This window comes from Lolium perenne, chromosome 3 (genome assembly GCF_019359855.2).
Source record: "Lolium perenne isolate Kyuss_39 chromosome 3, Kyuss_2.0, whole genome shotgun sequence".
NCBI classification, from domain to species: Eukaryota; Viridiplantae; Streptophyta; class Magnoliopsida; order Poales; family Poaceae; genus Lolium; species Lolium perenne.
The window spans coordinates 224,231,661-224,302,779 of NC_067246.2; the positions used below are offsets into that span (position 1 = coordinate 224,231,661).

Below are 71,119 nucleotides of genomic sequence, written 5' to 3' on the forward strand. Positions count from 1 at the left end.
AGGACGAGTAGGAACTAAGCTTGGGGATGCTCATACGTCTCCAACGTATCTATAATTTCTGATGTTTCATGCTTATTTTATGACAATACCTACATGTTTTGTTCACACTTTATGATGATTCTATGCGTTTTCTGGAACTAACCTATTGACGAGATGCCGAAGTGCTAGTTGCTATTTTCTGCTGTTTTTGGTTTCAGAAATCCTAGTAAGGAAATATTCTCGGAATTGGACGAAATCAACGCCCAGAACCTTATTTTTCTCGGAAGCTTCCAGAGAGCCAGAGTGGGACCAGAGGGGAGCCCTGGGGGCCCACACATGGTGGCGGCGTGGCCTAGGGGGGGGCGCCCCCTACTGTGAGGGGGCCCCGTGGCCTCTCCGACTCCGACTCTTCGCCTATTTAAGCCGTCCTGACCTAAAACTTCGACACGGATTGACGAAACACCAGAAAACCTTCCAGAGCCGCCGCCATCGCGAAACTCCAATTCGGGGGACAGAAGTCTCTGTTCCGGCACCCTGCCGGGACGGAGAATTGCCCCCGGAAGGCATCTCCACCGCCATCTCCACCGCCATCGCTGTCTCCATGATGAGGAGGGAGTAATTCTCCCCCGAGGCTGAGGGCTCTACCGTAGCTATGTGGTTCATATCTCTCTTTGTGATCTAGTTGAATATCATCTATGTGCTACTCTAGTGATGTTATTAAAGTAGTCTATTCCTCCTCCATGATGTAATGTTGACAGTGTGTGCATCATGTAGTACTTGGTATAAGCTATGATTGTGATCTCTTGTAGATTATGAAGTTAACTATTACTATGATAGTATTGATGTGATATATTCCTTCTTTCATAGTCTGTCGGTGACGGTGTGCATGCTATGTTAGTACTCGGTATAATTGCGTTGGTCTATCATGCACTCTAAGGTTACTTAAATATGAACATCAAATGTTGTGGAGCTTGTTAACTCCGGCATTGAGGTGCTCTTGTAGCCCTACACAATTAATGGTGTTCATCATCCAACAAGAGAGTGTAGAGTGGTTTTATTATGTGATCATTGTTGAGAGTGTCCACTAGTGAAAGTAGGATCCCTAGGCCTTGTTTCCACACATCGAATCTCCGTTTATTTACTGTTCTGTTGCATGTTTACTCACTGCCATATTTATTTCAGATTGCTATTACCACTCATATTCATCCATACCACTTGTATTTCACTATCTCTTCGCCAAACTAGTGCAACTATACATCTGACAAGTGTATTAGCTGTGTTGGGGACACAAGAGACTTCTTGTATCGTGATTGCAGGTTGCTTGAGAGGGATATCTTTGACCTCTTACTCCCTGAGTTCGATAAACCTTGGGTGATTCACTTAAGCGAAAACTTGCTGCTGTTCTACAAACCTCTGCTCTTGGAGGCCCAACACTGTCTACAGGAAAAGAAGCGTGAGTAGACATCAGGCATCTCCAACGCGGCGACCCATCCCGCGCCCGCACGTCCGGATGGGTCGAACCGGACAAAAACCCGGCCCAACGCGCGGACCCATCCCAAAAATGGATGGCCGCGCCGTCCGGGACGACCCAAACCCGGCCCAAATCTGGGACGAGTTTGCGTGGCCGCGGACGCCGATGGCTGGCCGCTCGCGTCCGCCCCTTGTCCGCCCCTGGCCCACGTGTCATAGGGAGAAAGGTTTTTTCTTCATTAAAAATGTAGCCATTACATTTTTTAATCTACTACTACTACACTAATACGTACGGGGCCGGCGGCCTCGCCGGCGACTCGCCGCCGGGGCCGTGGATTTCACTCGACGCGGGCTGCCTGTACGCGTGAGGATTCCACTCCAGGTTACCAGCTGGGTGGCTCGGCGGTGGCCCTCTTCCGGCGTTCCTCTGCGGTCGCCCTCCTCCTTTCCGTCCTCACGCCTAGGGCGCGCTCGTGCTCCGCCTCCTGCGGCGGCACCATTCGCTTCCCGCACAGCTCCAGCTCCTACAGGGCGGCGCGTTCCACAACGGTTCGTGCCTGGAGGCGGATGCGGCTGGCCGCCAGTGCCTCGTGGTTCTCGTTCCGACGGTGCATGCGCTCTTGTCGGCCGCGCTCCACCGACGCAGCAGCTTCCCGTGTGCGTCGCTCGGGCGAGGGGAGCTGGATGAAGTGGCGGGATGCTCGCATAGCGAGGAGCTGGTTCTTCTGGCCGAGGAGGTCGCCTAATCGGCGGCGGCCGGCCCTGCAGGTGGCCTCGTGCTCCTTCGTCACGCGCGTGAGATCGGCGAGACGCTCCTCGATGGCGGCATTGATGTTCGCCAGCGCGAGGTCCTCCGCGTCGACGGGCTCCTCCTCCGCGGCCTCGTACCAACTATCCGCGGTCTCGTGCCAGCCAGCCGCGGGCGCCTCCACTATCTCCGCGTCCTCTTCCTTCTTCGCCGCCCCCTCGGCAGCGACGCGGAGCGCCTCATCGTCGGAGACCCAACGCGCGTCCGTCCGCTCCTTCTCCTCCGTCTGCGGGAACCTGGCCCGGGCGGCGAGGGAGAGCTTGGCCCATGTGACCTGCAGGGTGTGCGGCATGGCGAGGGCGCCGAAGAAGGAAGAGGGGGAGAGGACAACAAAGCGGGTGTGAGGTCTGCGAGGCCGCCACCGTCTTTTATAGCAGGCGACCTTGGGCGGGAAACTTGGGCGCGAGCGTCCATGGCCTTTTCGCGCGCGGGAATTTTCCCGCACGTTCTCCCGCCCGCCATTGCTGTCCCGTTGAGGCCTGCCATGGCGCATCGCCGTGCAAGGAAAACGAACCACATGGCGGCCGTTTGGGTCGCCGCGTTGGGCGCAGCGTGCGACCCAAACGGACACGCGGATGCAGGCCGCTGTCCGGTGTCCGCGCGGCCACCCAAACGCAAAAGACGAACGGTGCAGCTCGTCTGTTTGAATCGCTGGGTTGGAGATGCGCTAAGGCCACCGAAATCATAGCGAACCAGCAGTGTTGCTGGCAAGAGAACGGAACCCTGCATGGTTTTTCCGGCCCGCCTCCGGATCTCCTCCTCCTGAAGCAGTACATCCGTCGATCTTGAATTAGTACAAAACGGAATCTGGTTTAAAACAAACCAAAGGAATCTGGCACTCAGATCGATCGCGATAACACAGCAGTTAAATAATCCCAGATTTGAACAATTCAGACCTTTTCTATTGGTAAGTAGATCCGGTTTGTCTTTTGTCTTAGGAAGACGGGCAGATTCAAATCTGAAGACTAGAGACGACAGTAACCACGTGAGCGCATTTCATGACGGAAAACTGACTTCAGGCTTGAACGAACGGACGAGGAGTTGATGGAAGCTTGCAACAGTGGCACGGCGCGCCATCTCGAGCTAATCCTCGATTAGACGGCCGATCCTTCCAAGACGGCACCCTCGTGCCACTGTGAGCTGATAGCTGAATCTCTGGATCCAGTTCGTCCATCAGTCTCTACCCGCGTGGGCCACGGCCGAGACGACACCTGCATCGGTGGAGACATCTGCAAGGGGACACCTCCGGCCCGGGCATCAGGGGCCAGCACGAGTTCAGCTCGAGGTGTCCAGGACCGCTCTGGATTATGTGGCTCTCTTTGAAACAAGACTGCATCTTAATAAGAAATGTTTGCTCGCGATTTTCTGCGGCTAGGAAATGTGTCGCCAGGTCTCAAGTGAGAAAGGGTGTGAAAATGGATCCATAGCCAAAACAAGTGTAGTGCTTCGCTGGCCTTATTAGAGCATGTCTAACATGCCCCGTATAATCCGCCCACCCCGTAAAATTCCGGCGGGATACGGGGCAGGCACGATTTGGGGCGTCTAGCAGGCCCCGTATTCGGGCCGGCCCGTTTCGGCGGAATACGGGGCCCAGGAAATCGGCCCCGTCACCCCGTACTTATACTGGGCGCAGGTGCGAGTGAGGGGTTAACCCCTCACTCGCAACCCTAGCTCCGCCGTGCGCCGCCGCCTCCGTACTTAGCTCCGGCGAGCAATTCCTCACTCCCCCGCGCCGCATTCCACCCCAGATCCGGCATGGACGCCCGCCGCCGCAGTACCGCCTCGCCGGACAACGTGGAGGATGCGTGGCGGCGCCAATGCAAGAGATCCGCCGCCGGGAGCCGGCGTGCGGCCTGCAGGTACGCCGGCGCCACGTACGTCCCGCCGAAGCTCGTTGACTTCGCGGCGGGCAGGCGCTGGTACAACGAGGATCCGCCGATGAAGCCGATGAGCGGGCCCAAGTTTGACGAGTGGCGCGCCGACTGGGAGCGCCGCCGCTGGGCGAAGGAGGCTTGGAGCAGCGGGAGCACCAGCGCTGGAGGAGCTCCGCTCGCCGGCGAGGAGGAGGAGACCCCCGACTTGTTGAAGGCGCTACGACAGTTCCTCAAGGACGACGCCAAGAGGAAGAGGGCGGAGGAGGAAGAGGTGGCGGCGGCCATCGCCGCCGCGAAGGAGGCGGAGTTGCGGGAGGCGGAGGCGGAGGCGGACTCGTACCTAGTCGACCTCCCCGAGTAGGATCGCGCATTCTGGATGTAGAAGCGTTGATTCGTATGTATGATCCGTAGTATGATCAATGAAGATGAACTTCCCGGGGTTTTTATTTTTGAAAATACGGGGAGAAATACGGGGTCAGCTAGACGGAATGGCTCTTCTGTTAGCAGTTTTTCGATACGGGGCGAAATGCGAGCGTTATACGGGGCAGCGAAATACGGGGCATGTTAGACATGCTCTTAGTTACCACAGTACCACTTACCAGTTTGGAGCTGAATCAGCTTCTATTTTTTCCTTGTTAGGACATGTATAATGGTAGGCAAGGCATGTCTATTTTTTCTTCTCTTAGCCCTCCACCTCATTTGGACAAGGCAATAGCTATAACGTGTACAATGCATTATTTTTTATTATCGTTCCTTACAATTAACAATTAATGAGAGTTAATTCAATTTTGCTTGAAAATCATGTTGCTAAGAAAAAACATGTAATACAATGGTGAAACTCGCCTTCTCTTATTTTCTAAGCCTTCTCTTTCACTATCCTATATCCTCCAACTGAGCAAAAATCTCATGTGCCATATCTAAGAGAAGACTAACGTCTCCCCCGTTGTACATACCCTATCCTAGAGGCATTGCAGGTAGGACAGAAAATCGCACCCGCGTGTATCAAAGCGGCTTTCTATTCAATACGGTCCAGTTGGGTGTTCGGTGCTCTTGGGCGTTCCTGACCCATAGGGCATGTTGCGGGCGCACCGAACACAATCCAAACCTTTCATAGATTGAACTGAACCGCCGATCAACTTTATTAATGGTGAGGAGGTTTCCTACGCGGAGGCATGCGAGACTTCTCGTCGCCGACACACCTTCTCCACGCGGCGGCGGCGTCAATGTACACCATCGCTCCTTCCTGCCATTTCTCCCTCGCTTCTCGCCTCTGTTTCATGCGATCATGTCCATGTACAAAAGCTTGGCCACCACACGAAGAGCCACATAGTTTCTCGCCAAACCCCTTCTCGCCTCCCTCACATGTAGCAATGCATCCATCCTACCCACCACCTACGCTATGTTGGGCCAAAATATCCCACTGCTGAAGCCAACTCATTCGACGAGGAGCCTCTACGGGAGGCGATGAAGGAGGAGGAGGAGCAGTGAGAGGACATGTTGGAGCACATACTTCATGGCCATCGAGTGGCAGAGGATCCTGAAGATCAATGCTCAACGACTCGCTGAGACCGACACATGCAAGGCCCAGTGGGTCGCCCTGACCGAGGAGTCCCATGAAGAGCGTGCAGCACTGAAAGCTCAGGGCGCAGGGAAGCGGCGCCAACACCAATGGCGTTGGCGTACCAGAATATGGTCGAATGCAAGGGGGAGTGATGTACATGGCCAACATCGCCCAACGGGATGCGAATAGGAAGGTTCAGGCGTATGCGAACGGGTAGGCCCGAGAGGCAAGCACAGGCCATGAAGGCATGGAAGGACAGCGAGGCTGGCCGCTCGCCTCACGCCCCACCGACGAGTAGATTTAGGTTCATTTTTAAATTTAGTCGAATTTCATTCAACTACGTAATATATAACGAAATTTGAAGGAAATTTTAATTTATGTTTGAATTCCACAATTCCTACTAGGCGTTACTGGAAAGAGGCCTCCTTCAGACACGGCAACATGCATCGACACTCTCATTCAACCGATCCGATGTTTTTACCGAACCGTGTTTAGGGATGCGCGGTTTATGATGCTCTAAATAACGTTGTGGCTCGTGGATGTAGTAACGATGGGATACAGAAGATCATCGCTCCAGACCTCAGGTGGACGAGTTAAAAGCCAGCCAGCGTTGCTAAATAGAGGTGAGGTCCAACGAAGGGTAGTGAGCATCCGGTGTTCACTCCACCTACACAAAACGAAACGCTCGTGAGCGGAACGGCCGGGACACGTGCACCGATTTTTTTTTTGTATTCCATAATTTTCTTTGAAACAAGCTTTTGTATTCTGTAATCACAGCTCCTGCAAATTTAGGGATTTGAACTGAATAGAAAATTTTGAAACATAGTGCAAAGAGTCCATCTTTTTCTATAGATTGCAATCTCATTGATTAAACAGTCCATGATAAAAAAAACTAATACTACCTCCGTTTCAAGGAATAAGGCGCACGCGTATTTCAAGACGAACTTTGACCATAAAAATTGAGCAACAAAATCTTGATTATATTATATGTATATAGTATCGTTGGATTCGTATTGAAAAGAACTTTTTAATAATATTAATTTCATACAAATAATCTTTATCTATTTGAAGTTATTCTTGGTCAAACAAAAAGCTCGTAAAACGAGGGCGCCTTATTCCTTGAAACGGAGGTAGTATAAGACTCCAATCCCTTCAAAATTCTTGAAACTCTTGTAAATCAAGGAATCTTTTTTTAAACATGGCCAAAAAATCATTTAATTTGTAGTATAATCCATCGGGCATAGCCTTACGTCAAACAAAAACGTTAGGGTTGGACTATTTTCAAAATAAAAACATTTTACACGTGCAAGTGTATAACCGTAACCCGTGAACAGCAAATGTTTTATTCTCCCCGCAGGTAAAAAAAATAATCTTGTTCAAATTTGATCCATCTCTTGTGCCATGTAAACCTAACAAAAAACGAGGCGATCCCCTGGGCCTCCCTCCACACCAAAACAAATCTCCTTCCTCTTCCTCTTCCTCCCCCTCTCCTTCCCTTCCACCGTTCCTCCTCCGCCGGCGCCGCACCCTCGAATTCCGCCATGCCGAAGGGCGCCAAGAAGCGCGCGAAGCTCAAGAAGAAGCAGCAGGGGGGCCACCCTGCCGGCTCCGACGGCGGCGCCCACGCCAACAACAACAAGGAGGGAAGCAATAACTCGAGCCACGGCGACGCCGCCAGCGATGGCAACCACCTACCAATCCCACTTAACATTCCGCACGGTACGTATGGCATCTACCCCTCCTCCCCCTTCTTTAAGCCGGCGCAGATCTGCGCCAAGCCGCTTTCTTGGGGAGGCAAGAATCCCCTTTTGCGCTTGCGGCGAGGGTGGCATTCGCATGCCGTCCGCTGGCGTCGGCCACCCCTCCTCCCCCACCTTCCCACCGGCCGCTTTATGAGCTGGTCGCCTTTTTCTTGCCCTATAATATGATGGATGTGTGTGTGTGTTTCTGATTCTGTGTTTTGTGGGCGCAGTGGACGCGAGCGAGGATTCGATGGAGAGCTCCGAGGAGATGGTGACGCCGAGGGCTGGCGCGGACGAGGAGGAGAAGAAGGGGGCCGCGTCGGAGGTCCCGGTCGAGGTTGTTGAGGCGGACGTCACGGCCGAGGAGGTCATGGTTGATGCGTTGCCGCCTGAAGCCGCTGAGCGGGAGCAAGAGGGTAAGGGGGATTTGGGGGCGGAGGCGCATGCCGTGGTGCAGGAACCGGAGCCAGAGGCGAAGAGCGAGGAGGTAGTGGTCCAAGAGACGGCCAAGGTGCATCCGGCGCATGAACCAGAGACGACGGCCGAGGAGGTGGTGGTCAGGGAGACGGCCACGGCATCTGTGGTGCAGAAACCTGAGGCAAAGGGTGAGGTGTCACGGTCTCGTGAGGCAGATGGTGCACAGACTACAGAGGTACAAACCGTTTCTGCTTGCTTACCACCCATCCCCCACGTTTTGAAGCTGTGATGTCTCATTTGGTCGGTTAAATTTGTTGCAGGTGGCGCGAGGACCTGCGGTGGCTGTGGCTGCTGCGCAGCATCGGGCAAAATGGTGGGATTGCTGTGGAGTCTTTGATGCCGTTGCTGGTTCAGAGAGATAGATGGAGGTGAGATGGTTCTGCGTTTTATGGTTTGTTTGATAATGTTTTGTTGAATGAGAGTCACACTGAATATATTGTTTATTACGAAATCTGCAAATTTTCTACGAAGTGTAAGATTGTGTATGGTTAACACAATCTTGGTATTCTGCACATAGCTTAACATCTGGAATCTTTACTAGTAGAACAATTGGATGCAACTGGAAAATTTGATCGTTTTCTTAGGAAATTATATGAGTGCTACTCACTCAGTATACGAACATCAAACAAAGGTTTTGTTGTTTGACTTTATCTTTCCGTCTTAAAGTATTACAACTGCCAACACCTTTGTTGGCAGCATGTTAATTACATGCTAGAGTTGAAGACATATTTGACTGAACTACAGGACAGTGATGCCAACAAATTGTCAACGTCGCCTTTTTCATGTGCCCCTTAATCTTTCAAATTCATCTTATGGCTGCTCGATTACTAATAGAGTTGCTTTTGTACCTATTTCTTCAATTATGGAGAGTATAAGAGAGCATCATGTTGCCTCAGTGCTCCCCCCTTTTTTTTTTACCAAGAATTATCTGTACAAAAATATAGAAGCATAATATGTATGGAGGTGTCATATCATGATAGATATCGTACATGTACTGAGCGTGTTCTTAAATCAAAATTTTAGCACATAAGATACCAATGAGTCATTTGATGAATTGTGATACTAAACCTTCAGAAATTTGATCATTTGCATTTATAAGACCCCGGGCTGCACGTTGAATCATAAACACTGTACCTTCTACGCCAATAGTCATTTATTTGGCAGAGCATATGTTAGAAGTTTGATAAGCTTAACATTTGCTATAGTTGTTTCAAGAGCAGTGTCTTTGCAGTACTTGTACACTACCTAGAATTGGACGCTTATGCTGTATGGTGCAGCATTTGAACAATATTATGTTTGAACCGTTTGTGAGAAGTGAGAACACACTATTTATTTATCGTCATTGCAAATGGTATGCAAAATTATGCCCTAAAATTCCATATCATTGGGGAATTTCATGTTATTTACACCAAAGTGATTTCCCAATTTAATATATTTTATTTATTTTTTCCTGTTATGTGGTAAAATATGTGGTAAAACAATTTTATGTGAATGCCTAATACTTGCACTGTAATACTCTTTTGCCAGTAAAGTATGGTGTCCAAGAATGTTGGCAGATTTACCTAGACTTGATTTAACAGTGTGGCCAGATTGCTTGCGTAGTCAGTGATGTGAGCGAAGTTGCTGCCATGGCTAAATGAAAAGTACTAGGAGACAACTTTCGTGCTATCTTGAAGAAAATGATACTGTGCTACATGAGGAATACTAGGAGACACCTTTTTTGCGATATTTTCTGAGCTCTTATTAAACAGGTAGCTCTAAAGTTGACAAGGATTAACATAAAACTCAGTTATCTAGGACAGTTGGCACCTGGCACCTGCAGTCTATCTATGATACATTCTCTGCATTTACTCTTGTTTGGTATCACTGCAAATATGGATAAATTCACCATTCTGTCGACGGAGACTTAGATAGCAATACCTTGCTAAATAATTACAGTGAACGTTGGACATGGAATGTGAATCTTGGTTGATTTTGCATGTCTTATGTTTGTTTTTTCAGTCATTTAAGTTGTATTTTGGTAATAACCTTAAAAGTATCCTTATTGTGTTCAGGTACATGATTGGAACTTGAAAGTAAGAAGACAGAAGATGCAAAGTTGTGCAAAGCTGATGGGTAAATGTAACTAGACTCGTTGAGTGGTCACACAAATGGTGAAGTTGAAGGATTTTGCATGACATCGAGCTGATGTTTCTCTCCGCCTGTGTTTCCGTGTCTTGCTGTGCAAAGTTACACCGTATTGGTTGTGGTTAATATTCCTGGGCGTAGTATTGTGAATACTGCCCCTTGTCCAGTATCTTCTAGGTTCTCCTGTCCTTGTAGCATATGAGTTCAAGTGGGTCAACAGTGAAAATTTTGCTCTTTATTTTTTTATACTTATTATTTTGGGAGGTGTCATCTGATATGTCCCTTTTCATGTCTGTGTCACAATTGAAGATGTTCATTGTCGTGGGTTTTAGTAGTTCGTAGCATATCAGACTGCTCATTGCGTGAAATAAAAAAAATCCTGATATGTGTGGGTTATGCTCTTTATGTTGGTCGTCCAGCATACAATTCAACATGCTGGGACCTTATTAATTTACTTGTGAACTGGCTGTCTGAGAGGCAGGGTGCGGTGATGAAGCCCAAGTGCTTTCTGTATTTTGTGAAGATGAGGGCTCTGCCTTACCCTGCTCGCCACAGTTTTTTTTTTCTGGCAGTACAGCCCCATAGCTTGCTTTTCGTGGTGTTCGCTTACAATGTGAAGGGATAACTCTTAACGTGCCTGTGATGTTGCATGTTGAAGGAAAATGATCTACAGTACTGTTGTTGACTATGCCATTTTCGATTTTGAGCTGGCTGTGCCCTGTGTTATTATCCTTCGAGAGTAGACTTTTTGTTAGATCATCGAATATTTGTTGGTAGACTATAAAAGATGAACTGTGGCAAGGATTACTCCAGTTTGAGAAGCGGCTGCCCAAAAGATGTTGCAAGCAGCCTACGTTTTGTGAAACTGCCGACTTGTCCAAAGGATTGCATAACGTTTCCATTTCTCTGTGCCGTATTTTGCGTGGTCATTTCAAGAAGTGACATGGTGCGGCGCGTGCCAGCCTCAAACGCGCCGTTAGAGCATCTCAAACAGGTGCGCTAAAAGCCCCGCACGGCAAAAAAACCGCTGGTTTGCCGCGCGCGGACGCTGCCGCGCTGCTCCAGCGGAGGCGGGAAATTGGCGCGCGCGCTAAAACTTTTGCCGCCCGCGCGCTTTCGCGCTATCCCGCGCGGGAAATCTGCCGCGCGCGCTATATAGACGACACGCGCGAAGCGTCCAACTGACACTCCTCCCACGCGTCTTCCTCTCGCGCCTCTCTCTCTCCCCGCCGCTCTCCCTCCCGCGCCGCTCCGCCTCCGGCCGTCCGCCTCCACGCGAAGATGCCGCCGCGCCGCCGCCCATCCTCCGGCTACCACGGCGTCCGCGCGCGGCCGAGCGGCCGTTTCGACGCGGAGATCCGCGGCGAGGAGCGCATCCGCCTCGGCACCTTTGACACGGCGCACGAGGCGGCGCGGGCGTACGACGCCGTCGCGTGGCGTCTCGGCCGCTCCCGGCGGTCAATGAATTTTCACGACGTCTACACGCGGGAGCAGGCGGAGATGCTCGCGCCGCCGCCGCCCGTCATCACGCAGGAGCAGCGTCGCCGGCAACGGGAGTTGGAGCAGCGCCTCCTCATCGCGGAGCGCGACGAGGCGCTGCGCCTCGAGTGGGCGCGCCGCTTCCCGGAAGACGTCGCCGCCACGGAGGCCTTCTACGAGCAGAAGAAGGAGGAGAAGGCGGCGCTCAAGGCGAAGAAGAAGGCGAGCCGCGAGAAGCGGCGCGCCGAGTCCGCCGCGAGGAAGGCGGCGAGGGCCGAGAAGGCGGCGAGGAAGGAGGAGGAAAAGAAGAACGGCGCAGGGCCGTCGACGATCGTTCTGTCCTCCTCCTCCTCCTTCGAGTGGACGTCGACGCTGGTGTCGGAGACGACTCCGAGCTCCCACTCGTCGGACTTCGATTGGGACTCCTCCGAGTAGCTAGATTTTCATTTTCGACTTCTATGTCGCGCTGTATCGTTGAACTTTTTAATTATATTCGTATTTCGATCAAATTTTCATCGTTCGTTTGATTAATTTTGAAAAAAACGGTCCAAACGCGCTGCAAAATACAGCCTCCGGCGGAGGTGCTTTTTTCCCGCACCAACGCGCGCTGCAAAATACAGCCTCCGGCGGGGAAAAAATCGTTATCACGCGCGCCAGCGGTTTGCAGCGCGCCGAAACGGAGGTTTAGCGCGTCGCGTTTTTGCGCACCTGTTGGAGATGCTCTTAATAGTCATCCGTTTTGCAGAGGTGTTCGTGGCCGTCCAAGCTACTGGCCGGAGACTGCTGGGTCAAATAGCACGAGCAAGCGGTGGCCGTCCAGCCTCTTCGTTTTCGGCCACAAGTTTGTGCAACGACTTGGCTGATTTGTGTTCATGACGGGGATCCGCTATACGACATATCAACTACCTGGACGCCAGGAAAGATGCTTCCCAGCCGACCGCAGAAAACGATCCTACATGTAGCTGGCAAAATCAATTTTCTCGTAACGCAAGTACTCGAATTACATGTAGCTGGCACGAGTAATGAATTTGCCTGTGTGTCTGCGTCAGTAATGAGCTAGTCGCCAAAAAACCGATTAATGCCAGCTCGAATTACACCCATGCGTTTCACGAAAATGACAGACAAGTTTTTTTTGGTAGACGAGTTAGTGGAGATGCATGCTCGCAGTCTCCCGTTCCGCAGGTGGGAAGAAGAGGAGAGGGGCATCCCCAGCGCCAGGCTCTGAGTGATTCAACCTTAAATTTGATCTTGTGGCTGTGGAGTTTGCGTCTCTTACTGACTAGTCCCGTCGGCTATAAGAACCATAGAGTTTCAGCATAAGAAGGCACGCTTGGAAAAAGGGAAGATACAACGAGGCTTTCATCCAACTCAAACAAAAGGAGGCTTTCATGGATTCCCTCTCCCTCTATGAGATCTCCTGCTTCGCGGCTGGTTTTGCAGGTAATGATCTTCATCCTTCACACTCCCTAGTTCCAAGCACCCAATGGTTTCAATGAATAATCTCCTGAGAATTTGGCCATCTTTTTGTCAACCATTTCAGGCAACCTTTTCGCCTTCGCTCTGTTCCTGTCACCTGTGTAAGCAACCATATACCCGCTGTTTCTTTCTTTGTTTTATTTGTCTGATCATCCTGGAGAGAGGTTTCTGATGGATTGTGTTCCTGCTTTCCAGACCGACCTTCAAGAGGATCATGAAAGCCAAATCGACGGAGCAGTTCGATGGGCTCCCCTACCTGCTGTCCCTACTCAACTGCTTCATCTGCCTGTGGTATGGCCTCCCCTGGGTCTCCGACGGCAGGCTCCTTGTCGCCACCGTCAACGGCACCGGAGCAGCGTTCCAGCTCGCCTACATTTCCCTCTTCTTCATCTACGCCGACAGCAGGAAGACAAGGGTAATTTTCCCCCCCACCCTGAACCCATTTCATTTTCATCAAAGAAAGAGGGAGACACCTTCAGACTGTAGACTCTGGCAACTTCCTGGTATACTGAAACCTGTTATCAATTTCCTTCACAGCTTAAGATCACAGGGCTCCTTGTGCTCATGGTTTGCGGGTTTGCGCTTGTCGCGTTCTCCAGTCTCACTTGCTTCGATCAGCGGATGCGGCAGCGGTTCGTTGGCGTCGTGAGCATGGTGTCGCTCATCTCCATGTTTGCTTCCCCACTAGCTGTTATGGTATGCCTTCAAACTAAACTGGGCTAAATTTCTCTTATCTCATTTCTTTACGCAACAACAGGTTAACATAGAAATGTTCTAACATATGTCTCCATCCTTGGTTCTTCAGGGCGTGGTGATTCGGACGGAGTGCGTCGAGTTCATGCCCTTCTACCTGTCCCTCTCTACGCTGCTGATGAGCGCCTCTTTCGCGATATATGGGTTTCTGCTGCGTGATTTCTTCATCTATGTGAGCAGCTGACCCCATTTCAAATTGCACTTGAGTTGTTTATCTGAATGCATGTGCTGACAATTAGACTTCTGCCCGTCTGAACTTTCAGTTACCTAACGGGCTTGGAGTTGTCCTGGGAGCAACGCAGCTGGGACTGTACGCTTACTACAGCAGGAAATGGAGATGCAAGGACTCATCTGCGCCGTTGCTTGGCTGATCAAAAGTTCAAAACTCAAGTGACCAATCATTGGTCTTGGCTAGGTTAGGAAGAGTGGGTGGGGCTTCTGTAGGAGAGTAATGCATCACCTGTTTTACCTAGTTGGTGCTGATTCTGTTTGTACAGCTTTGCTGGCTTATGACTCTGTCCATATGTTGTTTTCTTGGAAAGAATACAAAAGGGGAAATATTTGAACTGATTCCGCCTTTTTTCCTAAGCACTTCGTTGCAATTATTTTTTTGTTATCCTGCTATACACCAGATCCCTTATCAATTTTTTTTATAGATTAAAGGCCCTTCCACGCAGTTTCATTTCTACAATGTCAACTACTACCTCCATCTAAATATAGATGTCTCATTTTTCTCTAGATATGGATGTATATAGATGCATTTTAGTTAGAGATACATTTTTACCTAGATAATGTTAAGACAACTATTTTTAAACGGAGGGAGTAGTTATTTTTTTGCTGTGTTTGCCCATGCTCACAACCCTCACATGAGGCCATCACTTAGGGCATGTACAATGTGATGATTCAGCCATCTACAAGGGGTAGTTATAGGTGATTTTGGTGATGTGAAGGAAAAAAATAAGGCAAGAGAGGGAGGCTGAGACAACATTTTTGTTATTGTATGAAGGGTGTCTGTAATTTATACTCACATATAGCTATGGCTAAAAATAGACAACTTACAAACATACTATTATATGCATTGTCCGTATTATTGTCTATATATGACATGGAGTAGTACTACACACACCATGTGTCTAAACCAATGTACTTACACCTCAAGCAAAGCCACTCCACGTGTAAATGCACGGGTTTTGACCACCAACATGAAACACTTGAGATTAGCAACATCAAACAAACGCCTTTGCCTTTTATTCCAAGGCACCGATTTCCTCCCGAGCGTGTCACATCTGCACATCTTGTGTTGCAAGTTTCTCTCATATCTTCACTTTGATTTTAGCGCGAGCCTCCAGAGTTCTAGGAACGACTATCTTCATCGCAATCCTCCTCTTCTTTAGTGCCAGCCGATCCGGGGCACCTTTGATGCCTTCTTCTACAGCTCCTCGCACCATCTCCCAATCGTCGGCCGCCATCTCTCCTTGCACAACGACATCCATCTCCTGAGAAGCCTCGCCGTCCTCTTCCAAATGACCTGAAATCTAGTCCACGTTAGACGTCGAAAATGTAGTTCATTTCTCATCTTCCACCGATTCTAAATGACAATAGTTGAAAATGGGTTTAGATAGAAGGACCTACTAGCTATTGGAGATGTTTTTTTCAAGTTCCGTGGGCGTCAAACTAGCCTGGATAATATCTATAACCATCTGAAGAATTGTAGAGTAAGATGGGTTCATGTCATGAGGGGCAAAAGGCTTGAGGATATGTGCTAGATGGAGGAGACATAAACAAAATCGTGATGGACAATGATGTGTACTTGTTCCACATCAAGATTGGATCAATTAGCACTTCCTTTAGTTCATTCACTTCGTGGAGCAATCATGACCAAGATCTGACTAACTTCTTGCTTGCAAGATAACCTAAGGGCTGCTGATTCCATCAACAAGCCAATAAAAAACTATGGCTATATGAAGATCATCTTTCGCTAGTCGTGTTCCTGCAGTGCCCATCTCTCCAACTGTGATCCACCATGCTCGCAGCCACCTCATGGAGCACAAGGCAAAGGGCACCAAGTATCTTGCGATGAACAAAGAGAATATGATGAGCTGGTTTGCGGCCTTCTTGAAGACGCATTAGTTGTGAGTAACCAGCTCGCATGTGGTGGTGGCGGTAGTGATGATGATCACGATGATGATGTATATTTTAGGAGTAGCTAGGCTTGATGAAAATTGATACTAGGTATGTATACTTTGAGAGGTGGTATATATTAACCCATTGGTTGATGAATTTGTGTTGCACCACGAGTAATTATTTGTGAACTTGTCGTGCAACACTATTATCCACTGATACTACTATATTAGTCCTAATGATTGTATGCTATATATTAGCCATTGCCTGAACTGCAATTCTGTCGAACACATTGTATGCAGTGTTCTCTTTGCTTGGTAAGCTCACCACATGGCTGTTAGGGAAACTGCATGTAACCAAACGACGAGCGATTAGCCAAAACGTAAATTGTGGTCAACCAAACAGGGCCATGGGTTCTGCTATGATGTGTAAAATGAATTGTTGCCAACTAAACTAGTTACACGAATTTAAGATCGCATTACCCCGCAAAGCTTCACTAGTGCTGAGTTACCCATGCACGAAAAAGGGTACAAGCAACCAAACTTGCCCGTAATGAATTTTCAGAACCTGGTGGTGCTTGTTCTCAAGATCGTAGTCGTGTACCTATTCATGATTCAAGGATGGAAGTATTGTAACTTTTTTATTTTAACATGGAATGGGCCCTCAAAGGACCCCGAATATCCTGCATTAATCTTGGACGGTTACAACAGTATACATACATGGCCTTAAAATTAAAGATAAAAATTACAACATAGTCCTAATCTTTAGCACATAGGAACCTGGGGACACTAGTAGAAATGTGACGAGCCCTAGAAGTCTTCCACCATGATTGGAGCTCCACAACCGGCCACTCTCCCTGCCGCCGGGGATCAAACCACTCTCCACGATGTTGCTCCTTGAAGAGGCCTCCTAGTTGGAGGTTGAACAGATGCCAAGAAAGGCATTTGGAGAGGCCACATGCATGGCCACAGATCATGGCAGCAACTTGTGGCTACCGTGTATTCATCTCCATCTTGCAGCTTCACTCTTCCCCGACCTTCTCCAAATCCGTAGATCACCACTCCGTCCAACTCCCTCTCCTCGTCGCCACGGGCGGCCAGAAGGAGAAGCATCGCAGCAAAACCGCAAAAGGAAAGAAGGCAAAAACCAACATCTTTATTGAACCGGATTTGGCCTGATCCGGCGCTGAGCGGAGTCCTCCATGAACCACCGCGAGCTCGAAGCCGCCAAACTCCGCCGGCGGCGCTGGAACCCGGCTGGAGCTGCCAGAAAACCGGCATGACGCCGAAGCCTAACACACAAGAACTACTCCTAGGAAGCCTACACCTACTATATACAGATTACAGAGGGGATTCCGGCGCCTCCTCCTAGCCACCTCCATGGCTCCATCCGGCCTCGGCGTTGAGGGAAGCATCGGGGTGAGCCAGCAAATGGGAGACGACTCTCAAGGTTGCAGTTGAGAGAGAGAGGACGAGGGGGAAAGTGGCCCGGCTCCCCGATTCTCAAGTGGACAGATTCCCTCAGACTAGCTCCTATAGGAATTATTGTAACGTACATTAGACTTACGCCATACTTATCTTAAATCGGGATCCAGTTCTAGAACTTTAGTACTCCCTCCGTCTAAAAAAAAGCAAGCAGCTCAATTTTTTTTAGATACAGATGTAATCTAGAAAAAATTAAGCAGTTTTTTTTGGATAGAGGGAATACGAAATTTAAAAAACATCCTAAGTTTTGGAAAATAAATGTGGCATTCTCCTTTTTTTAGCTTGTCAAATAGCGAAAATTCAATTCGGCTCCTACGTGCCTATGCTCCCTCTACCTAAAAATTAGATTTTGAAATATCGAAAAATTCTGACAAAAAATTCTACATGTACATCTTCGCAAAATACGTGTGTCCGTCAAGTTTCGCGAGGAACCAATATTTTTGTGTTATGTGTAAAAAAGAGAAAATTTATATTTTAAAAGCCTTATTTTTAGCATTGAATTTTATCTTTTTTACACACGTCACACGACAAATCGATTTTTCATGAAACAACTTGCTGGGCACATAGCACGTAAAGATGTAGATAAGAAATTTTCGTTTCAATTTTTTTTACAATTTTTCAAAATGTATGTAACATGCATTTCAAAATAAAGGGAGCATATACTCCTATGTGGCAAAACACCACTCCCGGCAAATAGCCATATTATTTGATGAAAACTTACATGGATACGTTTCTAAATATTTATGCGTTTGAGTTCCTTCTAAAACTTTGGTACAAAATACTGTATAGGAATATCTTTTGGTAAGATGTAAAATAAATTATCCGCCAAAATAGATATACGGAGTACTCGTTCCCACCGATTCATGCCAGCGCGAATTACATCCATACGATTCAAGAAAATGACAGGAATCTGGATTCTGGAGTAGTAGACAATTTTTTTTGGTGGACGGGTGAGTGGAGATGCATGCTTGCAGTCTCCCGTTCCGCAGGTGGGAAGACGAGTAGAGGGGCATCCCCAGCGCCAGGCTCTGAGTGATTCAACCGTAAATTTGATCTTGTGGCTGTGGGGTTTGCGTCTCTTACTGACACGTCCCGTCGTCTATAAGAACCGGAGAGTTTCAGCACAAGAAGGCAGACTTGGAAAAAGGGAAGATACAAGGAGGCTTTCATCCAACTCAAATTTCATCCAACTCAAAAAAAAGGAGGCTTTCATGGATTCCCTCTCCTTGTATGAGATCTCCTGCTTCGCGGCAGGTTTTGCAGGTAATGATCTTCATCCTTCACACTCCCTAGTTCCAAGCACCCAGTGGTTTCAATGAATAATCTCCTGAGAATTTGGCCATCTTTTTGTCAACCATTTCAGGCAACCTTTTCGCCTTCGCTCTGTTCCTGTCACCTGTGTAAGCAACCATATACCCGCTGTTTCCTTCTTTGTTTTATTGGTCTGATCATCCTGGAGAGAGGTTTCTGATGGATTGTGTTCCTGCTTTCCAGACCGACCTTCAAGAGGATCATGAAAGCCAAATCGACGGAGCAGTTCGATGGGCTCCCCTACATGCTGTCCCTACTCAACTGCTTCATCTGCCTGTGGTATGGCCTCCCCTGGGTCTCCGACGGCAGGCTCCTTGTCGCCACCGTCAACGGCACCGGAGCAGCGTTCCAGCTCGCCTACATTTCCCTCTTCTTCATATACGCCGACAGCAGGAAGACAAGGGTAATTTTTCCCCCCATCCTGAACCCATTTCATTTTCATCAAAGAAACAGGGAGACACCTTCAGACTGTAGACTCTGACAACTTCCTGGTATACTGAAACCTGTTATCAATTTCCTTCACAGCTTAAGATCACAGGGCTCCTTGTGCTCCTGGTTTGCGGGTTTGCGCTTGTCGCGTTCTCCAGTCTCACTTGCTTCGATCAGCGGATGCGGCAGCAGTTCGTTGGCGTCGTGAGCATGGTGTCTCTCATCTCCATGTTTGCTTCCCCACTAGCCGTTATGGTATGCCTTCAAAGTTCAAACTAAACTGGGCTCCTGATAAATTTCTCTTATCTCATTGTTTTAAGCAACAACAGGGTATCATAAAACTGTTCTAACATATGTCTCCATCCTTGGTTGTTCAGGGGGTGGTGATTCGGACCGAGTGTGTGGAGTTCATGCCCTTCTACCTGTCCCTCTCTACACTTCTGATGAGCGCCTCTTTCGCGATTTATGGGTTTCTGCTGCGTGATTTCTTCATCTATGTGAGCACCCCAACCATTTCAATTTGCACTGTCTTGAATCGATGTATATTTATCTGAATGCATGTGCTGACAATTAGACTTGTGTGCGTCTGAACTTTCAGTTGCCTAACGGGCTTGGAGTTGTCCTGGGAGCAACACAGCTGGGACTCTACGCTTACTACAGCAGGAAATGGAGATGCAAGGATTCATCTGCGCCTTTGCTTGGGTGATCAGAAGTTCAAGCGACTGATCATCGGTTTTGGCTAGGTTAGAAAGAGTGGCTGGGCTTCTGTCGGAGAGTACTGCATCACCTGTTTTACCTAGTTGGTGCTGATTCTGTTTGTACAGTTTTGCTGGCTTATCACTCTGTTCATATGTTGTTATCTTGGAAAGAATACAAAGGGTAAATGTTTCATTTGATTCCACCTTTGTTCCTAATCACCTCACTGCAATTATTTTCTGTTATCCTGCCTTACATCAGATCCATTATCTAGTTTCCATCAGCACTTACACACAAGACTGTTGTGTTTTACTTCCCTTCGGTGCCTCGCCTTTGTGGCCGAAGTCATGTTTCTTGGATTATTTACAAGCGGTATTCAAGCTCTTATTTTTGCAACATTAGGTACTCATTTAGTGCACTACCCCCAAAACAATTGTTCTTCCGGAATGCAATTGTCAGACCTAAGCTAGTATGTACTAGAAAAGCACCCCCAGCATTTTATTTCCGAAATTGGGGTATCTCCCCAGCCTCTGCATCAATCAGTGGCGGAGCAAGAGCAGAGCGGACCTGGTGCAAACATGGTGCTACAGAAGATAAAAATGTTGGTTCCAGGGTACACACCATGGTGAAATTCTGTGTTGTTAGACAAAGAGGAGTAAATTTTTCGGGTGTCCTATGCACCCCACCTTAGGGTACGTTGTTAAAGACTAAGACGAAGCCATCATGCATGTTACAGTCTTACAGGTCGTCGGTCTTGGGGTAGCCCTGCTGGGGTGGCCATATAGGCTGGAAGTGGCGCATCAGCAGCTCAAAGGCCGCGTCAAACGCCTCTTCCCAGCTGCGGACGTCGGCGGCACTGTTCACCGGCATCTTCCGGATGGCACTGAACACCGGCGCGAGGGGCGCGAGCTCGCGTTTCATAAACATCGCCAACCGTCTGACCGTCTGGGCGTCGGCAGCTGCCGCCGATACGGGGTTGGAGAATGTACGGACGGCCTCCGCCATGGTCTCCCGCCGCTGCTGCAGGTCGCCGTTCTCGTCGATGGCATAGGCGACTGCTCCACCGTGCTCGCCGTTTCCGGCAGCGACGATAGCGAGCGTGAGGAGGAAGAGGCTGAACTTGGCCATGGCGAGTATGATATATGTGGGTGTATGTCTTGGACAAGGAAAGGAAAGTATATAGGGTGCTGTGGCAGTGTGGCACACCGATAGCATTGCACAACCACCGCTTGATGCTAGTTAGTTGGACAAATGCATATCTACCGTGCTTGGCCCTATAGGGATCCGCCCCTGTGAGCAATGTTGATGTTGTAGCTTTGTAGGGATTGCAGAAAAATGAGACCTGGAATTCTTAAAGCCAGGTCTAATCAAAATATAGTTATTTTGATCATGTTATCTGAATCGTAAATGTAAATGAAGCAACAAGCGTGTATAGCTCTTTTAGTTTACATAAATGCATCCACATTTATGTACCTTTATTTTGTTTTAGCAAATGCATGTATTGTTGTTAACACACCTATATTAAAAAAAGGAAAAAAATGCCGCCGTGCACAGCTTAAATAGTTGTGCAGAAAACGTTTGGTTTACCAACAATTATTATTTTTTACTTCCATTCCCGCAAAATGGTTAAAATTTTCAGATAGGCATTGACACAAATACCAGAGCTAATATGCGGAAATATGATTCACAATTTTACTAAAAAAGGGGACCAATGGCAATTTATGTCACAATTAAAATGCAACTTATAACAAATAGTGACTTCTTCTCAAGACTAGAGGTTTGAAGAAAGCTCTCACCATCGGATTTGTTGTCGGTGAGCCCATGATGGTGAGGTCAGTACGTGCTATAATACAATGTTAGTAATTTGTCATATAATTTGCATGTGTTGCAAACTAGTACGTGTTTTGCTGCAAAGACACGACCATGATGCTGCAATGTATCTAATATCTGCTGCAAATGTTTGCATTCATGCTGCAGATATTCTTGTTTGAGTGCTACAAGTCGTTGCCTTCCTGCATACTTATGGTATTTTTTGTTGGGGATATGCTACTTTAATTACGAAGATTATTCTTCATCTGCTCTTTACACATCAAAGGGAAATCTCATACGAATGTAAACAAAATCAAGAGTGAGGTATATTCTACAATGGACGAACGGTCTAGATCTCACATCTCAGTGAGATCCAACAACATGGCGGGAGTAGCTGATCCGGGCACCACTCCACCTAGTAGAGGCCTAGCGGGAGTGGAGTTTTGGCTCCCGGGTTCAAATGCACATGTAATCTGGACCGTTGTATTCCACCTGGAGATTGAAGACTAAGGCATTAATAAATGAGCTATGCACTCTAGTAAAGGGGGAATACATAAATACATTGCGGCTGTCGAGTACAGTTCCGTAGCAGGTCCCGCAGCAGTAACACGCTCGAAACGGAGGAGAACCATCTGTACCCGCGGTACAACTTGCGGATGGCTTCCTAGACCCATCGGCTCCTGACCGGTTGGAACTCTGCGCATGCGCTGAAACGGGTGGCGGGAGCTGTAGCGGCGGTAGGGACGGGGCCGGAGAGAACATTGTTTTGCCGGCGAAGTGGACACCTCCACGTCCTGTATCCCCCTGGATAAGTACACAACTCATTGACCCGCCGTCTACGCTTGCATGCTGAGCTGCACCAGCACACCTCCTCAACTCCTGTTCTCCATGGCTGCCTCGCAAGTCGCAACAAACACCTCAAACTGTGAAACATCGCCAACATGACAACATCGGCATGCATCTTACCAGCAACGTAGCTGTGCACGAAGGTCGGGTCATGGTCTCCACCTCCCTCTTCCACATCAGCCGGCTCGATCCTGACCTTATTATCATAATATCGTTGCAACAGGCCTTATTAAGCACCTTCCGACCATGACACTAATTATCTACGCAATCGAAAACCAAAAATGTTTAGCAGATCTATACTACCACAGCAGCAGGTGTCATCAAGGTTGTTGCATGCACATACATGATCCATCACGGCCACCTGCGCAACCACGGAATGTGTGCAAAATGCAAGCATGCATGACCCAATTATTTAGAGGTAACAAACTGTACCATCAAATTACCTGGGGATTAGCAAACATAGATTTGGATGTCCTTCCTCCTCGAGTGTCCCGCATGGTTCCGGGACACATCTGTCAGCACGCCGGTGAGCCACAATACCTACGAACCCTTCTGTGTTAAGAGCAACCCTAACACAGCCCATAAATATCGCCGGAACTAAAAACAATTGGCGGATTTACGGGCTCGGGTCGATATCCGCGTAGAGTAGAGTCTGAATCGGCAGCCCGACCTGAAAAACTTTCTCGGGGGCTCGAGAAACTGAGCGTGCAGACCCTATTTATACAAGTCGCGAGGGGAGCTCAGCTCCAAAACCCTACTCCCCTCCGCCGCTTGCCGCCACTCCGCTGTCTGCCGCTTCCACTTCCGACGAGCAATCCGAGCCAAGCCGCCGCCACATCCTCTCTTCCGCGAGCTCCACCGCAGCAGCATGGCTGGCGCCGACAGCTGCGGGAGAGGAGGCAGCCGGATTAGCGGCAGCAACTCACCGCTGCGCCCCCTCGTCTTCCGCTCGGAGGTGGAGCTGCGGAAGTGGAACCGCTCCGAGGGCGCACAGAAGTGGAGCGCGCGGCGTTGGACTAACTAGGGCCTGATGCCGCCGATTTTGGAGACTAATCCGGAGACTACGTCCTTAACGACGAGGAGGAGGCGATGGTGATCCAACAGGTCATCGTCATTTCGGAGGCGGAGGCGCGCACGTGCTTCCGCCGCGAGGAGGCGGACGCCGTCCGGCAGGTGCGCGCGTATGAGGCAGCGCAGAGGGAGGCCGCCGTCCTCCGCGTGAAGAAGGAGGTCGACGACCTTGACGCCGAGTAGGTCGCCGTCGTCAGTCGCCCCGTCCTCCGCCGCGCGTAGAGGTCCCGGGAGGGCCGAATTTCGATCGTCGTTAGGTCGCGCGGCGGCGGAACATCTTATATGTGTTGTCTACTTTGCGATCAACTATGAACTTTCAATTTCAGTTTACCAACTTGTTTGCAATGAACAATTCTCCCGCTAGATTTAACTTTCAAATTTTTGGTTCCAAATACTGGTGATGTTCTGTGCCACCTCCAAATTCGCTCAAAAAAACGTTTTTCAGGAGACTGAACTCGCGCTTTTCAGTTCATGCGTTTACGGGCTCTGTTAGAGATGATCTAAGGCATCTTCAGTGGGATGATCCATCAGTGGCATGTTTGAAATGGTCCGTGCGGGCAGGCGAACAGGCCACACATGCTTCAGCGGGGTGACCAAAATGGACCGACACATCTGGCGTAACCCATCGGTCCACCAAATTTGAGGAGTGGATACGTCTGCGCGAACCAGAGGAACGCCGCCCGCACCCTAGAGCAGGCCGACCAACAGCTCCGCCAACGCGTCATGGCAGTCTCCCGCGAGTGGTTGCCTACCGAGGAGGTTGGGTGGCTCTTCATGGAAGCCTACCGACAGAGGATCTTTGACCTAACGCTCGGACCGTCGCCGAAGAAACCCACCGCGAAGATGAGTAACTCGCCATGATTGTCGAGTTCATCATGAGACGGTGGTTCACGATGATCCAGCGAGCTGCCTCTACTCTGGTCTCACCATCGACCGCCCGTACCGGCCTGGGCACGAGAGCATGCCCCATGCGAAGAACGATGGTGATGCTAGGCCGTCGCCCCCCCCCCCCCCCCCCCCCGACCGACGACAAGTATGGTTATTTGTATTTTAAATTTAGTTGTTTTCCATGCCGCTAGATGGTCCCACCTCCTCCTTAGTACGCGCCGCCAAACACATCACCGCATTACACGCAACCTCCGCAATACGCACCGCAGCAGCCACAGTACATGTCGCAGCCGCTGGAGGTCCCTGCTTGTGCGCATCAGTTGTAGGCACCCTCGTCCTTCGTCGACCTCGTCTCCAACAATGAAGAAGACAGTGGCGCTGCAAACTAGGGTCTAGATTTTTATTTTTTAACTACGTAAATTACGTTCAGTTCAATGAAATTTTTCTATCAAATTTTTGCGTGATTTTCAAACTTCATTTCAAATTGTTTGTCTCCCGGGCCAATAGCCAGCTGGCCGGACATCAACACGTAAACTCTCTTAAGCAGATCATTTATGTGGTCGTTTTGAGTCGGCGCACTGGAAACGCCCTAATAGAGGGCACCACAAAGTACAATCTAGGAGCAGAGAAAGGAAAATGCGATTCCGTGAACAAAAACTGGATCTCTTTTTTCAGAAGTTTTACCTCTGCACCTCCCACGCCAAACAAAGGAGATCACTCCATCTGAGACTACGACGGCTGAGCCAGACGAGTCCCATGCGTGTGCCGTTGTTGGTGACCCTGGTCCAGAACGTCGGTGATAAGTGTGTACCGAGACATTAAACAAAAGGAAAATACTTGGAATCAGCCGACCGATCCGGGGGAGAGATCGGTCGCTCTCGCGTCGCGCACGTCCACCTGCTTTTCCTGTCATCTGCGCTGGGACCCACGCTGCTGGCTTCTCTTCTCTTTCCGGCACATGGGTTGCATCTCGCCCTGGCCTCACTGTTCCCTCGTTTTCTCACATCACTGCAGTACTGCACGTATATGGACATGCACTATACTCACTTTTTGACTATAACCTGGAGCATGTAGTTAAATATAATCTACCTTCTCCACTTTCACATGTTACAAAATACCAACAAGTGCATTGCGCAACTTTGACTACTAGCGGTGCTAATATTATTTTGCACACAGCTTCAGAGATGTTGTATGCGTCCGTTAATTTTGTAACATTTACGTATAAATTTTGTAGTGAGAGATGTCAGAATATTGTTGTAAATCACTATATAACTTGTTGTAAAATTCTTAGCACGAGAAATTGTTAATGTTGTCGACTATTATTGTAAACACCCAATTTTTTATTGGTTTTGTTGTAAATATATTGGTGATTTGTTGTAAAGAAATTGTTGGCATGTGATTTCTTAGTGTTGGAATAATTATTTTTCATCAAAATTGTTGTTGAGTGTTGTTGTAAAAACAATTTTTTTTGTTGGTTTCAATGTCAATTATTGTTGTAAATATACTGGTGATTTGTTTGTAAAAATATTTTGGCTTCAGACTTTTTAGTGTTGGAATTCTTCTTTTATATTAAAATGGTGGGTTGTCTATTGTTGTAAAGATCCAAAAAATTATGTTATTTCTTCTGTTAATTATTGTTGTAAATATAATGATGATTTGTTGTACATATATTTTGGTACAGATAATTATTAATTTTTTTTTATTGGAACCGTTGTTAAGTATTGTTGTAAACACCATCTTTTGTTCTATTCTAAAACCTAACAATAATACATGGTGGACCCTACTACGATGAACAAAATACTAGTACGTAGTAGTATAAGAAATTAACAGCCTACAGTGCATAAAGGTAGCACATGGTGGGGCCAATCAGTTGACCAGCGGTGCATGATGCACATGCAAGGCAGCAGCCATCAAAGCGGACTCGCATGCAGCCTGACTAAACGCAGCATGAGATAGCGACGTGGGATATTTTCCTGACCGTAAGATCTTGATCGAGCGGGCGCGGCAGCAACCGATCCTGGCGTCCGGATCAGGCGACCGACGCCTAGCGCGCGCCTTAACAAAAAGGACCGTCGTAATTAATGCGCCAACATCTGAACGGGCCACTGTTCAATATTCGTCATGCCCAGCCGAATACGACAGAGAATACCCCGATTGCCATCAATTTGGAGGAGACTGATTGGTCCAGTTAACGTGAGCATCTGAACCCGGGTGTCAATATGGATTTCCGGAGGCCTAGCTACCTATTTTCTTTCTCTTTATTTATCCCCGGGAGGTCCTATAGGCTACACAAAGCAGCGATCATGTGGGCGCCCAACAAGCGTGCACCCGCAGGTGCTCTATTGGGCTGGGCCCACACATCTATTTCCCCCATTTTTCGGTTTTCAATCTTTCTACTTTTTCCGTTGTTCTTTTTTTGCTGTTTCAAAAAATGTCCAAACATTTTTCAAGTTTTGAATGTTTTCAAGTGGAATCTTTTAAATTTGAATATTTTAAAATTTACATTTTTTGAAATTTAACATTTTTTGAGAAAGGAAAATTTTCAGTGAACATTCGGAGTTGAACATTCTTGGAAATTGACCATTTTTCGAAAATGGGCATTTAAATTTTTTTTTTTAATATTTCTTGAGAATGAACAATTTTCAAAACAGGCCATTTTTAAAATTGGAAAACTTCAGAATTGACCATTTTTCTAAATTGAACATTTTTAGAAATGAATATTTTTTAAAACCAAGATTTATTTAAAATCTAGGAAAAACTAGGCAGAATATAGCAAACAGGAAAGAAACAAAAAAGCGAAAAAACTAGGCGGATTAATTGCACGGAAGAAGCGAACCTCTATATATGGGCTAGGTCCATAGCTGTGTGGGGCCTGCGATAGCGGCTGCATTATGCAGTACCTAGGATTTACCAACACCAATTCCTATATGCCGGTTAGGTCGGCGCCTAGCAAGCATCACACATCCTTTGCGCCGATGGACCTAGCCCACTTTTTTGGTTTCTTCTTTTCATTTTATGTTTTCTATTTTTTTTCCTTTTTCTCTTCGTACTTTTTCTGTTTTCAATTTTATTTTTCTTTATTTTTTGTAGTTTACATCAAACTTTTTGCAAATTTTAAAAAATGGTTAGATTTGAAAAATATTGGGATTGAACTTTGAATCGTTTCAAATTTATAAAATATGCCGATGTTAATAATATTCAAAATTTTAAAAAGTTCAGTTTCATTTTTTTGAAAATAGATGTTCTCAAAAAATAGAATCCAATTTCGAGAAATAAAATACGAGATACGAAATAACAGAAAAAAGGAAAGAGAAAAGGAAAACCGAAGTACCTGCTCCTTTTAGGCCTTGTACCAAGTAGCCACCGCGGGTGTGCAGTCAGTTGTATGCGCGGACCTGGTCGACATATAGGGGTTAGCGATGGGAGCTGCTATGTGCCGTCCGGGTCAGTGCCGACGGGGTGCCGCACACCCCCTTCGACCCTACAGTTGTTTTTTTTTTTTTGACAGGAAACTGAAATCTATTAACCAGACGACGCAGCTAATTCGCTGGCCACCAAATCTGATACAATCGGAGGAGCAAAATCTGCCCATCCGACACATTCATCTTCTGCCCTAAGATCACATTGAGCCAAAGTGTGAGCTACATTTACGGAGGCAGAAAATAAAATCAAAGCTATCAAAAGCATCAATGCAATTGCTTCTAGCTTCACGTAGAATAACTCCAATCGCCGAGAGCTCATGGCTGCTAGTATTTAGCGCTTGCACAAGCGTCAGCGAGTCTGATTCAAACACAACCCGGTGCAAACCAAGAGCTTCTGCTCCCTCAATTGTCGCAACGCAAGCTTCAGCTTCTGCTTGCAACACATCGTGTAGGTGTATGAGTTTTCCTGCTGCAGCTGCAACAAATTCTCCTCCATCCCGCGCCACAAAGCCCCATGCTCCCGATGCAGTGGATAGGTGGAAAGCAGCATTGGAGTTTACCTTGGTTAAGTTCTCCTTCGATCGCTCCCACCCTGACCTCGAGCATGCTTCATTGTTACTTATTGGCGTCTCGGACAAAACCCTCCTTACCCATGGAACAAACTCCATCACGTGCCTCTGAACGACATGACAGACCTGCTCTGTCGTCCTCTCCAACTCGCCTACGTTGCACTTGTTCCTCGTCGTCCACCAGTCCCGAAGCATTATCAGGACCAGGTTTTGGGCCACGATTTTTTCTTTTTCTTTTTCATTCTTTATTCTTTTTTCCTTTACAATTCAGGTTTTTAAACTAACTAATTTTTGTTTCTTTTTTATGTTTTCAATATTTGTTCAATTTTTTTTGTATATGGATTTTGGAAATGTACGATTTTAAATCTGAATTTGAAAAGCGTTCAAAATTCAAAATTTCTTTAAATTCAAAAATCATTCAAAATTCAAAATCTGTTCGAAAATTTGGACGATATTCGTTCAAATTTCGTAAAATTCGTTCAAAACTCGAAATTCATCCAAAATTCGAAATTCATGCAACTTTAAAAGTTCGTTCAAATTTTAGAATTGTTCAAATTTCTAATATGAACATTTTTTTGAACATTTTTAAAATTTTAGAATTTCGAAAATTATTTTTTAAACAGGAATATAAAACGAGAAAAAAGAAACATAAAAAAAGAAAATAAAAAAGGAAAACAAAAAAGAAAGCCGAAAAAACAACAGAAAACTGAAAGAAACGAAGAAACCAACAACAAACAGAAAAACCGGAACGAAAAAACCAAAGGTAAAGATATATGAACCAGGCCCATGCCCCGTAGAGGGTGTGCGGCGATAGCTACACACCGACCTGATCGATGTATAGGATCCGCCGTGGACGATATAGAGCCCTATCTGCCCTATCTCCGCTCTCCGTCTTGGTTGCAAAATACTTGGGCCTCTCGGTCCTTTTTCCAATGATGAAATTCAGACTCTCACGATTTGAACACAATTTTGTTAACTGTAGCCAATCGAGCTTTCATTCTTCCGATTCTATCAGTTAATAAGCTCACATGAAATCTGTTAAACTAGTTAATCAGTACTACTACTGAACACGCCAGCACGAGAGTCAAACTATACACTATTTTCACTGGACTCGATCGATTCACAACTCACAACCTTGAGAGGACCACCCCTATCTGAACGCTCTTGACCTCCTCCCTCTCCATGGACTCGGTGACGAGCTCAGTGTACTTGTGGAACAGCGCGTCGACAATGTGTGGGCCGAAGTGGTGGCTGAGCATGGACTCCTGGATGGCCCTGATCGCCATGGACACCGTCCTGCCGTCCTCCTTGGCATCGCCGCTGCTGCTGAGGTTGATCTCGTACGTCTGCACGTAGTCGAGGCTGAACGACCCTTCCAGCCGCACCTCCACCTCGATCTCCTCCAACGACGGCGCGTAGAACGGCACGTTGTACGCATCCACCTTGTCCTGCTCAACCAGACCCTGTGACACGAGCGCGGCGAATGACTCGGAGAGGAGCTCCCACAGGAAGGTTGTCCTCTTGTCGACGCAGTCGCCGGTTTGCCTGCCGAGCATGGCCAGGACCATCCGGCCGCCGGGGAAGACCTCGGCGGCGCGCGACTTCAGGAACAGGCTGAAGTCCCTCTGGAACTGCCTCCGGTAGGCCACTGATACAGCGTCAGGGCTCGTGCTCGATATGTACATCTTCCCCTTGTTGATCGGCATGTTCGTCTCGTCGAAGAGGCCATGGGGGACCTGAAATTTGTTGCGACAAATACCCAGTTAGTCTCTAATCAAAAGACAGGCCTGGATTTTCTATCTTTCTTTCTTTGTCCCCGAGTTTTGACTTCTGTCATTCTGTGAGCAATGTAACAGCGTCAGGGCAAGTACCTGAGAGAGCCAGTGCAAACTGGAGCAGGAGCAGATGAAGTGCACGCTCGTCCTCGGGAACAACCTCCCGTAGAAGGACCCGGGCACGCCGGACAGGAAAACCATCGGCCGGCCCCACTCGTCGGACTTGGCGGCGGACTTGAGCCTGTCGGTGAACTCCGGCAGGCTGAAGAAGATGGTGTTGAAGTCGTTGGTCGGGAGGTCGTTGAGGAGCACCGAGAACTCCGGCGGCGGCTGCGACGACCGGCAGCTGATCTTCCCGATGCTCCCGACGATGTCCTCCACCAGGCAGAGCGCGTTCGGGCCCGAGGAGCACCCGAGGTCGGCCACCGTGAACCTCTCCGGCATCTGCGAAATGTACACGTCCGTTGCAGAGTTGACGATCAGGCTCTTCAGAGTGTCCATGCCCCTCTTCTGCAAACGTTACGATATGTTCAGAATGCATCTCACAAGATCGAAAATGGCTATGATTTTACAAGGTGGATTGCTTTGCTCACCTGAAGCGAAGAGTTCTGTGCGTAGCTGTTCTCGTCGAGGCCTTCTTTCATGTGCAGGATGGTCTCCACGTTCATGAACGGGAGCTTGTCCGAGCAGTGCAGCAATGAGGAAGCCATTGCCGGTCACTGGTTGTAGGGGATTGGCTCTCAAGAATTAATGCCTTCTTCCTGTGTTGGAGTGCATATATACATGGTCAGGACTCTGCATGATTAATTATGTATGTCTAGCTAGTGACAGATGCACCGTAGGTGTAAACAATATTCTCCAGGCATCTGCTTAGGCCGCTTTATGCTGTTTGCAAACAAAGCGTGATATGTCTAACTGAGATATCCTTTTTGGCTCGGTTCTGATTGAGTCTAGATTCAGATAAAGTACAATATTGTCAGGCTTTAAGTACATGCTCTCGGATTCGCATTCGCAATCGCATTCGTTGTTATCAAATCATGAACAGAGCCAGATTTGACTCCCACGTGAAACAAAGTGAAAGTGCGTGAAGAGAGAATGCCACAAGTGCTGCAACCATAAACCCCTAGGCGAAAACTTTTTGCTGCCATGTCTTGCCTTTAAAATGTAAAACGGGAGAATGAAAGAAAATATTTTATGTGCCATGTTCCCTCGCCAACAAGTGGCTGAAAACCAGAGTCAACCGACAACTTGTGTGCTTAATTGGTGCCCTGTCTACTCTGACTCCTATACAAGCAGAGTCACAGCTGCTCAAGGCACACTTTCCGCTTTCTTCAGACATATCCATGCTTTTCTATGGGAGATTTTGTTCTTGCTCAGAACAAAACACTTGAATGTCTAGTGAGGCAAATGGATGCAAATCCTGAAAGCCTGCCTACTTTCCTAATAGGCATTTCCCTGTTTAAACAGGCACTTCCATGTTTAAAAAAGCATCAAACTCTTTTAGAGCTCTGTTTCAGAAATGGAAGGTTCTTGACTGAACACATGCAGTGGAAAGTGGATAAACACAGACGGCTTGAACGAATGCAGAGCATGGCGCATCCTCTGTTTGCATAGGGGAGGGGGACAGACAGATAATGCTATTTGCACCAGCTAGCGAGATATGCGCATGCCAAATAAAGCAGCCTCTGAAGAACTTACCTCTGGGTATCAGACAGGATCCGCTGGTCTCCTCTCCAAGCTGCCTTGCTTTGTTCTGCTTAGCTTAGCTTGGCTAAGCAGAGAGCTGTCGACTTGTCGGGGTTGGGTGTCTTGGCATCTGCAGTGCTCGCAGCTCGGGGAATTTATAGGCAGGCAAAATGGAATCCGAATAGTCCAGTTGCGAGAGGCCGCCCCCCACTTGCGGCAAAACTGTACTCATAAAAAAGACGACCACCATGCTCGCTTCCACACCGTTGGCTAAACGGCTACCATGCTCAGGTGAGAGAAATATCGATGGATGAATATGGCTTTGCTAGCGGTCTATGTTGTATTGTTTATTGTGATTACTGTACATGCATGGCGATGGAGCGGTGGATTAGATACGATACGCTACAGCTGTGGACGACTCTCATCTCATGTGTGTGTGTGTATTAACAAAAGAAAGATTCACCAATCTTGCAGTTAGTTTAGGCGAAGAATCTCGAAAAGCTGGGCTGTGGTCTGTGGAGGGAAGATATTCGAGGACCATGAGTTCGTGGCGTATCGCGGCGGGACAGGTTGGTGAAAAATCGAGCGGCGGTGGGGGCGGGGAATGGACCGGCGATCACCGCTTTTCCATCGTCTTTTCCGTGCGGAATTGCGCAGTTGGCGGAGGAGGGAGGGAGGGGTCCGTCGTCCTTCCTTCCACTCCGGCCGGCCGCCCGGAGTTTTTCTCCCGTCGCCTTTCCTTCGGTTGGCCGGTCAGTGCCAGTGGTGGTCACACACACAGTACGCGAGAGGAGCGGAGCGTCGAGAGGACGAGAGGGTTTCGCCTCGCCACAGTGCAGTGCAGCTGGCCGGCCGGCGCCCGTCGTGTGAGGACGTCTCGTCGGCACATTCCTCGACGACCACCGCTCTCCTCTTACTTGCCTGTCAAGAGTGGAATGTGCTGAAGAGAGTCTGAGGCTCACGTGAATTGCTTCTCAAACCTAGAGTGTTAGGTACAGTCGCAAACCGAATCCCTTCCCTTTGCTGAATCTTTTCTCTCCATTCCACTGTTGCTTGTCCCAAAGCAAAAGCTGTAATGGGTTAAACCGGCCGCCATGCATATGCTTGCAGTCGTTTTCAGGCAGGAAGTGATCTTGAGCGAAGTACTGCACATGACATGAAAAAGGTTAAACCCTTTATATTAATCACACAGTTGAAATCTATGGACTAACATCATATCAGGAAAAGTAAATTCGAGGAGCAAACAAAAACCCTTGTCCGCCCTTCCCAAAAGAAGCAGACAATGCGAAATTATGTAACTTGGCTAAGCTTTTACAGCTGAAGCTCAGGCAAAGTGATTTGCACACTTACTGGCACCGCTAGTAGGCATCTCTTTTTTGCATTTCAGGCAAAGGAGAACAAAAGAAAATGCGAATTCTGGCCTAGCAAATGCCTTAGATGGACACGTCCATTGCTCCTAATTGTCTAATGCCCTTTCAGGCTTTGACAGCACATTTAGAATTCTAGATATGGTGCTGATTTATTCCGCATTTTCTATCTCCGGATACAATATTTAAGGTATCTTTGCACAACACTTTGTCTCGTAAGGACTGTGTGCCCAAACTCTGGAGGTTCTGTATTGCTGACTCACCCATGTTAACTGTGATGTACTTTTTGTTCACAAAGAAAAAAATATACTGTGCTCATAAGTCATAACCCAAGATGACACGTGTAGGTGAACACAAAACACCAGACGCCTTCAAGATTCGATCACTTGGAAGCCTACCACTCATGGTTCCTACTCCTCATCTTCGGCTTATAAGATGCAATTTGAATGACTCATCAACTCCACCATGCCTTCTGCAGTTTGGAAACCGTGGGCAATTCCAAAATGCAAGAGTTTCACTTGGTTAGTGCTTCAAGATAGAGTGGGGATGGCGGGTAGATTTGATCGTCGAGGTTGGCAAAATTGAGGCAATTGTAAACTTCGTAATCAATCTCAAGAAACCGACCCCCACCTCCTCTACACTTGCCGCTTTACAAAGAAAATTTCGACAAGCATTAAGGAGTGGCTTGGTCTCATTGATATCAACCCCGAAGTGTGGCATGAAGTTCAAAACGTCCATGAGTGGTGGAGACTTTTTGTGCAAAAGAATGGTCAATCAAGAAGATTCATGGCTTCCCTAGCTATGCTTCTGTCTTGGGAAGTTTTGAAGGAGAGAAACACTCGTGTCTTTAGAAACCATTCATCCACCATCGCCATACTTCTTGCTAGGATTAAAGAGGAGTCGGCTACATATATGGTCTTTGGCCGGAGCCAACGCGTTGACTGTTGTAATACCAAAAGGGTAGGCTTTGGATTTGGATCTTGGATTCTTGCCTTGATCGGCTCGAGTTGTAACACCATTAAACCTCTTCTATATTAATGAAAATGAAAAATATTTTTCCTTGTTCCATTAAATAAAAAACACAAGACGGACATGCACGGAACACATGCACTTATTGGATTATATGATGGCGTTGCGCTTTGTTAGTGTGGATATAACACCAGACTCACATCCCTAGTTGGAGGTATCGTCTCGAAGATGGCACCGGCTAGAGGGAACATGTTCAATGGCTTGTTTGTTTGGATGCCGAGGCAGCCGCCTCAGATTTTTTCTCGGTGATTTGTTTGGCAACAATGACCATGTTGAGCAAAGTTGGCTCTTGGTGTGGGTTTTTTGCTGTATTGTGATCCAAATTCATATACTAAAGGGAGGCTAACTTCTGACGAGCGGAGCGAGGCCCGTCGCGCGGAGGCTTGGGCCGAAGCGTAGCGTAGTCAGAAGTTAGCCCATACGTCGTGCCCTACAGGGACGCCTGCGGGGAGTGCGGGGGGCGGCAGCCCCCCGCGGTACGGTACGGATCGTTGGCACCGCCTATATATACATCTTGTAAGCCGCCGGCTAGGGTTTATCAGATTATAAGATAACCCACGGCGTTTGTAAACACCTCCCGATATAGTGAAGTTTTGCTGGCTGGCGCCCGTGGTTTTTTCCCCTTCTGTGTTGGAAGGGGTTTTCCACGTTAAATCTTGTGTCCCCTGCGTGTGTTCTTGTTTCGTTCTTCGTTATTTGCTTGTCGCTTTTATAACAAGTGGTATCAGAGCCCGTGTTTCAATCTAGGGTTTTGCGACATGTCTTCCTTGAAGTTCGATCTACCGCAGCTGGATTACACCACGAGATTTTCTTTGTGGCAAGTGAAGATGAGGGCGATACTTACCCAATCTTCTGATCTGGATGAAGCTCTTGATGGTTTTGGCAAGAAAGATGCCAAGACCTGGACCGACGATGAAAAGAGGAAAGACCGTAAGGCTTTTTCATTAATTCAGCTTCATCTATCCAATAATATCTTGCAGGAAGTGCTAGCTGAGAAATCCGCAGCGGCGCTGTGGTTGAAACTGGAATCGATCTGCATGTCCAAAGATCTAACCAGTAAGATGCACGTGAAGATGAAGTTGTTCTCGCACAAGCTGCAAGAAGGTGCGTCAATGATGAATCACCTATCGATCTTTAAAGAGATCGTTTCTGATTTGCTATCCATGGAGGTAAAATATGATGATGAGGATCTAGCTCTTATACTGTTAGTCTCGTTGCCTAATTCTTTTGCGAATTTTCGAGACACCTTGTTATACAGTCGTGATGAACTAACCCTTGCCGAAGTTTATGAGGCCCTCCAGCAGAGGGAAAAGATGAAATCTATGGTGCAGGCAGAGGGTTCATCATCTAAGGCAGAAGCACTGCAGGTCCGAGGCAGGACCGAGAACAGAAACAACAACTACAACAACTACAACAGAGATAAGAGCAAGACCGACAGAGGTCGCTCAAAGTCCAAGGGACGAGATGGTAAGTTCTGCAAGTACTGTAAGAAAACTAGCCACAATATTGATGATTGTTGGAAGTTGCAGAACAAAGAGAAAATAAACGGTACTTACCAACCGAAAAACAAATCTGAGGGTGATGGTAAGGCTGCTGTTGTTTCCAGTGATAATTCTGATGGCGATTGCCTAGTTGTGTTTGCTGGTTGTGTTTCTGGTAATGATGAGTGGATCCTTGATTCTGCATGTTCGTTTCATATTTGCTGTAACAAAGACTGGTTCAGTTCTTATGAGTTTGTGCAGAGTGGAGATGTTGTGCGTATGGGAGATAACAACCCACGTGAGATCGTGGGCATTGGCTCCGTTCAGATCAAGATGCATGATGGCATGACACGCACTCTGACAGATGTGAGACACATACCTGGCATGGCCAGAAATTTGATCTCTCTCAGTACCCTTGATGTTGACGGGTACAAACACTCCGGTTCTCGCGGAGTTCTGAAGGTATCAAAAGGTTCTCTCGTTCACATGATTGGTGATATGAATTCTGCAAAGTTATATGTTCTTAGAGGTAGAACTTTGTCTGGTATTGCTGCTGCTGTTATTCCCGATGAACCTGGTAAAACTAATCTGTGGCATATGCGTCTTGGACATATGAGTGAACATGGCATGACAGAATTGCACAGGAGAGACCTGCTAGATGGCTGCAATTTGAGTAAGTTTGAGTTCTGTGAGCACTGCATTTTTGGTAAGCATAAAAGAGTTAAATTAAATGCTTCCGTTCATACCACTAAAGGGATTTTAGATTATGTACATGCTGATGTGTGGGGACCTTCCCGCAAGACTTCTCTTGGTGGTGCAAATTACATGCTTACTATCATAGATGATTACTCCAGAAAAGTGTGGCCTTTCTTTCTGAAACATAAATCTGATGTGTTTGATGCTTTTAGAAAGTGGAAAGTTATGGTAGAGAAGCAAACAGAAAAGAAAGTTAAATTGCTTCGTACTGACAATGGCATGGAGTTTTGTTCTACTATTTTCAATGATTATTGCAGCGACGAAGGCACCACCTATATATACATCTTGTAAGCCGCCGGCTAGGGTTTATCAGATTATAAGATAACCCACGGCGTTTGTAAACACCTCCCGATATAGTGAAGTTTTGCTGGCTGGCGCCCGTGGTTTTTTCCCCTTCTGTGTTGGAAGGGGTTTTCCACGTTAAATCTTGTGTCCCCTGCGTGTGTTCTTGTTTCGTTCTTCGTTATTTGCTTGTCGCTTTTATAACAGTTTCGATAATCGGCTTTGTCAACATGTTCGATGAGCATTTCGTGATTTGCCATTCATCGTGATGTCAAAGCTTCCGTGATAGTGCATGTATGGTGACGATGTCGTGTGGATGGTGGCTACTTGCGGGAGTATCGGTCGGGGCATCCCTCTTTTTTCTCCTACGAAGCTCATGAATGAAGTCAGAGTTGCCTCTCATTGGCACTGCGATCGACTGTTTGGCACGAGCCAATGTGCATCTCGTGAATCCACAGCGAGGATCATGCCATTTGTGGTTGTATACAACAAAGTTGGATTCGCCGGTTTGAGGCAATGAGTGATGACCATGATGCTTTTGGGTGGCTTGGCGCTTCTTCTCTTCTCAGCAGTGTGTGTGTTTGCTTAGGTAGGCTGAGTGTGTTTACTTGAATGTTATTTTAGGTACATTTGGTGCAATGGATGCCGGTATCATTTATAAGGACAATGTTGTCACCATATTATAATAGGATTGAGGTTAGGATGATCCATAAAATCTTATCCACTACAACATATCATTGATATCATGGTAACAAGTTTCTACTTCATGCATTCATATAAATATTTCAACTTTTTGTAAGTTGCATCTCGACGTTTATTTTTTTATTTGCAAAAGTTGTGCTTTCTTGTGATATTCTGTAATTAAGAGATATTTTTATTGCAAATTTGAGTAGTTTGAGTTGTTGTATAATATGGAGAATATAAAAAATCATATTCAAAATTCATCAATATCCAATATTGCGAGATCCTGACCCAGGGCTTAATAGGATTGATAGAATACTCATACCAACAAGTTGTAACTTCTTTTCCGGAAGTGCTGTCCACAACTGGCGCGTGGTTGACGTGGGAGGTAGAAATCTCTGTGGTGTAGCTTTTCTTCATTCCCCGGCAACGGCGCCAGAAAATAGCTTGATGTCTACGCACGCTTCTTTTCCTGTAGACAGTGTTGGGCCTCCAAGAGTAGAGGTTTGTAGAACAGCAGCAAGTTTTCCTTAAGTGAATCACCCAAGGTTTATCGAACTCAGGGCGGAAGAGGTCAAAGATATCCCTCTCAAGCAACCCTGCAATCACGATACAAAAAGTCTCTTGTGTCCCCAACACACCTAATACACTTGTCAGATGTATAGGTGCACTAGTTCGGCGAAGAGATAGTGAAATACAAGTAATATGGATGGATATGAGTGGTAATAGCAATCTGAAATAAATATGGCAGCAAGTAAACATGCAGTAGAATAGTAAATAAACGGAGATTCGATGTTTGGAAACAAGCTCTAGGGATCCTACTTTCACTAGTGGACACTCTCAACATTGGTCACATAACTGAAACTACTCTACACTCTCTTGTTGGATGACAAACACCATTCATTGTGTAGGGCTACAAGAGCACCTCAATGCCGGAGTTAACAAGCTCCACAATATTCGATGTTCATATTTAAGTAACCTTAGAGTGCATGATAGACCAACGCAATTATACCGAGTACTAACATAGCATACACACTGTCAACAATAGCTATGAAAGGGGGAATAGATCGCATCAATACTATCATAGTAATAGTTAACTTCATAATCTACAAGAGATCACAATCATAGCTTATACCAAGTACTACATGATGCACACACTGTCAACATTACATCATGGAGGAGGAATAGACTACTTTAATAACATCACTAGAGTAGCACATAGATGATATTCAACTAGATCACAAAGAGAGAGAGATGAACCACATAGCTACGGTAGAGCGCTCAGCCTCGGGGGAGAACTACTCCCTCCTCATCATGGGAGACAGCGATGGCGATGAAGATGGCGGTGATGTCTTCCGGGGGCACTTCCCCGTCCCGGCGGCGTGCCGGAACAGAGACTTCTGTCCCCCGAATCTTGGCTTCGCGATGGCGGCGGCTCTGGAACTTTTCTCGTGTCGTGGCTTATTCGTATTGAAGTTTTAGGTCACCAGGGCTTAAATAGGCGAAGAGGCGGAGTCGGAAGGGTCCTGGGGGCCCACACAGTAGGGGGCGCGCCCCCCCTCTGGCCGCGCCGCCATGGCGTGTGGAGGCCCTCGGCCTCCCCTCTGGTCCCTCTTCGGTGTTCTGGAAGCTTCGTGGAAATATAAGATCGTGGGCCTTGATTTCGTCCAATTCTGAGAATATTTCCCGTGTAAGATTTCTGAAACCAAAAACAGCAGAAAACAGCAACTGGCTCTTCAGCATCTCATCAATAGGTTAGTGCCGAAAAATGCATAAATATGACATAAATTGTGTATAAAACATGTGAGTATCATCATAAAAGTAGCATGGAACATAAGAAATTATAGATACGTTTGAGACGTATCAAGCATCCCCAAGCTTAGTTCCTACTTGCCCTCGAGTAGGTAAATGATAACAAGGATAATTTCTGAAGTGACATGCTACTAACATAATCTTGATCCAATAATGATGTAAAGCATGTGAACTGAGATCAAACCATTCAAAGCAACTGTCTATATTGATATAAGAGATGATAATGCAAGAGTTAAACAAGCTAGAAGTTTTCATGAACTATTGCTTTAAAGACATGAAACCGTACAAAGTTCATTAAAGATGTTTTAAGTATCCAGCGTAGAAGTTCTATCCTTCATTCCAAGCATCAAGTAAATTTTCACAACATAAGAAGGATTCAGTCAAGTAAAAATAAACATGAACGTCATGAATCAACTGTTTCGAAGTCTACTCAACCGGTGAGCGCAAGCATTTGGTATTGGCACCAGGATGTTATGGCAAAAAGAACGTTAATGGGGGTTTGGAAGGCCAATGAAAGAAAGTCTCACAAAGCTATAAGTGATTATTAGACAAGAGGAAGTCTTATAATCAAAGCTATGCAAGGAGTAGTGATTGCCATGCAATGGATGCACATAGAGCTATATTTGTATGAAAGCTCTCCAATGGAACTAGTGGGGGTGCATCCAACTTGGTTGCTCACGAAGACCTAGAGCACTTTTGCGGAAGCTCATCATTGGAATATACAACCCAAGTTATATAGTGTAAATTCCCCACATAGTTATACTAGTAAAACATGAAAACTCTCTCATATGGAGTATAGGTGCTAAACATGAGCACAAATGATGACTATGAATACTGCAGGTGCTAAAACATGAGCACAAGTGTGGATAAAAGATAGTAATGCTGCCCCCCTTTTTTCTTTCTTTTCTCTTTTTTTCCTTTTTATTTTTCTTTTCTATTTTGTTTCTTTCTTTTCTTTTCTTTTTCTCTTTTTGATGGTCTCCATGGCTCTTTTCACTTTTAGGGACAACATCCTAATATGACAACACACTTTTTGGTACAAATAACTCATAATGAACAAAACATGATGTATAAAACTGTATGCCTCTGCCAGTGTAGCAGGATGTGCAATGATCTAGCGTAACATGGGTAAACCACACATCAGCTGTATAGAATCATGCAAAGCAATATATAAATAATAAATGACAACAAGTCATGTAATGTAAAATGGAAGTTGCATGGCAATATATCTCGGAACAGCTATGGAAATGCTGTGGTAGGTAGGTATGGTGGCTGTTTGGAGGAAGATGTATGGCTTATGTGTAGGAGAACAAGAGAAAGTCCTCCCACGGGTTTGGATGTACTGGCGAAGTATGCACAATTCTCAATGTGACCAAAAGGCAATGCACAGTACCGAAGGGGCTAGCAAATTTGGATGGTGGAAGCGCCAAAAACCGTAGCTTAACATTAGTCAAAAAGAACTCACAAGCTTATTGCAAACATCTAGCAGGTTCAACATTAAGAGCATGATTAAAATTTACTCCAAGGAGGGCCGTTCACGGTGGCACAAGTACCCCGCTAGCTCCCTCGACCTTCAGCACAACTTATTTATTACGAAAAAACTCTTAGACATGGAAAGCTATCAAGTCCAACTGCACCTTCAACTATTTAAGTAGAGTTTGTAGTACGGCACAAGCTTAAAGATAACAATCCACTACTAATTTTAACTTATTTATCCAGCAAGCTTTACCATCTAAATACCTCAAAACGTTTGCAAAGAATATGGTTATCAAAGCTCAATGATCTACAAGATTATGCAAGTATTTCATTATACCACTACCACATGCAACATTTCCTTAACCAACCAAATAACAATGAACGAAGCAGTTTTAACCTTCGCCATGAACATTAAAAGTAAAGCTAAGAACACATGTGTTCATATGCAACAACGGAGCGTGTCTCTCTCCCACACAAACATGAATTTATTCAGAGAATGAAAATAACAAAACGAAAATAAAAGCACACAGACGCTCCAAGTAAAGTACATAAGATGTGACAGAATAAAAATATAGTTTCACTAGAGGTGACCTGATAAGTTGTCGATGAAGAAGGGGATGCCTTGGGCATCCCCAAGCTTAGATGCTTGAGTCTTCTTGAATATGCAGGGATGAACCACGGGGGCATCCCCAAGCTTAGAGTTTTCACTCTCCTTGATCATATTGTATCATCCTCCTCTCTTGATCCTTGAAAACTTCCTCCACACCAAACTCAAAACAAACTCATTAGAGGGTTGCATAATCAAAAATTCACATGTTCAGAGGTGACATAATCATTCTTAACACTTCTGGACATTGCACAAAGCTACTGAAAGTTAATGGAACAAAGACATCCATCAAACATAGCAAAACAGGCAATGTGAAATAAAAGGCAGAATCTGTTAAAACAGAATAGTCTGTAAAGACGAATTTTTCTGGGGCACTGAACTTGCTCAGATGAAAATGCTCAAATTGAATGAAATTTGCGTACGTATCTGAGGATCACTCACGTAAATTGGCAGATTTTTCTGAGTTACCTACAGAGAATACTACTCAAATTCGTGACAGCAAGAAATCTGTTTCTGTGCAGTAATCCAAATCTAGTATGAACCTTACTATCAAAGACTTTACTTGGCACAACAATGCAATAAAATAAAGATAAGAAGAGGTTGCTACAGTAGTAACAACTTCCAAGACACAACAAAATAGTAGCAAAATAAAAACATGGGCTATCTCCCAAGAAGTGCTTTCTTTATAGCCATTAAGATGGGCTCAGCAATTTTAAGGAGCATCAAGAAGCAAATTAAAAACACTTTTAAGTCTAACCCACTTCCTATGAAATGGAATCTTGTAAATAAACAAGTCAATGAAGAACAAAGTGAATAGCATAGGAAGACAAAACAAGTGTAACTTCAAAATTCTCAACATAAAGAGGGGAAACTTAATATTATTAAGATGCATATAACCATGTTTCCCTCTCTCATAATAACTTTCAGTAGTATCATGAACAAACTCAACAATATAACTATCACATAAAGCATTCTTATCATGAGTCTCATGCATAAAATAATTACTACTCCCAACATAAGCATAGTCATTCTTATTAATTGTAGTGGGATCAAATTCAACAAAGTAGCTATCATTATTATTCTCATCACCATAATCATCATATATAGGAGGCATACTGTAATCATAATTAATTTTATCCTCAATAGTAGGTGGACGATAGTCATCATTGTAATCATCATATATAGGAGGTAAAGTATCATCAAAGTAAATTTTCTCCCCAAAACTTGGGGGACTAAAAATATCATGCTCATCAAAACCAGCTTCCCCAAGCTTAAATTCTTCCATAGCATTATCAACAATGGTGTTCATACTAATAACATTGCTACTAGCATGCAAATAAGGTTTCATAGGTTTTTAAATTTTCGCATCAGACAATCCATGTCTTAACTCAGGAAATAGATTAAAAAGCTCACTGTTATTTTCCATTATGTCTAACTAGTGAAAAACAAGAAACAAAAAGATGCAATTGTAGGATCTAAAGGAAATAGCTTCGAGCACTCACACACCGGCAACAGTGCTAGGAAATAACTTAGTAATCGGAGGATGTGAATACCTTTTACCTTACCTCCCTGGCAACGGCGCCAGAAAATAGCTTGCTGTCCACAACTGGCGCGTGGTTGACGTGGGAGGTAGAAATCTCTGTGGTGTAGCTTTTCTTCATTCCCCGGCAACGGCGCCAGAAAATAGCTTGATGTCTACACACGCTTCTTTTCCTGTAGACAGTGTTGGGCCTCCAAGAGCAGAGGTTTGTAGAACAGCAGCAAGTTTCCCTTAAGTGAATCACCCAAGGTTTATCGAACTCAGGGAGGAAGAGGTCAAAGATATCCCTCTCAAGCAACCCTGCAATCATGATACAAGAAATCTCTTGTGTCCCCAACACACCTAATACACTTGTCAGATGTATAGGTGCACTAGTTCAGCGAAGAGATAGTGAAATACAAGTAATATGGATGGATATGAGTGGTAATAGCAATCTGAAATAAATATGGCAGCAAGTAAACATGCAGTAGAACAGTAAATAAACGGAGATTCGATGTTTGGAAACAAGGCCTAGGGATCCTACTTTCACTAGTGGACACTCTCAACATTGATCACATAACTGAAACTACTCTACACTCTCTTGTTGGATGACAAACACCATTCATTGTGTAGGGCTACAAGAGCACCTCAATGCCGGAGTTAACAAGCTCCACAATATTCGATGTTCATATTTAAGTAACCTTAGAGTGCATGATAGACCAACGCAATTATACCGAGTACTAACATAGCATACACACTATCAACAATAGCTATGAAAGGGGGAATAGATCGCATCAATACTATCATAGTAATAGTTAACTTCATAATCTACAAGAGATCACAATCATAGCTTATACCAAGTACTACATGATGCACACACTGTCAACATTACATCATGGAGGAGGAATAGACTACTTTAATAACATCACTAGAGTAGCACATAGATGATATTCAACTAGATCACAAAGAGAGAGAGATGAACCACATAGCTACGGTAGAGCCCTCAGCCTCGGGGGAGAACTACTCCCTCCTCATCATGGGAGACAGCGATGGCGATGAAGATAGCGGTGATGTCTTCCGGGGGCACTTCCCCGTCCCGGCGGCGTGCCGGAACAGAGACTTCTATCCCCCGAATCTTGGCTTCGCGATGGCGGCGGCTCTGGAACTTTTCTCGTGTCGTGGCTTATTCGTATCGAAGTTTTAGGTCACCAGGGCTTAAATATGCGAAGAGGCGGAGTCGGAAGGGTCCTGGGGGGCCCACACAGTAGGGGGGTGCGCCCCCCCTCTGGCCGCGCCGCCATGGCGTGTGGAGGCCCTGGGCCTCCCCTCTGGTCCCTCTTCGGTGTTCTGGAAGCTTCGTGGAAATATAAGATCGTGGACCTTGATTTCGTCCAATTCCGAGAATATTTCCTCTGTAAGATTTCTGAAACCAAAAACAGCAGAAAACAGCAACTGGCTCTTCGGCATCTCGTCAATAGGTTAGTGCCGGAAAATGCATAAATATGACATAAAGTGTGTATAAAACATGTGAGTATCATCATAAAAGTAGCATGGAACATAAGAAATTATAGATATGTTTGAGACGTATCAGGAAGCTCATCTCCAAAAAAACTCCGAGGTTAAGTGTGCTTGGCCCGGAGTGATTTGAGGATGGGTGATCGGCCGGGAAGTTGATCCCGGGTGCGCATGAGTGAGGACAAAGTGCGTAGAAAAAACTAGTGTTGGTATGTGGGGATAGTCTAGAGATCCTACAGAGCTGCCAGGGGTAACAGGCCTGACCGGGGGGGGGGGGGGGTGGGTCGGGGTGTTACATTTGGTATCAGAGCTAACCTTCGCGGTAACACGAGCGCGTGTAGGTCAGGGGCACGGACATGTGGCCCGCCATGGCACATGTGCCAGCACTGGACACATGGACATGTGCCAAGAGGGAACATTCCTGGCTTGGGGCTGATCGATGAGGGCGTCAATCTTCTAAGGGGGGATGAGTGTGACATCCTGGCCCAGGGCTTAATAGGATTGATAGAATACTCATACCAATAAGTTGCAACATTTTTTTTCTGGAAACTCATCTCCAAAGAACTCCGAGGTTAAGTGTGCTTGGCCCGGAGTGATTTGAGGATGGGTGACCGACCGGGAAGTTGATACCGGGTGCGCATGAGTGAGGACAAAGTGCGTAGAAAATACTAGTGCTGGTCTGTGGGGCTAGTCTAGAGATCCTAGAGAGTTGCGAGGGGTAACATGCCCGGCCTAGGGATGGTCGGGGTGTTACAAATATGTCAACTTAGCAATTTTATTGTATATCTCTCTCAAGTGCTCTTTCTTCTTTTGATACTTGTTGCCACTCTAAAGAATACCAACTATGTGTTGTTCTCTTATTTCTAGTTGTTATGTTTGAGGTTTTCGTGGTTGAAGTTCATTAATGTATAATAACACAAAAATTAAACTATGGGCTATGCTTTCAAGCAAAATATATTATTGGTATTTTTTTCTGACTTCCTCCTTAGATATTGTCAACACCAGGATTTTTAAGTCCGAATGCCTATTATGTCATACATCGCAATCCCAGGAATATTGTTGTTGCGAGGCATAATAGTTAAGTATCACAGTCATCATTCATTACAAACCATATTGTCTTACAATTGGAATCACATGATCCATATTACACGAATAGATGATCTAATGATCATCGAACAAACATCAGTTCATAGTGGAAGCGTAAAGATAAATGGACTCTGTAGTCCACAGGCTAATGCTTGACGTTGGAAGACTCCTAGTTGTCGTAGGCGTCCTGCTGGTCATCTCCATGTTCATCTTCATACTCTGGCCATTTGAATAGCCAGGGACAAAGCCGTGAGTACGTTGAGTACTCGCAAACTAATACTAGTGTAAGTGCTAGACAATTCTAGTAAGGGTTGCTAAGCTTTAGTTTATTTGCATAAAGCCAATTTTAGTTCACAAGTATTTGAGAAAAGCCTTATTCATGTGCTAACTAACTCAAGTGGGAACATTAGTGTCATTCCCACAACATTGTTGTGATTCAAAGTCAAGTCACCAATTCACCATTCATCTCACCATCATTTTCAAGAATCTGACACCGGAAACTGTATGGCCTTTCCAACCGTTCGTAACCGTGGACGCGACTATTCGAATAGATTTACACTCTGCAGAGGTTGCACACTTGTGCCACAACATTTGATTTCATCCGCCGGGATTACCCCGAATCATCGTAACACAGTACGCGGATCATCAACCATAACCTTTCACTTACAAACCCTAGTATGAGCACCTCTCCCCATGAGCTTGGCCTCCCAGTGAAGAACAACTGTCAACCTGGGAACTGCACAGGGCTTGGCCGTACAATTCACCTCAATTCACATCATTTCTCAACCACGGAGGCAGCCTCAAGCATAACCCCTATGATGTGTGTTCAGAGGGAACCCATACTAAGATGCATAAACTTCCAGTTAAGCCCTACCCATAATCAGGTATTGTGGGGGTACTCAATATTGGAAAGGTATCGCATTCAAACCAATATCAGTTTTATCAAAAATCACCATCTTCTCTTGGTCATATTCACCTTCAAAATTCATTCAATGGAATGCTTCATCATTCCAAGGTTTCAAATTCATTTCAATTCACATGTTCCCATCTAGAGTAGTCAAGTTTTAATAATTAGCACTAGCTCTAATCATGAGGGGTGCTACTTGCTTAACTAGCTTGAGACTAACTTTACTACTCTAATAACCTTCTTTCACTTTGACCAAAGTTAACTATAAAAGTAACTCTTTACGAAAACAAGTAAAAACTTGTAAGGTAGAAACTTGGGATAGGCTTATGGTAAGAAAGGTAAGACTATGGTGCCTTGCCCCAAAGGGCTTTGCACTTTGCAAGAATATTAGCTTGCCTTGGTAGTTCTCAAAGTTCTCCTCCTCCTCCTCTTGGTAGCAACCTTCTTCCTCCGGGTATTCTCCGGTGCTAGCGTCTAAATTTGAAAACAAGTATAATCACTCAACTAATTCAATGGCTATTCCAAACATCACATATATTCACACAAACTATTCTATGCACACACTTAGTACAATTAGGGTGCATTGGTTGTGTTGCTTGAGGAGAAATAATTTCCTCTCATTTAATATGTAAATGATAGTTTCCATAGGGTTCTTGAGAAATAATTTCCTCTCATTGAAATCTTCTAAAGATTTAATTTCTCCAACAATCCTACATGAATTTATGTTGACCTAAGTCAACCATTCATTATCATCATTTGAGAAAATGATTTAAATGAGGTAGACCACCTCATACTATTTAATAATGCCTATTATGATTTAATTTCTCCAAGCATTTCATATGAGATTATTTGACCAGGGGTCCAACTTCATATGAATGCATTTGAGACAAGATTTAAATGAAGTATAACACTTCATATAATTTGCATAATAGTTTTGGACAATATCACTTAAGTAAACTAGCCATATTGTCAATTATTTAAACTAGGGCATGATCATACAAAGTGACCACACCATTTTGTTGCAGAAACAATTAGTGTAAGTCAAATGTGAGCTATAGGAGTTGGAATTAACTAATTATCACTTTTGGTTGATTTTTAAAATTTATTTGAATGTGAAAAAGTCCCTGCTTTCATCTTTTTATCAGTTTAATTCTACAACAGATATCAAGATGAGACCAGTGGCATGTTGTAGATCTTTTTACTAGCTTTCCAACAATATAAAATTTGCTAAATTTGGCCAAGCCAAACAGATTCTATTTAATTTCTAATTTGGTCTAGTATTGATTTTAAATTGAAAATATTTAAACTGGATTTGAATTAACAGGCCGGCGGGAAAACGAGGTGGGCCGAAACGGTTCAAAATAGAGCAAAACGGCCCAGCAGCGCATCTCGTGCGAGTGGGCCGCCTGACAGAGTGGGGCCACTCGTCAGCGACTATTCAAAGCCGAATCGGTATGGATCAACGAGAAGCGTTGGATTAGATCCTGATCGGACGAACGACAGTCGTCGTCTTCTCCGACGAGAGCCCGACGCTCTGGCGGCGAGCCTAGGGGGTCGGAGGGCTAACCGTGGGTTCGGCGAGCGGCGACGGTGTTCCGTTCGAGGTTGTCGATGAAGGGGAAGAAGCCTGTAGCAGTGGCGTAGCTCGAGGAGGCCTGGATCGATGGCGATTTCACCAGGGCTTCCGCGGCTCCGATCGCTCGATTGGCGCTGCTCTGTCTTTGATTCGATGAGTGGAGTGGTGGTGGAGAAGCAAGGATGGGAGGAGAGGTTGGTGCGGTGCTTGGATTGCTCAGGGAAGGCCTCTATTTATAGAGACGCAGGTGTGCTGCGGGGCAGAGTGAGGGTCGACATGCGCGCGGCGATTCCGGCGAGTGTTGGGGCTAGGCGAAGGTGCTGCAGTGTTCTACATGTCCAGGCGAAGTTAACGGTGGCGACAGCTCGGTCGGGCAGCGGCTAGATAGCTCGCATTGCTTCCATGTCTGCGGCGGCGTCTACGGGATCGTGTCGTCGTCTCCGGCGGCGGCGGTCCAGGGGCTGGTCGTGAGCGTGTCTGGCGGGTCTGAGGTGGCGCTGCGGTGCTGAACTCGTTGCTGGAGGGGCCAGAGCGAGAGGGAGCTGGTGGGGTGGCGTGTGGCCAGCGACGTCCACGGCATGCACACTCGCGACGTGAGCGGCATCCTGGCGCATTCTGGGCGCGCGTTCTCCAGCGTTGGTCATCGTCGAGCTTGACAGTGGCGTGGCTAGGGAGGTGTAGGGAGGTGTGGTGGTGAGTGTGGGCACCAGGGCCAGGGTGGTCGACGATGGAGAGAAGAGGAGGTGCGGCATGGCCAGCATGGTCATGCACATGCATGCTATGCATCTCCTCTTAGGGTTACTAGGTGGTATTTAGGGAGAGAGGGAGCTAGGGGACCAAGTAGAGTAGTTTGGGGCAGTAGCTTAGTGTAGGACACTATTTGCTATAGTGTTTGAATTTATTCCATAGTTGCATTTTGCAAATTTTGTCTAAATTTGAATGAGTTCAGAAGGTTGCAAGATTTGAAAAGTGTGTGTTTGGTTGAGTTGTATTTGACCAGAGAGAATGATGGGTGGTGGTGGAATTTCCAAAATCAAAGAATTGCAAATTTTGCTAAGTGGGAGATTGTTCCACATAACAAAAAGTTCCAACTTTGCATGAGCATAGCATTTGATCCAAAGTGAATTTGGCATGGTGGTCTTTACCAAAGTTGTTCACCTTGATGTGCTCTTGGATGAGGTGCAAAGAATTGAGCAAGTTTGGTTTGAAAAATTTGAATTACAAAGGCTCAAAGTAGGGATCAGACTATAAATGGCAGATTTGACCATTATCATATGTGATCCCATTTTGAGTTTGAATTTCATTTGATTTGTGTTTCTTTGATTCCAAAAGTTGTAATAAGTGTTTAGTAACATTATTCAACTAATGGGGAAGACCAAAATGGTCTAGGGTAAAGATTTATAAAAATGGCATAAACCATATGTTAGGGTTTTAGGGTTCTTATTCTTATTTGATTTCTTTCTCTTTTTGATTTATTTGGTTTGTGATCTTCACTTGATCACATTAGGGTTTTAGGGTTTACCACATAAACATAATAACAATCATCATGGCATATCACTCAAATGCACAAGTCCTATGCAGGGTACTATATGCAAATAAAAGTTTTTGTTGGCTCTGAATTTTGAATTCTGGAATTCTTCTAACTTTCTTTTTATTGAAATTTGGGATGTTACAAACCCTTCCCCCTTACAAAAGATCTTGTCCCGAGATCTAAAAGAAAGTTAGGTACTAAAGAGATCTGGGTACTCCTTCTTCATGAAGTCTTCACGTTCCCAGGTGGTTTCATCTTCGGTATGATTGCTCCATTGAATCTTCAGGAACTTGATGCTTCGGGTGCGGGTGGTTCGGTAAGCTTCCTCCAAGATGCATATCGGCACTTCGCGGTACGTCAGGTCCTTGTTGATATCCACCAATCGGTGATTGATGTTCTTGAACACTTCGGTCTTCTCAGGGACTTCAAGGCACTTCCGGAGGAGTGAGATGTGAAAAACGTCGTGCACAGCCGACATCTCTTCAGGTAGTTCCAGTTGATAAGATACTTCGCCTCGGCGACTCAGAACTTTGAAGGGTCCGACATATCGGGGTGCGAGCTTTCCTTTCAGCTGAAATCTCTGCATTCCTTTCAAGGGGGATACCTTGAGATAGACGAAGTCTCCGATCTCGAAGGTCATCTCTCGGCGTCTCCTGTCGGTAGCTCTTCTGTCTTGATTGCGCCGTCTTGAGGTACTCGCGGATCTTGTGTACTTTCTCTTTGGCTTCACGAAGAACATCTGGTCCAAAGACTTGGCTTTCTTCGACTTCTGACCAGTTCAGAGGGGTACGGCATTTCCTTCCGTACAAGGCTTAAAAGGGGGCCATCTGTAGGCTGGCTTGATAGCTGTTGTTGTAAGAGAACTCTGCGTATGACAGACAGTCTTCCCACTTGGATCCATATTCCAGTACACATGCTCTAAGCATGTCTTCCAGTATCTGGTTGACTCTCTCAGTCTGTCCGTCAGTCTGAGGGTGATAGGCGGTGCTGAAATTCAGACGGGTTCCTAGTCCTTCGTGCACTTTCTGCCAGAATCTTGAGGTGAATTGTGATCCTCTATCTGACACTATCGATTTCGGGGTTCCGTGCAGGGCGACTATTATGGAGATGTACAGTTCAGCTAACTTTGGGCCTTGGTATGTGGTCTTGACGGCGATGAAATGGGCTACCTTGGTCAGTCTATCGACAACTACCCATATTGAATCATTGCCTTTGCTGGATTTGGGCAAACCGGTGATAAAGTCCATTCCTACAGAGTCCCACTTCCATTCTGGAATCTGTAGGGGTTGCAACAGTCCTGCGGGTCGTTGATGTTCCGCCTTGACTCTCCGACAGATGTCACACTTGGCGATGTAGCTGCCGATTTCTCTCTTCATTCCATGCCACCAGAATTGCTCCTTAAAATCTTGATACATCTTGGTACCTCCGGGGTGGATTGAGTAAAGGGTGTCATGGGCTTCTTGCAGGATGACTTGCTTCAAGTCTGAGTCCGATGGTACACAAAGGCGTTCTTTGTACCAAAGAACTCCGACTTCATCTACGGTGAATCCTGGTGCTTTTCCTGCGGCTATCTGTTTCTTGATTCCGTCGATGCTAGCGTTTCCTTTCTGGGCTTCCTTGATCTGGCTAACCAAGGTGGGTTGAAGTTCTATGCTGGCTAGGAATCCTTCACTAACAAGTTCAAGTCTGAACTGTTCAAACTCTTGAAACAGGCTGGGCTGCTCGATTGCGATCATGGAGTTCAACTGACACGGCAGTCGACTCAAAGCATCCGCTACCACATTGGCCTTGCCGGGGTGGTAGTGAATCTCCATGTCATAATCCTTGATCAATTCGATCCATCGGCGTTGCCTCATGTTCAGCTCCTTCTGGGTGAAGATGTATTTCAGGCTCTTGTGGTCGGAGTAGATCTCGCATCGATTACCCATGAGGTAATGGCGCCATACTTTCAAGGCTAGGACCACGGCTACGAGCTCTAGGTCGTGGGTTGGGTAGTTCTGCTCATGTTGCTTCAGCTGTCTTGAAAGGTAAGATATGACTTTGCCTTCTTGCATAAGCACACATCCAAGACCAATCTTGGAGGCGTCGCAATATACGTCAAAGGGCTTGGTGATGTCTGGCATTATCAGGATTGGGGCTGAGGTCAGTCTACTCTTGAGTTGTTGGAAGCTCTCTTCACATTTGTCAGTCCATTTGAACTTCTTGTCCTTCTTCAGCAGTTGTGTCATTGGTCGAGCGATGCTCGAAAAGCCTTCTATGAATCTGCGGTAATATCCGGCTAATCCAAGAAAAGCGCGGACCTCGGTTTGGGTGGTTGGGGCTTGCCATTTGATGTCTACGGGTGCTTCTATTCTTGTAGACAGTGTTGGGCCTCCAAGAGCAGAGGTTTGTAGAACAGCAGCAAGTTTCCCTTAAGTGGATCACCCAAGGTTTATCGAACTTAGGGAGGAAGAGGTCAAAGATATCCCTCTCAAGCAACCCTGCAACCACAAAGCAAGAAGTCTCTTGTGTCCCCAACACACCTAATACACTTGTCAGATGTATAGGTGCACTAGTTCGGCGAAGAGATAGTGAAATACAGGTGGTATAAATGTATATGAGCAGTAGTAACGGCGCCAGAAAAGTGCTTTGTTGCCCAGGACTGGCGTGTGGTTGATGGTGGTAATATTGCGGACAGTACAGATGCAGTAGAACAGTAAACAAGCAGCGATAGCAGTATTTAGGAACAAGGCCTAGGGATCATACTTTCACTAGTGGACACTCTCAACTTTGATCACATAACAGAATAAATAGATAGATGCTAGACTCTACACTCTCTTGTTGGATGATGAACACCACTAACTGTGTAGGATTACACGAACCCTCAATGCCGGAGTTAACAAGCTCCACAATATTCGATGTTCATATTTAAATAACCTTAGAGTGCATGATAGATCAACACAACTACACCAATTACTAACATAGCATGCACACTGTCACCTTCACGCTACGAAAGGAGGAATAAATCACATCAATACTATCATAGCAATAGTTAACTTCATAATCTACAAGAGATCACAATCATAACCTATGCCAAGTACTACACGATGCACACACTGTCACCATTACACCGTGCAGGAGGAATAGACTACTTTAATAACATCACTAGAGTAGCACACAGATAAATTGTGATGCAAAACACATTGCAATCATAAAGAGATATAAATAAGCAATTCACTATGCCATTCATAACAGTGAATAAGTATTCTGTGAAATATAGCCTAAGAGACCCACACGGTGCACACACTGTCACCTTTACACACGTGGGACAAGGAGTCTCCGGAGATCACATAAGTAAAATCCACTTGACTAGCATAAGGACATCTAGATTACAAGCATCATCATATGAATCTCAATCATGTAAGGCAGCTCATGAGATTATTGTATTGAAGTACATAGGAGAGAGATGAACCACATAGCTACCGGTACAACCCTTAGCCTCGATGGAGAACTACTCCCTCCTCATGGGAGATAGCAGCGTTGATGAAGATGGCGGTGGAGATGGCAGCGGTGCCGATGGAGAAGCCTTCCGGGGCACTTCCCCGTCCCGGCGGCGTGCCGGAACAGAGACTCCTGTCCCCCAGATCTTGGCTTCGCGATGGCGGCGGCTCTGGATGGTTTCTCGTACCGTGGCTTTTTCGTATCGAAGACTTAGGTCAGGGGCTTCTTATAGGCGAAGAGGCGGCGTCAGAAGGGGTCTGGGGCCACCAGACACTAGGGCGGCGCCCCCCCCTGGGCCACGCCGCCATCATGTGTGGGCCACCTGTGGCCCCTCTCTGGCGGCTCTCGGGTGTTCTGAAGCTTCATGCAATCCTAAGACTCTGGGCGTTGATTTCGTCCAATTCCGAGAATATTTCCTTACTAGGATTTCTGAAACCAAAAACAGCAGAAAACAGGAACTGGCACTTCGGCATCTCGTCAATAGGTTAGTTCCGGAAAATGCATAAATATGACATAAAGTATGCATAAAACATGTAGATATCATCAATAATGTGGCATGGAACATAAGAAATTATCGATACGTCGGAGACGTATCACCATTCCATAACAGTTTTGATCTTGGCGGGATCTACAGCAATTCCTCCTGCAGACAAGATGTGTCCCAGGAATCCTACTTCCTCCAACCAAAACTCACACTTGCTGAACTTGGCATACAACTGGTGGTGCCTAAGGGTTTCTAGGATAGTCTCCAAATGCTGTTCATGTTCCTCTTCGGACTTGGAATAGATAAGAATATCGTCGATGAAGACAACAACAAACTTGTCCAAAAAGTTCATGAAGATCTTATTCATGAGATTCATGAAATAAGCGGGGGCATTGGTTAATCCAAACGACATGACGTTGTACTCATACAACCCATATCTGGTGGTAAAGGCAGTCTTTGGAATGTCAGTGGCTCGGATCTTCAGCTGATGATAACCAGTTCTTAGGTCTATCTTTGAGAAAACTTTGGCTCCGGTCAACTGATCAAACAGATCTTCTATCTTGGGTAGGGGGTATTTGTTTTTGATGGTGACATCGTTAAGCTTACGATAGTCCGTACATAAACGAGTGGCACCATCCTTCTTGTCCACAAACAAAACTGGTGATCTCCAGGGGGATGCACTAGGTCTAATCAGACCTTTGGCCAACATATCATCTATTTGTTTCTTCAGCTCCACGAGGTCTGTGGGGTTCATGCTATAGGCTCTCTGCGCTATAGGTCCAGTTCCGGGGATTAACTCGATGATAAACTCGATATCCCGATCCGGGGGCATACCGGGTAGATCATCCGGAAACACATCAGGGTATCGACAAACGACCCTGATTTGATCCAGAGTTGGCTTGGCTACACTTTGGTTGCAGGTGAATTTTCTGGGTAGTCTTTCAGAGACATGTTCTACTAGGATACCTGTGCTGCTAGTCATGGTGATGGCTTTCTTGGCACAGTCAATCAAACCATGGTGTTTTGACATCCAGTCCATTCCTAGTACGACTTCCAAACCTTTAATTCCCAGAATTATCAGATTGGCATAGAAGTCTACATCATGGATTTTGATGGGTACATTTTTGCAAAATTTTCTGGCTTTGGTGGTTTATCCGGGAATTTGGACTATCATAACATGCTTCAAACTGAGAGGTTGAATTTTACTTGTTGATGCAAAGTCTTCGGTGACAAAAGAATGAGATGCTCCGGAATCAAACAATACTCTGGCAGGGATGTGGTTGACAGAAAACATACCCAGTACACATCTGGTGCTTCCTGGGCTTCTTCAGCGTTCATGTGGAAGAGACGGCCGTTGCGGTTATTGGGGTTGTTGGGGGCGAACTTCTTGCCGGTGGAGACATGGCGTTGCTGCTGAGCAGGTGCAGCGGTGTTGCCTGCGAGCTTGGCGAGCCTCTTGGGGCACTCGTTGGAGTAGTGTCCCACTACACCACACTCATAACAAGTGATGGTGGCCTTGTCCTTGGTCGCAACGGGGATGGCGTTGCTTCCGGTTCTGGGGGCGGTGTTGGTGTTGTTGTTGTTGGGGGCTCGGGGCGGAGCGCAGTTGAAGTTGTTGTTGTTGTTGTAGTTGCTGTTGTTGTTGTGGCCTCCTGGCCTGGAGTTTCCTCCACTCCGGTTCTGATAACCGGGGCGCGAGTTCTGCATCTGGGGCTTGTTGTTGTTTCTCGGAGTGAAACCTCCGCTTGAGCTGGGGCGATACTTCGGGGCGTTGCTAGGCCCACTCTGGTGCATCATGCGGCGTTTGCGGTTCTCATTGGCTTGGTTCAACTTGCCCTCCATCTGGATGGCGGAGTCCACAAGGGCTTCAAGGTCGGCGAAGGAGATGTTGACGAGGACAGTCTGCATCTCATCATGCAGTCCATTCAGGAATCTCTCCTGCCTCTTCTCGGTGGTGTCGGTCTCGTCGGGGGCGTACCTTGACAGTATAAGGAACCTGTCGCGGTATTCTACCACCGTCATGCGACCCTGCTTCAGTTCACGAAACACATCCCTCATCTTCTTGATAAGACCCGGGGGTACATGGTACTTGCTAAACTTGAGCTTGAAATCTGCCCAAGTCATGAATTGGCCTCCGTTCATGGCACGAGTGCTAGTCCACCATGCTCGGGCTGGTCCGACGAGATAGTGGGTTGCAAACAAGACCATCTCGTTGGCTTCCACTCTGGCTACTTCCAAGTTGTTCTCCATAGTCTGGAGCCAGTCGTCGGCGTCGAGTGGTTCTTTAGTCTTGCTAAACACCGGAGGATTGGTGTTCTGAAAGTTCTTGAGTTTGGATCCAGGATGATCATGGTTTCCATGGCCTTGGTTGGCAAGGTTCTGCAGTGCTGCGATGTTGGCTTGACGTTCAGCTCTTTCAGTCTCCCTGTCAGCAAGCAGGGTTTGCAGCAGTTGCATCATCGCATCGTTGTTGGTGCGATTGGGAGGGGCCATCTGAATATAGAGAAGATCATGAGATAAGAGGGAAATTTCTATGGTTTATTTTGAGTAAGTTCATAAAATTTGAAAACTTGAAGTCTTTTCATGACAAACATATCATTCATTCATTCATTCATTCAACACACATTACAAACTAACACACTCATACTCCAATGGTTTTAAGAACCATTCTCATGCTACGATACAAAGGGCGGGATACAACTCACACCTACATAAGTGAAACTAGTGCAACTACTCCTCATCCTCGACATCGATCGGGACGAAGTCGTCAGGTCCTGCCTCCAAGAACTCGTAGTCCTCCTCCTCGGTGAACTCGTCCTCCTCAAAGTCGTCGTCGTCGCTCAGGAAGGCTCCTCCTCCCTGAAGGTCGATACCTCCGTTGTCCTCCTCCATCTCTCTAAGCTGATCCTCCTGGGCCTTGACAGTGGCCTCAAGTGATGCTATCTTGGCGCGAAGGCGCACAATCGTAGCGTCCTTCTTGGCACGCTGCTGGCGAAGGGCCTTGCGGTCATTGTTGGGGAGCTTGATCGCCTCACCCTGCTTGATGATGTGAGCGTGGGTCTGGTTCGCGTAAGCGCGAGTGGTGTCGAGGTCCTTATGAGTCTGGTAGAGCATGAAGTCCAGGTGCTCAGCACGGTGCCTCAACTGCGGGTGCTGCTGCAGCTCCATAGGCACTCCCATGGCATCACGCCTCACGAGATGCGCGAAGCGAGAGGCGAGGATGTGCACCACGTTCTGTCCACAGAGACGCGCAAGTGCCTCCTGAAGGCCACGTGCGAGTCCATCAAGCCAGTTGCTCTCGCGGAAGGAGAAGAGGATCCTCTCCGAGGTGGGAGGCTCCATCTTGCCCCTCAAGTCGGCGGTGATGATCCACTGCAACTCTCCTCCAGGAGTGCCGTCCAGCTGAATTCCGTGGAACTCAGGGTGTGGGCGCTCGAGGAAGTCCGAGAGGGAGTTGAGGTCGTGCTCGAAGATCAAGCTTCCCCCATTCCCAAGCTGGTAGAACTTGGTGTTGATGGGTTCATTCGGCTCCATCTGAAAGTGAAATGGATGAGTAAGTTAGAGAGTGAACAAGTGTGGCAAAATTTTAAGTAGATTCAAATAAGATAGAACATGATTCATCAAATTTTTGAAAAAGTCTCAAAGACAAGAGTGTAAGTAAATTTTCACAAATATTCTCTTCATTTGATTTCAAAGTTAAGTTTTTCTGAACGTCCATTCTAACTAGGGTCTTCTAAGGGCAAACAATGGCTCTGATACCAACTTGTCAACACCTGGATTTTTAAGTCCGAATGCCTATTATGTCATACATCGCAATCCCAGGAATATTGTTATTGCGAGGCATAATAGTTATGTATCACAGTCATCATTCATTACAAACCATATTGTCTTACAATTGGAATCACATGATCCATATTACACGAATAGATGATCTAATGATCATCGAACAAACATCAGTTCATAGCGGAAGCGTAAAGATAAATGGACTCTCTAGTCCACAGGCCAACGCTTGACGTTGGAAGACTCCTAGTTGTCGTAGGCGTCCTGCTGGTCATCTCCTTGTTCATCTTCATACTCTGGCCATTTGAATAGCCAGGGACAAAGCCGTGAGTACGTTGAGTACTCGCAAACTAATACTAGTGTAAGTGCTAGACAATTCTAGTAAGGGTTGCTAAGCTCTAGTTTATTTGCATAAAGCCAATTTTAGTTCACAAGTATTTGAGAAAAGCCTTATTCATGTGCTAACTAACTCAAGTGGGAACATTAGTGTCATTCCCACAACATTGTTGGGATTCAAAGTCAAGTCACCAATTCACCATTCATCTCACCATCATTTTCAAGAATCTGACACCGGAAACTGTATGGCCTTTCCAACCGTCCGTAACCGTGGACGCGGCTATTCGAATAGATTTACACTCTGCAGAGGTTGCACACTTGTGCCACAAAATTTGATTTCATCCGCCGGGATTACCCCGAATCATCGTAACACAGTACGCGGATCATCAACCATAACCTTTCACTTACAAACCCTAGTATGAGCACCTCTCCCCATGAGCTTGGCCTCCCAGTGAAGACCAACTGTCAACCTGGGAACTGCACAGGGCTTGGCCGTACAATTCACCTCAATTCACATCATTTCTCAACCACGGAGGCAGCCTCAAGCATAACCCCTATGATGTGTGTTCAGAGGGAACCCATACTAAGATGCATAAACTTCCAGTTAAGCCCTACCCATAATCAGGTTTTGTGGTGGTACTCAATATTGGAAAGGTATCGCATTCAAACCAATATCAGTTTTATCAAAAATCACCATCTTCTCTTGGTCATATTCACCTTCAAAATTCATTCAATGGAATGCTTCATCATTCCAAGGTTTCAAATTCATTTCAAGTCACATGTTCCCATCTAGAGTAGTCAAGTTTTAATAATTAGCACTAGCTCTAATCATGAGGGGTGCTACTTGCTTTTCTAGCTTGAGACTAACTTTACTACTCTAATAACCTTCTTTCACTTTGACCAAAGTTAACTATAAAAGTAACTCTTTACGAAAACAAGTAAAAACTTGTAAGGTAGAAACTTGGGATAGGCTTATGGTAAGAAAGGTAAGACTATGGTGCCTTGCCCCAAAGGGCTTTGTACTTTGCAAGAATATTAGCTTGCCTTGGTAGTTCTCAAAGTTCTCCTCCTCCTCCTCTTGGTAGCAACCTTCTTCCTCCGGGTATTCTCCGGTGCTAGCGTCTAAATTTGAAAACGAGTATAATCACTCAACTAATTCAATGGCTATTCCAAACATCACATATATTCACACAAACTATTCTATGCACACACTTAGTACAATTAGGGTGCATTGGTTGTGTTGTTTGAGGAGAAATAATTTCCTCTCATTTAATATGTAAATGATAGTTTCCATAGGGTTCTTGAGAAATAATTTCCTCTCATTGAAATCTTCTCAAGATTTAATTTCTCCAACAATCCTACATGAATTTATGTTGACCTAAGTCAACCATTCATTATCATCATTTGAGAAAATGATTTAAATGAGGTAGACCACCTCATACTATTTAATAATGCCTATTATGATTTAATTTCTCCAAGCATTTCATATGAGATTATTTGACCAGGGGTCCAACTTCATATGAATGCATTTGAGACAAGATTTAAATGAAGTATAACACTTCATATGATTTGCATAATAGTTTTGGACAATATCACTTAAGTAAACTAGCCATATTGTCCATTATTTAAACTAGGGCATGATCATACAAAGTGACCACACCATTTTGTTGCAGAAACAATTAGTGTAAGTCAAATGTGAGCTATAGGAGTTGGAATTAACTAATTATCACTTTTGGTTGATTTTTAAAATTTATTTGAATGTGAAAAAGTCCCTGCCTTCATCTTTTTATCAGTTTAATTCTACAACAGATCTCAAGATGAGACCAGTGGCATGTTGTAGATCTTTTTTACTAGCTTTCCAACAATATAAAATTTGCTAAATTTGGCCAAGCCAAACAGATTCTATTTAATTTCTAATTTGGGTCCAGTATTGATTTTGAATTGAAAATATTTAAACTGGATTTGAATTAACAGGCCGGCGGGAAAACGAGGTGGGCCGAAACGGTTCAAAATAGAGCAAAATGGCCCAGCAGCGCATCTCGTGCGAGTGGGCCGCCTGACAGAGTGGGGGCCACTCGTCAGCGACTATTCAAAGCCGAATCGGTATGGATCAACGAGAAGCGTTGGATTAGATCCTGATCGGACGAACGACAGTCGTCGTCTTCTCCGACAGGAGCCCGACGCTCTGGCGGCGAGCCTAGGGGTCGGAGGGCTAACCGTGGGTTCGGCGAGCGGTGGCGGTGTTCCGTTCGAGGTTGTCGATGAAGGGGAAGAAGCCTGTAGCAGTGGCGCAGCTCGAGGAGGCCTGGATCGATGGCGATTTCACCAGGGCTTCCGCGGCTCCGATCGCTCGATTGGCGCTGCTCCGGCTTCCATTCGATGAGTGGAGTGGTGGTGGAGAAGCAAGGATGGGAGGAGAGGTTGGTGCGGTGCTTGGATTGCTCAGGGAAGGCCTCTATTTATAGAGACGCAGGTGTGCTGCGGGGCAGAGTGAGGGTCGACATGCGCGCGGTGATTCCGGCGAGTGTTGGGGCTAGGCGAAGGTGTAGCAGTGTTCTACATGTCCAGGCGAACCTAACGGTGGCGACAGCTCGGTCGGTCGGGCGGCTAGATAGCTCGCATTGCTTCCATGTCTGTGGCGGCGTCTACGGGATCGTGTCGTCGTCTTCGGCGGCGGCGGTCCAGGGGCTGGTCGTGAGCGTGTCTGGCGGGTCTGAGGTGGCGCTGCGGTGCTCAACTCGTTGCTGGAGGGGCCAGAGCAAGAGGGAGCTGGTGGGGTGGCGCGTGGCCAGTGACGTCCACGGCATGCACACTCGCGACGTGAGCGGCATCCTGGCGCGTTCTGGGCGCGCGTTCTCTGGTGTTGGTCATCGTCGAGCTTGACAGTGGCATGGCTAGGGAGGTGTAGGGAGGTGTGGTGGCGAGTGTGGGCACCAGGGCCAGGGTGGTCGACGATGGAGAGAAGAGGAGGTGCGGCATGGCCGGCATGGTCATGCACATGCATGCTATGCATCTCCTCTTAGGGTTACTAGGTGGTATTTAGGGAGAGAGGGAGCCAGGGGACCAAGTAGAGTAGTTTGGGGCAGTAGCTTAGTGTAGAACACTATTTGCTATAGTGTTTGAATTTATTCCATAGTTGCATTTTGCAAATTTGTCTAAATTTGAATGAGTTCAGAAGGTTGCAAGATTTGAAAAGTGTGTGTTTGGTTGAGTTGTATTTGACCAGAGAGAATGATGGGTGGTGGTGGAATTTCAAAAATCAAAGAATTGCAAATTTTGCTAAGTGGGAGATTGTTCCACATAACAAAAAGTTCCAACTTTGCATGAGCATAACATTTGATCCAAAGTGAATTTGGCATGGTGGTCTTTACCAAAGTTGTTCACCTTGATGTGCTCTTGGATGAGGTGCAAAGAATTGAGCAAGTTTGGTTTGAGAAATTTGAATTGCAAAGGCTCAAAGTAGGGATCAGACTATAAATGGCAGATTTGACCATTATCATATGTGATCCCATTTTGAGTTTGAATTTAATTTGATTTGTGTTTCTTTGATTCCAAAAGTTGTAATAAGTGTTTAGTAACATTATTCAACTAATGGTGAAGACCAAAATAGTCTAGGGTTGTTGACCACCAAAACCCACCGGCGAGCAGCGACGGGCAACACGTAGAGCTGGGAGGCTCCCAGGACTGCTGGTGGGCCCTGGTCCCTCGGGCGACGGCCCGCAATGCTCCGGCACGCACGTCTGATGCTGGTGCAAGGGTGTGCCACCTGACCTATACCTGGTCAGGAAGGTGATGGATTGCTTCGACTAGTTTCCTGCATGGCATACACGTAAACAATAAATACGAGCCTCGATCGGCTCTCAGGTTATCCTGTGAATCGGCTCATGGAGCCGATCCACCCATGATTCGTATTGGATCTACGATAACATGGTGGTCCTGCTTGATCAATACTAAGCTAAAACGATCTACAACGATTTAGGGTTTTCACCACACAACCGGAACATCTTACACGTAATTGAGCCTGGCAGGTACGAAAGATGACGGAAAATCAACCCTAGAAAAGGCCTAAAAACCAACATGAAGTTGATCCTCGGAACATCCCTTCTAGGATAAGCAAACCGTACCTCACGCCCTACTGGATCCTTCAACCCGTTTGCAAGGCCTAACCATATGGATATTAAACTAATCCTTGAAGAACAAGGAACAACCGTAACAGATCGAATTTACTGAATAAAGACTAAGCAAGGTGCTGTCCTTACACCTAAGATAGGTGTAAGGACAGCTAGATATCTAGGGATAGTAAAGCTAAGCGAATACATCAAGTAAATATCGATGCAAACCCTAACATATCTATGATAATGGTGTTGCTCGCCATCAAAAAGGCTTCAGTACGAGCAACACATGAACAACAAATAAACAAGATAATGCCTAGATCACAAGATGCGATCTAGGCAGCATAGCGCTTACCCGGAAGAAACCCTCGAAACAAGGGGTGGCGATGCGCCTAGATTGGTTTGTTGTGAACGTGTTCGTCCTCCTTTCTCAATAACCCTAGATACATATTTATAGTCCGTAGACTTTCTAACTTGGGAATAATCCCAACCGTGCACGAGCTAAACTCTATCTTTTAATTCTAACCGACATGTAACCTACTATAATTTACAGATACACGGGCAATCTAGCCCAAACTCTTGCACGAGGCCGATTCATGAATATTTCCTGTGTATATTCTCCAAGCCCATCTCAATCACGGCCCACCTCCTGACTTGGTTAAAATCTGGTGATAACACATGCCCCCCTGGTTTTGGCAATGATAATTCCAAAACCACTCCGTTTTTTCTTCGTAGGGTCATGTCGTGGCAGAGCAGAACCGTCGCAGTATCCTTTCATCATGATGCCTTGCCTTCTCAACTTCTCTGCACGATTTGACAGTTTTTTTGGCACCACTTCCTCGGAAACTGCTGTGGCATTAAATCTCCACTATATCCCCTTTATTTAACCGCGCCGAACAGTTCGCCTCTTCATCCCCTTGCCCTGTACTAGCCATCGGCAAAAAACCCCTTCCTCTGTAGCCATGTCTTCCTCTTCCTCCTCCTCCGCCTCATCGGGTCTCTCTTTCCAGTCCTCCTCCTCCAGCGAGTCGATACCAGAACACGACCTGGTGGCCCAATACGAGAAGGAGGCTCCCGAGCATTGGGACGATGAAGAGTGGGACTTCACCGTCAAGGTGAACGACGACCTACCCCTGGCCGCCGTCGAGTCAGATGACGACCTATCCCTGACCGACGGGGAGGCGGACCTCCGGTTCCTCGTTGACGGGGAATTGGAGGGAGAGAGCGAGGACGACCTCTACTCCTGGGCCAGCTTCACCTCCTACGACGAGGAGGAGGAAGAGGAGGAGGATGACTCCTCCTCCGACGAGTACCCGCCGGCAAAGCACTTCCACGCTTGGTCGGAGGACGACGACGACGATGATGATGAGGAGGAAGAAGCCCCGGCCGAGGGCTACGGTAGCAGCGACGAGGAGCTCACAGGAAGCAGCGCCAACGGTAGCTACGACGGTGACGACGAGGCCACCAACGGCCCTTAGAATAGGAACTACTAGTATAGGACTAGTAGTAGTTCTTGAGCAATCGGCTCTTCTTTTGTTCTTCCTTCCTTGAGCAATCGGCTCTTCATTGTAAAAAACCCCCTTTATTAATGAAGAAGTGTTTCCAATTTAGCTTGTCGATAGTCAAAGTCAGTCAACTCTCAAAGAGCCGATGGCATCGCATCGGCCTTTACCATAAAACGTGAGTTAGGCCAAATCAGTTACCTATTCAAGCGGTAACCTGCAACCTTCGTCTGAGAGAGTAAACTCAGATCCCCAAATCGCCGCTCGAACAGATCCAACTCACGGCCACACGAATCTCAGATCTCAACCGCGCCAAATCAACTCCGCAGCGAATCCAATGGCGGAATCATCCAACGCCAACGCTACAGTCGCCGGTCTGAAGGTAATCCTTAACCGGTCCTCGCCATTCGAGTAAGTGTTAGGATTAACATCAAACACCTGAATTAATGTCCTATTTCGTTATTAATTTTAGGTTTCAGACATTCTGCTGCCGCATCCTTCTCTCCCAAATTCTCTTTGTCTTGGTCCCCGTTCTTCCGAGAGTCCTGCCCATTTAATTTCATGCGAGGCCAATAGAATTCCCTTCGTAAACCAGAATTTAGATCTGACTTCTTGGGCCGACTGCCTACGAGCCTGGCCTAATCCTCCTGAGGGTTGGGTGGCATGGTACAGTAGAGTATCCAAAACTCACCATGCCACATGGGAAACTATAGGGATAGCCGATGCTTTGTCATTATCATTGTCTCCCCTTGAGAAGAATGAGAACCTTCTGAAAACCATCGGCTACTTTTGGTCTGATGCACTGAATTGCTTTATGTTTGGCCATGGCCCCATGACACCAACTCTGCTAGACGTGGCCATGATCACAGGTCTAGACATTGCATCCCCAAGCCCTTCTGCTTTTATGCTGCCAAAGGTTCCTTTCACCCTCTCCTCCAAAACAGAGTGTACAAGCTGGGGTGCCTACCTTAGACGTTACATGAAAACCATGTAGGGATTCGTTGCATACAAAACAAAAAATTTCCTACCGCGAACACGCAATCCAAGCCAAGATGCAATCTAGAAGACGGTAGCAACGAGGGGATTATCGAGTCTCACCCTTGAAGAGATTCCAAAGCCTACAAGATGAGGCTCTTGTTGCTGCGGTAGACGTTCACTTGCCGCTTGCAAAAGCGCGTAGAAGATCTTGATCACGGCGCCACGAACGGGCAGCACCTCCGTACTCAGTCACACGTTCGGTTGTTGATGAAGACGACGTCCACCTCCCCGTTCCAGCGGGCAGCGGAAGTAGTAGCTCCTCTTGAATCCGGCAGCATGACGGCATGGTGTCGGTGGTGGTGGAGAAACCCGGCGGAGCTTCGCTTAAGCGTGCGGGATGTGGTGGAGGAGAGAGGGCCGCTAGGGTTTGGGAGAGGGGGGCGCCGGCCACTAAGGGGTGCGGCCACCTTGTGGTCTTGGGGTGGCCGGCCCCCTCCCCTTGGCCCTCATTATATAGGTGGAACACCCAAGAGTTGGTCTACAAGTCTTCGAATAAGACCCCAAACCAAAACCTTCCATATGACATGAAACCTACCCAAGCTAGGACTCCCACTAGAGGTGGGATTCCCACCTTCCCTTGGGAGGGGGTGGCCGGCCACCATAGGTGGAGTCCACCTGGGACTCCACCCCCTAGGGTTGGCCGGCCATGGTGGTGGAGTCCCTTCGGGACTCCGCCTTCCAAAGTGACTTTCTTCCGGAATATTCTAGAACCTTCTAGCACCTTCCATAAATGCACCGGATCATTTTCAAACTCATAAAATGACTTCCTATATATGAATCTTATTCTCCGAACCATTCCGGAACTCCTCGTGATGTCCGGGATCTTATCCGGGACTTCGAACAAATCTTCAAAATCCATTCCATATTCAAGTTCTACTATTTCAACATCAAACCTTAAGTGTGTCTGATACGTCTCTGACGTATCGATAATTTCTTATGTTCCATGCCACATTATTGATGATATCTACATGTTTTATGCACACTTTATATCGTTTTTATGCATTTTCCGGAACTAACCTATTGACGAGATGCCGAAGGGCCGATTCTTTGTTTTCTGCTGTTTTTGGTTTCAGAAATCCTAGTAAGGAAATATTCTCGGAATCGGACGAAATCAACGCCCAGCATCTTAGAATCCCCGGAAGTATCCAGAACACCCGAGAGTCGCCAGAGGGGGGCCACAGGCCCACCAGTTGGTAGGCCGGCGCGGCCTGGGGGTGGCCCGCGCCCCCCTAGCGTGTCGTCGCCTCGTTGACCTTCTGACGCCGCCTCTTTGCCTATAAGAAGCCCCTTGACCTAAAACCTCGAGACGAAAAAGCCACGGTACGAGAAACCTTCCAGAGCCGCCGCCATCGCGAAGCCAAGATCTGGGGGACAGGAGTCTCTGTTCCGGCACGCCGCCGGGACGGGGAAGTGCCCCCGGAAGGCTTCTCCATCGACACCACCGCCATCTTCATCAACGCTGCTGTCTCCCATGAGGAGGGAGTAGTTCTCCATCGAGGCTAAGGGCTGTACCGGTAGCTATGTGGTTCATCTCTCTTCCTATGTACTTCAATACAATAATCTCATGAGCTGCCTTACATGATTGAGATTCATATGATGATGCTTGTAATCTAGATGTCATTATGCTAGTCAAGTGGATTTTACTTATGTGATCTCCGGAGACTCCTTGTCCCACGTGTGTAAAGGTGACAGTGTGTGCACCGTGTGGGTCTCTTAGGCTATATTTCACAGAATACTTATTCACTGTTATGAATGGCATAGTGAAGTGCTTATTTATATCTCTTTATGATTGCAATGTGTTTTGTATCACAATTTATCTGTGTGCTACTCTAGTGATGTTATTAAAGTAGTTTATTCCTCCTGCACGGTGTAATGGTGACAGTGTGTGCATCGTGTAGTACTTGGCGTAGGCTATGATTGTGATCTCTTGTAGATTATGAAGTTAACTATTGCTATGATGGTATTGATGTGATCTATGCCTCCTTTCGTAGCATGAAGGTGACAGTGTGCATGCTATGTTAGTACTTGGTTTGGTTATGTTGATCTGTCATGCACTCTAAGGTTATTTAAATATGAACATCGAATATTGTGGAGCTTGTTAACTCCGGCATTGAGGGTTCGTGTAATCCTACACAGTTAGTGGTGTTCATCATCCAACAAGAGGGTGTAGAGTCTAGCATCTATCTATTTATTCTGTTATGTGATCAATGTTGAGAGTGTCCACTAGTGAAAGTATGATCCCTAGGCCTTGTTTCCAATACTGCTATCGCTACTTGTTTACTGTTTTACTGCATTCGTACTATCCGCAATATTACCACCATCCATCACACGCCAGTCCTGGACAGCAAAGCACTTTTCTGGTGCTGTTACTACTGCTCATACTTATTCATACCACCTGTATTTCACTATCTCTTCGCCGAACTAGTGCACCTATTAGGTGTGTTGGGGACACAAGAGACTTCTTTCTTTGTGGTTGGAGGGTTGCATGAGAGGGATATCTTTGACCTCTTCCTCCCTGAGATCGATAAACCTTGGGTGATCCACTTAAGGGAAACTTGATGCTGTTCTACAAACCTCTGCTCTTGGAGGCCCAACACTGTCTACAAGAATAGAAACTCCCGTAGACATCAAGCACTTTTCTGGCGCCGTTGCCGGGGAGGAAAGGTAAAAGGCACTCATACTCCGGTTCTAGGTAACAGTACTTTTCTGGCGCCATTGTGTGTGTGCTCGAAGCTATTTCCTTTAGATCCTGCAATTGCATCTTTTTGTTTCTTGTTTACACTAGTAAGGCATAATGGACAACAATGAGCTTCTTATTCTATTTCCTGATTTAAGACATGGATGGTTTGATCCGAAAATTAAAAAACCCATGGAACATATTAGTATGAACACTTTGAACACCATTGTTGCTAATGATATGGAAAATTCTAAGCTTGGGGAAGCTGGCTTTGATGAGCATGATATTTTTAGTCCCCCAAGCATTGAGGAGAAAATTTACTTTGATGATACTTTACCTCGTATTTATGATGATTATAATGATAGTAGTCTTTTAGTACCGCCTGTTATGGAGGATAAATTTGATTATGATTACAATATGCCTCCTATATTTGATGATGAGAATAATAATGATAGCTACTATGTTGAATTTGCTCCCACTACAACTAATAAAATTGATTATGCTTATGTGGAGAGTAATAATTATATGCATGAGACTCGTGATAAGAATGCTTCATTTGATAGTTATATTGTTGAGTTTGCTCATGATGCTACTGAAAGTTATTATGAGAGAGGAAAATATGGTTGTAGAAATTTTCATGTTATTAAAACACCTCTCTATATGCTTAAAATCTTGAAGTTGCACTTGTTCTATCTTCCTACGCTTGTTACTTTGCTCTTCATGAACTTGTTTATTTACAAGATTCATTTACATAGGAAGTGGGTTAGATTTAAATGTGTTTTGAATTTGCCTCTTGATGCTCTCTTTTGCTTCAAATACTATTTCTTGCGAGTGCATCATTAAAACTGCTGAGCCCATCTTAATGGCTATAAAGAAAGCACTTCTTGGGAGATAATCCATGTGTTTATTTTGCTACAGTACTTTTGTTTTATATTTGTGTCTTGGAAGTTGTTATTACTGTAGCAACATCTCCTTATATTAATTTTGTTGCATTGTTGTGCCAAGTAAAGTCTTTGATAGAAAGGTTGATACTAGATTTGGATTACTGCGCAGAAACAGATTTCTTGCTGTCACGAATCTGGGCCTAATTCTCTGTAGGTAACTCAGAAAATTATGCCAATTTACGTGAGTGATCCTCAGATATGGACGCAACTTTCATTAAATTTGAGAATTTTCATTTGAGCAAGTCTGGTGCCTCTTTAAAATTCGTCTTTACGGACTGTTCTGTTTTGACAGATTCTGCCTTTTATTTCGCATTGCCTCTTTTGCTATGTGGGATGGATTTCTTTGTTCCATTAACTTCCAGTAGCTTTGGGAAATGTCCAGAAGTGTTAAGAATGATTGTGTCACCTCTGAACATGTGAGTTTTTGATTATGCACTAACCCTCTAATGAGTTTGTTTCGAGTTTGGTGTGGAGGAAGTTTTCAAGGGTCAAGAGAGGAGGATGATATACTATGATCAAGAAGAGTGAAAGCTCTAAGCTTGCGGATGCCCCAGTGGTTCATCCCTGCATATTTCAAGAAGACTCAAGCATCTAAGCTTGGGGATGCCCAAGGCATCCCCTTCTTCATCGACAAATTATCAGGTTCCTTCTCTTGAAACTATATTTTTATTCGGTCACATCTTATGTACTTTACTTGGAGCGTCTGTGTGCTTTTGTTTTCATTTTTGTTTTGTTTGAATAAATTCATGCTTGCGTGGGAGAGAGACACGCTCCGCTGGTTCATATGAACACATGTGTTCTTACCTTTTAATGTTCATGACGAAGGTTGAAACTGCTTCGTTAATTGTTATATGGTTGGAAACAGAAAATGCTACATGTAGTAATTGGTATGATGTCTTGAATAACTTGATACTTGGCAATTGTTGTGCTCATGTTTAAGCTCTTGCATCACATACTTTGCACCTATTAATGAAGAAATACATAGAGCTTGCTAAAATTTGGTTTGCATAATTGGTCTCTCTAAGGTCTAGATAATTTCTAGTAAAGAGTTTGAACAACAAGGAAGACGGTGTAGAGTCTTATAATGTTTACAATATGACTTTTATGTGAGTTTTGCTGCACCGGTTCATCCTTGTGTTTATTTCAAATAGCCTTGCTAGCCTAAACCTTGTATCGAGAGGGATTACTTCTCATGCATCCAAAATCCTTGAGCCAACCACTATGCCACTTGTGTCCACCATACCTACCTACTACATGGTATTTCTCCGCCATTCCAAAGTAAATTGCTTGAGTGCTACCTTTAAATTTCTATCCTTTACCTTTGCAATATATAGCTCATGGGACAAATAGCCTAAAAATTATTGTGGTATTGAATATGTACTTATGCACTTTATCTCTTATTAAGTTGCTTGTTGTGCGATAACCATGTTCCTGGGGACGCCATCAACTACTCTTTGTTGAATATCATGTGAGTTGCTATGCATGTCCGTCTTGTCTGAAGTAAGGGAGATTTACCGCTAGAATGGTTAGAGCATGCATAATGTTAGAGAAGAACATTGGGCCGCTAACTAAAGCCATGATCCATGGTGGAAGTTTCAGTTTTGGACAATATCCTCAATCTCATATGAGAAAATTAATAATTGTTGAATGCTTATGCATAAAAGAGGAGTCCATTATCTGTTGTCTATGTTGTCCCGGTATGGATGTCTAAGTTGAGAATAATCAATAGCGAGAAATCCAATGCGAGCTTTCTCCTTAGACCTTTGTACAAGCGGCATAGAGGTACCCCTTTGTGACACTTGGTTAAAACATATGTATTGCAATGATAATCCAGGTAATCCGAGCTAATTAGGACAAGGTGCGGGCACTATTAGTATACTATGCATGAGGCTTGCAACTTGTAGGATATAATTTACATGATGCATATGCTTTATTACTACCGTTGACAAAATTGTTTCTTGTTTTCAAAACCAAAGCTCTAGCACAAATATAGCAATCGATGCTTCCCTCTGCGAAGGGCCATTCTTTTACTTTTATGTTGAGTCAGTTCACCTATTTCTCTCCATCTCAAGAAACAAACACTTGTGTGAACTGTGCATTGATTCCTACATACTTGCATATTGCACTTGTTATATTACTTTACATTGACAATATCCATGAGATATACATGTTATAAGTTGAAAGCAACCGCTGAAACTTAATCTTCTTTTGTGTTGCTTCAATACCTTTACTTTGAATTATTGCCTTATGAGTTAACTCTTATGCAAGACTTATTGATGCTTGTCTTGAAAGTACCATTCATGAAAAGTCTTTGCTATATGATTCATTTGTTTACTCATTGTATTACCATTGCTTTGATCGCTGCATTCATTACATGTGCTTACAATAGTATGATCAAGATTATGATGGCATGTCACTCCAGAAATTATCTTTGTTATCGTTTACCTGCTCGGGACGAGCAGAAACTAAGCTTGGGGATGCTGATACGTCTCCGACGTATCGATAATTTCTTATGTTCCATGCCACATTATTGATGATATCTACATGTTTTATGCACACTTTATATCGTTTTTATGCATTTTCCGGAACTAACCTATTGACGAGATGCCGAAGGGCCAGTTGCTGTTTTCTGCTGTTTTTGGTTTCAGAAATCCTAGTAAGGAAATATTCTCGGAATCGGATGAAATCAACGCCCAGCATCTTAGAATCCCCGGAAGCATCCAGAACACCCGAGAGTCGCCAGAGGGGGGCCACAGGCCCACCAGATGGTAGGCCGGCGCGGCCTGGGGGTGGCCCGCGCCCCCCTAGCGTGTCGTCGCCTCGTTGACCTTCTGACGCCGCCTCTTCGCCTATAAGAAGCCCCTTGACCTAAAACCTCGAGACGAAAAAGCCACGGTACGAGAAACCTTCCAGAGCCGCCGCCATCGCGAAGCCAAGATCTGGGGGACAGGAGTCTCTGTTCCGGCACGCCGCCGGGATGGGGAAGTGCCCCCGGAAGGCTTCTCCATCGACACCACCGCCATCTTCATCAACGCTGCTGTCTCCCATGAGGAGGGAGTAGTTCTCCATCGAGGCTAAGGGCTGTACCGGTAGCTATGTGGTTCATCTCTCTTCCTATGTACTTCAATACAATAATCTCATGAGCTGCCTTACATGATTGAGATTCATATGATGATGCTTGTAATCTAGATGTCATTATGCTAGTTAAGTGGATTTTACTTATGTGATCTCCGGAGACTCCTTGTCCCACGTGTGTAAAGGTGACAGTGTGTGCATCATGTGGGTCTC

General features: G+C 46.0%; 4 protein-coding genes across 4 annotated transcripts; 3 read left to right on the forward strand and 1 right to left on the reverse strand.

Moving 5' to 3' along the window:
* The first annotated feature begins 7,112 nt into the window (after window positions 1-7,112).
* On the forward strand, window positions 7,113-10,434 carry LOC127343501 (uncharacterized). Its single transcript, XM_051369629.2, has 4 exons — window positions 7,113-7,411; window positions 7,665-8,086; window positions 8,172-8,279; window positions 9,966-10,434. The coding sequence occupies exons 1-3, from the start codon at window positions 7,234-7,236 to the stop codon at window positions 8,271-8,273; spliced, it is 702 nt and encodes a 233-aa protein (XP_051225589.1). The 5' UTR covers window positions 7,113-7,233; the 3' UTR covers window positions 8,274-8,279; window positions 9,966-10,434.
* Window positions 10,435-12,814: 2,380 nt separating this feature from the next.
* Window positions 12,815-14,316, forward strand: LOC127343502 (bidirectional sugar transporter SWEET2b). The gene is made up of 6 exons (XM_051369630.2): window positions 12,815-12,957; window positions 13,058-13,094; window positions 13,189-13,408; window positions 13,531-13,689; window positions 13,799-13,918; window positions 14,010-14,316. Exons 1-6 carry the CDS (start codon window positions 12,906-12,908, stop codon window positions 14,115-14,117), a joined length of 696 nt encoding a protein of 231 aa, XP_051225590.1. The 5' UTR covers window positions 12,815-12,905; the 3' UTR covers window positions 14,118-14,316.
* Window positions 14,317-18,365: 4,049 nt separating this feature from the next.
* LOC127343503 (bidirectional sugar transporter SWEET2b-like) lies at window positions 18,366-19,987 on the forward strand. The gene is made up of 6 exons (XM_051369631.2): window positions 18,366-18,614; window positions 18,715-18,751; window positions 18,846-19,065; window positions 19,188-19,346; window positions 19,469-19,588; window positions 19,690-19,987. Exons 1-6 carry the CDS (start codon window positions 18,563-18,565, stop codon window positions 19,795-19,797), a joined length of 696 nt encoding a protein of 231 aa, XP_051225591.1. The 5' UTR covers window positions 18,366-18,562; the 3' UTR covers window positions 19,798-19,987.
* Window positions 19,988-29,384: 9,397 nt separating this feature from the next.
* LOC127343504 (probable methyltransferase TCM_000336) lies at window positions 29,385-32,219 on the reverse strand. The gene is made up of 4 exons (XM_051369632.2): window positions 31,866-32,219; window positions 30,761-30,928; window positions 30,264-30,677; window positions 29,385-30,128 (listed from the first exon to the last, which is right to left on the reverse strand). Exons 2-4 carry the CDS (start codon window positions 30,875-30,877, stop codon window positions 29,520-29,522), a joined length of 1,140 nt encoding a protein of 379 aa, XP_051225592.1. The 5' UTR covers window positions 30,878-30,928; window positions 31,866-32,219; the 3' UTR covers window positions 29,385-29,519.
* Between the last annotated feature and the right edge of the window lie 38,900 nt (window positions 32,220-71,119).

Coding starts and splice junctions, on each gene's coding strand:
- LOC127343502 (XM_051369630.2), top strand. CDS start 12,906: ATGGATTCCCTCTCCCTCTATGAGATCTCCTGCTTCGCGGCTGGTTTT. Junction 13,690..13,798: donor CTTCCCCACTAGCTGTTATG/GTATGCCTTCAA, acceptor TTGGTTCTTCAG/GGCGTGGTGATTCGGACGGA. Junction 13,919..14,009: donor TGCGTGATTTCTTCATCTAT/GTGAGCAGCTGA, acceptor CTGAACTTTCAG/TTACCTAACGGGCTTGGAGT.
- LOC127343501 (XM_051369629.2), top strand. CDS start 7,234: ATGCCGAAGGGCGCCAAGAAGCGCGCGAAGCTCAAGAAGAAGCAGCAG. Junction 7,412..7,664: donor CCCACTTAACATTCCGCACG/GTACGTATGGCA, acceptor TTGTGGGCGCAG/TGGACGCGAGCGAGGATTCG. Junction 8,087..8,171: donor ATGGTGCACAGACTACAGAG/GTACAAACCGTT, acceptor AATTTGTTGCAG/GTGGCGCGAGGACCTGCGGT.
- LOC127343503 (XM_051369631.2), top strand. CDS start 18,563: ATGGATTCCCTCTCCTTGTATGAGATCTCCTGCTTCGCGGCAGGTTTT. Junction 18,615..18,714: donor CTTCGCGGCAGGTTTTGCAG/GTAATGATCTTC, acceptor CAACCATTTCAG/GCAACCTTTTCGCCTTCGCT. Junction 19,589..19,689: donor TGCGTGATTTCTTCATCTAT/GTGAGCACCCCA, acceptor CTGAACTTTCAG/TTGCCTAACGGGCTTGGAGT.
- LOC127343504 (XM_051369632.2), bottom strand. CDS start 30,877: ATGGCTTCCTCATTGCTGCACTGCTCGGACAAGCTCCCGTTCATGAAC. Junction 30,678..30,760: donor CACAGAACTCTTCGCTTCAG/GTGAGCAAAGCA, acceptor TAACGTTTGCAG/AAGAGGGGCATGGACACTCT. Junction 30,129..30,263: donor GTTTGCACTGGCTCTCTCAG/GTACTTGCCCTG, acceptor AACAAATTTCAG/GTCCCCCATGGCCTCTTCGA.